Below are 68262 nucleotides of genomic sequence, written 5' to 3'. Positions count from 1 at the left end.
AACCCCAGTCCAAAAAAAGGGACCCGCCTCCCTCGAAGTCCAGAGGGCTGGAGTGAGGGGTACCAAAAGAATCGGGGCTGCCCCCGGTATCAGGAACACCTAGGTGACAGGCCTATCGGAGTGGGGGTCCAGCCCTGTTCCAGTGCCACAGCTGGGGGGAAGGGGAGCCTAGACCACAGGGCTGAAGAGGCCAAGGGGCTGCGGACGCTTGTCCAGAAAGACCTGTTTGCTCAGAGACCCAGGGGGTCAAGGCCTGGGCCTGGGTAATTATTAACAGCTGCTTGGCTCATGGCTGCCCAGTGTGGGGCGAGCTGGAGCCCAGAGCCTGGAGACTGCCTCCTCTCCTCCCCACCCCACCCCCAGGCTGCCACCTCACACGAGGGGGGCCCTAGAGGGAGCCTGGGGAGGGCTCTCAGCTTCCGAAGGCACCTGCTGTCTGCAGCCCCATCTCCTTCCCGAGTCCCGTGCCAGGATCCTAGGGCCCAGGGCAGGCCAGAGGGGGCCCGAGGCTCTCGGAGGCAGTTGTGTTAGCCCAGTTTCCGGGGCGTCACGTCCAGCAGGGTGGCCAAGGCAGAGGTGGCGGCAAGGACAGGAAGCCTTGTTCAGAAGAAGGGGCATGCTGGGCACGAGGGGTCAGGGGACACCTGTTTCTCTGGCCGGGGAAGGTTTAGTGGCAGGATGTTAGGGGGGTGGCAGAGTATCTGCAAGAGGCAGACGTGCTGGGCCCAAGTTCCTATCAGTCTGAATGGGAAGCTTCCCGGGCACTGACCCTGACGGGGGATAGCTGAGCTCCTTGTCACCATCCCCACCACCTCCCAAGTTCTGCAGTGCCCCAGGGAGAGCTTCTTCTCTCACCAAGGAGCAGGTGTTGACAGAGGACCTGGAGCTGCATTAGCAGCTTTTGGGCTGCAAATCCCTGCTTTGTCCTGCAGATTAGGCCTCCCTGCCCAGGGGAGGAAGGTAGAGAAAGGAGTGCCCCATGGGGAGGGGTGAGGGACAGGGGGCCCAGGGCCTGGAGACAGGGTAGGCTGGCTACCCACCCTTGGTTCAGCCTGACCCAGGACATAGGGCCATGCCAGAGGGCCTGGGGGTGACAGGAGGCAGAGGCTCTGCATTTGCATGGCCAGCAGCTGCTGTCCCTGGAGCCGGAGCTGAGCCAGCACCTCTCAGACGGTGTCAGGGCACCCCACGGGTCTCACTCAAGTGCAGGTCTCTCACAGGCCCCTTGGCCCAGGAGTCAGCCTTTCCAATGAGCTCCAGATGAGGTCAAAGCTCCCGGAACCCCTGAGAAGGGCAGTGCTTCTGGACGGTCCACCCGCACCCTCAGATTAGAGACCATTGGCCTCGAAGTTGTTCATCTTTATTCGTTGACGCTTTGGGAGATGGAGCCGCTGGAGGGGGTCCTGGTCCGCCCAGGAAGAGGGGAGTCGGGGGTAGCCTGTGCCTGGGGTGCTTGCGGGGTGGGGAGTGCTCACCCCCCTCCACAGCAGTAACGACGGTCCAAGCCCAGACACCCCAGCCTGTGCTGCCTGGTGAGGGTGAGGGGACTTTGGGAAAGGCTTTGGGGCTCGCCCTGGGAATTCGCTCAGCTCCAGCGTTTTTGGAGCCACCCCTGAAACTGAAACCCCAGCCTCGGTGGGCAGAGGGGGCGCTGCAAGTCCCACGCGGCCCAGACCCACCAGTCTCCACTTCGGGACACTATTGCTCCCTTTGCACGCTTCTGCCCCCGACCAGGAAATCCCGAGCCCAGGCTGCCTGTCCTTCCCTGAGTCAACACTAGCTGAGGAGGAGGGCAGGAGCAGGGAGACAGGCCACAGGCCACCAGCCCCCAGGGTCCTGGCCGACGGTGCCCTGTCACACACACGCACTCACACACAGATAGACGTACACACGCGCACAGACACACGGGCACACAGCCACCCGTGCACTCACAGACATGTGTACACAAACTAAGTCGCCCGTACACACAAGACACAAACTCACAGACACAGGCACACACCTGGGCACGCGCACAGGCACAGGTACCAACACAGCCACACACCCGTAGTCACACGCAGACATCCACTGGCGCACTGCACACAGCCACACGCTTCCAGGCCCCCAGCCGCCACGCATCCCAGGCCCGTGGGAGCCAAGCACCCAACTCCCCGTGCTCGCCGACTCACCCACACGCATCCCCTGCTCTCCCAGCGGCCCTGGCTGGGGCCCTCCCTTGTGGACACCAACCAGACGGTGCCCAGGAGGTGGGAGACCAGGGCTGGGCCTGGGGCCTGGCGAGTAAAATAAAGTGGCCACCGGCATGGGGCGATGCCCGGAGAAGACCCCTGTCTAGAAGGGCTTTTTCCAGAGGACAAAAACAATGGACCTGCAGGGGTTTTCTGAGAGAACAGGACATGCCCTTGGGGGTCACTGATGAGCAACATCTGGTAATAGTTTGGGCCCTGTGGAGAGAGCTGATCAGAATGGACAAGCATACCTGACTAATCGATATCTGTCTGCTCCCCACTTTGTAAGAGCCCCCTAAAGAAAACGGAAACTTCATGCCAGTCAATCAGAACGTTTCCTCAGCTGCTTCTGCCTTGGCCCTGTACTGCTTTCCCTTCTTACGCCCCGGGCAAGCACCCCTCTACTTTCTGAATGGGGCAGGAGTAGCCCAACAGAGCCGTGAGATCCTGAATTGCATGATGTTTTTCTTTTATCAAGCCTCCCATGCACAAGGTTTCTGTCTTTAGGGCCAAGGCCCACCCAAGACGGCCCAGCACCCCTGAAGAGACAGGGTCCGGGAGGTGATGGGCAGCATCCCTTAGGCCCCCGAGCCTGACGGGGAACCGGCTGGAGGTGTTGGGGCCCTGCTGCGGGAGGGGACACTCATCGCCTGGTCCCCATCGGTCTACCAGCTTAGACTGGCCCCCGAGACAAGGCCTGGGCCTGGCACGCAGTAGGACCTCGAAATGGAGTGGTCAGGGCTGGTCCTGCTGCACACCTCATCTTCCAGCTCACCTCCACCACTCGCTGGGAGCCGGGCCCGGGCCAGACAGCCTGTCCGTGGCTCCCGGCTCCCAGGCAGGCGGGCAGCCCTGGGACGTGCCTGCACATGGCTTCCCTGTGGCCGCACGCCAAGACAGCGCAGAGTCAGGCCAAGAGCAGCACTCTCAGGGCCTGCCCACCGCCCACAACCCGCCCAGCTTCCCAGGCCTGCCCCCATGGGGCCCCAGCCCTCGGCACCCCGGAAGGACCTGACTCCCGGGGGGATGGGCATCTCACACCAGGGCCGGTCTTGCAACCATCAAACCATGCAGGCCCTCGTCCTGTCCACTGGCCACCACACCACACCTGTGCAACCCAGCCACTGTTCCCACCTTGCTGCTTGTCACTGCCCCCCGCCTTGAGCCACAGCGGCCCCCACCCTGTTCCCCCAGCAGCTGGCTCCGGCCTCCAGGCCTTGGCACAGATGCCCCCCTGGATCATCATATGACTGGCTCCTTCTTGTCACTCTGGGTTTGGCTCCCCAGGGAAGCCCACCTGAACCATCCCCACTCCCTGCCCCTTACACCTCACTCCCTATCCTTGTTCCTGAATTGGCCCTGCTCTTAGCCTCGTGGGCTTGTCCATCATTTGTCTTCCCTGCTAGGGTGTCAGCCCCTGAAGGCAAGGACCATGTCTGTCCCACACGCAGCCTGGAAAAAGCCCAGCTTTCGGTAGCTGGTGGTCCCCCAATGTTTGTAGAGCGAATGAGTGAGAAAGGGCACTGCCCAAGGCATGAGCCTGAAATGCAAACGGCCGCTTGTCGGGCATGGGTCAGGCCTCCACTGGGCAGCTGGGGCCTCCTGGGGTGCCCCCGGCTCACACATGCAGGAAGGCCCGGCTGAGCGGGTCAGGACTAGGGTGGGAATTTGGAGCCATGTCCTTTCCCCTGAAGGAGTTGTCTCTGCCCTGGCTGCCTCGAGGAGCCCTGAGCTGAGACAAGCCCCTTGCGTCTGGTTTCCAGGACTCGCACCCCGCCGCATCTTTGTCTGGAACATTCTGCTGCCCGAAACGCCTCCTCTGATCTGCCCAGCCGGTCCTTCCTGACCCTGAGTACCCATCAGAGCCCCCTCCCAGCCCCCAAATCCCCTCCCCACAGCACACAGGCCCTGAGGTCACGCCCTGCTCCCCTGCCGCCTGCACCCGGATCGGCTGGTAGCAGCTTCCAGCCCTTAATGGGCTTCTCGGGGTTCTCCCCACCTCGGGCAGGTTGAGGGGTGATGAACAGCCTCATCAGAGGTCAGAAAGATGGGGTTTGGCAAGGAGCCAATGAGACAGCTCAGAGGACAAGGGGTGTCAGGCAGAGAGGGGAAGGGGTAACCCTGATCCTGGAGCCAAGGCTTCGGCAGCTGGCGCCGCGGCTGTCAGCAGGTCGGGTCATTCACTGGTTTGCTCTCTCTCATCTTGTCTCGGGCAGGTACCATATGTGAGGGGGGTGGGCTCTGCTCCCTCCTCCTCCAGGCAGCTGTGGGGGGCCCAGGGGCAGGACTGACCTGGCTGGTCCCCACAGGGGAGGAGGGAGGACGTGCCTGGTTTTCACCCTAGACCAAGATTAACCAACAAGAGTCCAGAGGCCAAAACTGCCCCCTGCCCGGTTTTGGTAGAGCCTGTGAGCTAATGATTCTTACATTTTTAAATGGTTGAAGCGGCAGTGGGGGGGGGCGGGGGGGCATCTAAAGAAAAGAATAGTTAGTGACACGTGAAAATGAGATGACATCCACATTTCCATGCCCATAAATAAAGTTTTATTGGAACACAGCCACGCCCATGTGCCTCTGTATTTCCTGTGGCTGCTTTCATGCTGCAAGGGCAGAGTCTGGCAGTTGCAAAGAGACCGTCTACCCCGGAAAGATGAAAATATTTACCATCTGGCCTTTTCCAGAAAATGTTTGCTGCCCTCTGCCCTCGACCCTCCACCCACGAGCCAACCAGCTGTGGGCAAACCATCTCTGCTCCCAGTCCTCACCATTTGCAAAACATTTCCCTGTTTGCAAAATGGGGTGAGCAGCGCTCCTCTTGGTGAGCAGCGGCGAGGAGTCCAGAGTTCACCGGCCGTCACCAGATGACGTGGCTGTCCCCTCCTTTCTCTCCCTTGTATTATTTCATTTATTTGGCCAGTAAGTATGAACTGAGCACTTCCTTATTCTGTGCCCAGCACAGAGCTGGGAGACCATTAAGCCAGAGGGGCCCAGAGCTGGGGCGGGGAACCCAGCCCGAAGGGCAGGGGAGGCTTCCAGAAGGAGTGGCGCCCAAGTCGAGTCTTAAATTACACAGAGATTTGCCAGGGGGAGCAGAGCTGGGAAAAGCATTCCAAGTGGAGGGAACATCTTCAGCGAAGGTGCAGAGGCTTGAGAGAATAGCAGGCCTAGACTTTAGGGATCAGAGACAAGCAATATAGAGCCAGGGAATGGAGGACTGGGGACAATCCGAGGTCACTCCCCATCACCAGCTCCACCCCCACCCAGATTTGGCGCCAGGTGGTCCTGGTGCCCACCAAGGGTGAATGCAGGAGGACCTGGCACGGCGAGGTGCAGCGTCAAGAGCAGGGCCGAGGTGCCACCGGAACTGGACTAGCCAGCGGGTGGGCGGGGAGTCGGGGGCTCAGCCCGGCAGGGTTGGGGGGTGCTGGGGCTGGGGCCACCTGGTCCTGCCCCCTGGCCCCAAGCAGCCGCTAGAGTCCAGGGACGGGGCAGGCTGGCACAGGCAGGGAGCTGGCAACAAAGGCCTATTCTTCACGGTTTAAAAAAGTCTGAAAACCTGTCCAACTTCCATGTGTTAGATGCTCCAGGAGGTTCCCCCTTTGGAGGCTGCTCGCGATACTTGTCTGATAAGGGCCCAGTGCAAGGAGATTTAATTATGGCCCCGAGAACTTGGTGTGAACAATCGGCTGAGTGTTTGCTTTGCTGCTCACCCCCCTTCCCTGGTGCTAATGGGGACCACCAGCCAGTGCCAGCTAGTGGGACTGGGTGACCCCAGGCGTTGCAGGCTCCCCACTCTTCTCCCTGGGTGTTGGGGAGGGAGGCGGCGGGCCCCAAGCTCTTCCCAGGCTGCCACTTCCTTGCTGGGTGGCCTCGGCATACCCATTTGTAAATAACAAAGCCGGTCATCGGGCACTAAAGGAGACCGAGGGGTGGAGTGTCCGCACACAGCGAATGCTCGGGAGACGCTGCACAGCCCCTGGAAGGAAGCATCTGGCTCCTCAGCTCCATCCTGGACCAGCTGGATGTGCAGGGGGAGGGGAGGGGCCCCTCAGCAGCCCCACCCACACTTGTCCCACCCTGAACCCCAGGTGGCTCACAGGGTGCTGGGCCTGGCTGGGGCCCACCCCTCTTAGGGGGTTATGGCCACAGCTCCCCAGCACCCCAGGGCCCACCTCGTGTCTGGCTCCCACACTGTGGGCCCGGCCGAGCCCCCCACATCCACATCGAGCACCCCTGAGTGTGGGCCCAGGAACTTGGCTGGGCACAACTCAGCGTCATTTGTGGGAGAAACCCTTCAGGGTTCAGAGGAGAGAGAATCGGTGGCCCCCAGATGCACAGAGACACTTGCTCACACAGAGACACACACACATGCCCCCATCCCACTCATGCACAGACACACTCACAAAGCACACGCACACCCGGGCCCTCCCCAGCCAGGCCCTGCCCTCCCACTGCCTCAGCGGCCAGGAAGCTGCCGCTCGGCTCCCCGTGGGGCCACACGGAGTCTCCATGTGTCTGTGTGTGCATGTATATGTGTGTGTGCGTGTATATGTGTGTGCAAGTGTGTGCCCGTGCATGTGAGCATGTGCATGGGCCATCGTGGCGCTGGGCATGCCCTTGGCCTGCCTGGAGTGTCTGGTGAAGGGGAGGCCAGAAACCCTCGCCTGAGTGCCCTGCGGCAGGGGCGCGCACGGTGCCAGCTTCAGTCCCCTCCCTCCCACCTTGGCCCTGGGCAGGTGCTCACAGCAGAGGCTCGGTCCCAGGAGCTGGAGAGGCCTCATCAGGGGCTCCACGGTTCGCACCCCAGAGCATCCCGCCACCCCCGGGGGCACAGACCCAGCTCTTGCTGCTCTGCGGGGAGTCGCTGGGGCCGAGACGAGCAGCCCCCACTGGGCCTCCAGCTGAGACCAGGAAGCCATTTTGAACCATGAAGAGAAGAGGAAGTTCCTGCAGCCCCAAAACAGAAACAGGAAGCTGGGAGGGGGGTAAAGGGATAGGGAACGGGAAGGGGGACCCAGGCACCCGGGCAGATGCACCCGAACACCGCAGCCCCCTGAGCCCACCCGGCCTCTGGGCCCCTCTGGGTGGTGGCTGAGTCCGGGCAGCTCTGCTGGACCCTGATGCCGCAGCAATGCCGGCCCGGTGGGCAGACGCGCCGAGGGGCTCTCAGAGGCCGCTAATCATCTGCCTGGCGTGCAGGCTGCTCTGATCCTGACGGAGAGGCCAGGGTCTGCTCGGGGACCCTGGGCGTGGCGGCTGGGATGCCCTCAGGGTGGCCTGCCTCCCGCCACCAGCCTGCTCGGCACTCCCCTGACCAAGCGCTCCCCTGCCTGGCTCTCTGGCCTTGAGTCCGTCTGGCAGTGAGTCTGACTTGTCTGTGTATTTCCCCAGAGGCCCTGGGGAACGTGACAGGCCCCCACCCCGCCCCTCACTTGGGAACTGCACACGGGACCGTCCTGGGCACCTCCGTGGAGAGGGGACATGGGCTCTGCCCCAGGCGGACACACCACAGCCTCCCGCCAGGCCCGGAGCAGGAGCGTCCTCGGCTGGGGCCTCAGCCCCCCCTCCTGTCATGTGGGCAAGGGACAGGGACGGCCCAGCCCACAGGCCCCCAAATGGGGGCCCTGTCAGGGTCCAGAGCCCTGCACCAGCCACCAAAAATGGGGTATCTCCCTGCTCACCAGGGCCGGGGCTGGGATGCAGGTGGGGCGTGTGGGAGGCAGAAGGGCAGCTCTCCCCAGGTCTGGAGGCCTTGGCAGGACGACTCTGGGGGCTAGTGGGTGGGGTAGGGAACTAGGGGGCCAGAGAGACAGATGTCACCAATTTCAGTTCTGCCCCGGCTGGCCTGAGGCCGCTTGGGACTTCCCAGGGTGGAAGGACAGGCGGGGGGCCAGGGCCTTGAGGAACCCCGTCCTCATCCTAGTGGAAGCTGGCTGCAAGGGAGGCTGGAGGTGGGCTGGGGGTGGAAGGAGAGTGCTTCCCTGGGGTCCATCCCCTTTCCCTGAGGCCCTAGGCAGGTCCCTCTGGTGCCCCCTGCTTCTCAACCCCAGCCCAAGGTGATGGCAACAAAAGAATTTGGGGCCTACTTGTCCCCACCCCTAAAATGGACGTTTTAGAGTTACAACCGCCCCCAGAGGCTTCTGGAAAAGATTTCCAGGATAGGAGTGAGAGGTCCTGTGCTGAAGGATGAGACAGAAACCACAAGACCCCAGACGACCCCATCCTCTCAGCTCCTCCTGTTCATCCCCTCAAGGAGGAAAGCCGGGGACGGGCGGGGCGGGAGAAGAAACCCTCTGCCCCGCCGCGGCCACCCTCCTCAGCCCAGCCCGGGGGTGGTCAGCACCTGAGTCAGCAGGGGAACAGGCCCCCGGCCGGGGAGCACATCTGACCGGACAGTGTTCTGGGAGATCAGTTGTGAAACTTGCTTCAAACCCCCAAACCACAAAAACGGCCGATTTTCCCAGCCCCGTTCTCACGTTTCTCAGATTAGCCGAGGAGTCTTCAGCATTTCCATCTGAGAGAAGCCAGGCCGGCCACCAGCCAGCCCCCAGGGACCAGAAATCCGCACTTGGAGACCGGGGTGCCACGGAGACCCCTCCCGAGCTGGCCTGAAGCACCCCGGACCCTCCAGTGCATTTGTAAATGTGGGGTCTGGAGAAGGGAGCGGCTGGACCTTAGAAGGAAAACTGGAAATCAGGATTGGGGGGTCCTAGAAGCTGCTGGGGCTGTTCAGGGAGAATCTGAGAGCACCCTTCCCAGAGTAAAGGGATTCTGGCTAGGGGAGGGTGTGCCCGTGTGTGTGTGTACGCATATCTGCGTGTGAGTGTGTGTGCATGAGTGCAAGTGTGTGTGTGACATGGCACCCTCCGGCCTGGGCTCTGGGGGCTGGAGCGGTCCACGTGTGGCCTGTGCCCAGGCAAATGTCCTTGAATTCGAAAAGAAGGGCATAGAGGCGTCGCCTCGCTCCCTGCCCACGCGCACCGAGCTCCCGGGAGTGGCTCTTCCGTCCTCTCCCATTCGGTGGCCGGTGACAGCAGACAAGCAGCCTCTCGCCAGGCAAGGACTCATCAGGGATCCAGGGAGGGACTCGCTGCTCTCTTCAGCCGGGCTGTGAGCGGAAGTTAAAGCCGTCTTAGAAAGTGAGAAGCTGCTCCTCAGTTCTGTGGGGACGCGCAGCCTTGAAGGCCCGAAGCCCCCATGCCCTCTAATTAGGCCTGTCCCTGCCCCCCACCCCGGCCCGCTTCCTCTAACCAGATGCGCCGTCCAGCTCCTGCCCCCGAAATGAGGCAGGTGCAGACCCTCCGTGCTGTCCCTGCCTCTCACCCATTTGCAGGACTCAGCCTGGGCCGGCCCCGCTGGCGCCCCACCTCCCATCACCCTCGCTGCCCGCCCCACGGCCTGCTGCCCCGCGCCCAGCTCCTCAGTCCAGCCACCACCACAGCTGCCTGTTTCCAGCTGGAATGTCCCTGAGCCGAGAGAGAAACCCTGACGTGGCTTAACTTCTGTGGCAATTCAGAAAGCAAAACGTCGAGAAGAAAACTTCTAAGCGCTCTCTCTGCGTTTGTCCTTGCAAGCCTCCCCGTCGTTGAACTGTGCCTTTTCTTTAAAATGCCATGAGATGGCCGAATCAGGAAGACCTCGTTTTTGAGTAAGATGAGCGAGGCAGGAAAGGACAAATACTGTATGATCTCACTGATAAGAAATAATTAGAACATGCAAATTCACAGAGTCAGACATTAGAATACAGGTTACCAGGGGTGGGGTGGGGCAGGAAATGGGGAGGTATTGCTTAATGGGAACAGAGCTTCTGTTTTGGGGTGCTGGAAAAGTCTTGGTAATGGATGGCGGTGATGGTAACTCAACATTGTGCACGTAACTGAATTGTATCCTTAAAAGTGGTTCAAAGGGAAGATTTTATGCTGTATACCACAATAAATTTTTTTAAAAAGCGATAGAATTGTACAACACGAAGAGTAAGCCCTAATGTAAACCATGGACTTTGGTGAATGATATGATGCTTATAATGATATTGGCTCATCTGTTGTAACAAATGTATGGCACTAAAGCAAAATGTTAACAATAGGGAAAATGTGCGTGGAGCGGGCTCTATGGGAACTCTGTACTTTCTGCATGATTCTTCTGCAAACCTACACCTGCTCTAAAAAATAAAATTTTAAAAGTATAGGAAAAAAATGCCATGTAAGAAGTGCATGGTACTCGTCCCTCACATTACCCGTGGTAAAGTTAAAATCAGCTCTAATGTGGCGTGTTGGGTGTGGAAGCCACTTGTCCTAAGTTGTAACACTTGGAGACCACCGCCAGGCCCCTGAGAATCCCTCCTCCGGGCTGCAGCATGGGAACAGGTCCCCGAAGCCAAGGCCATAGCCGCAGAGTCCAGGAGGCCCCCCAGACCCAGAAGCCCCCGCCGTGGGGCAGGCTGGGAAGCAGATCGGCATGCCAGCTGTGTGGCCAGGCCCTGGGCAGAGGACAGGCACACGTCCCCACCCAGCGCCCCCCACATGCCCCGGTGCAGTGGGAGGGGGACAGCGAACAAGGAATTGTCCGGGAACAGCAGAGCCCTGATGGTGACATCTGCTGAACATGGGCCGGGAGGCCCAGAGCCCCAGGACGGGGGGCCTGACACAGCTGCCCCGAGGAGAAAGGGCACGGAAGCCCACGAGCTGGGATGCGAGGGGGTCAGAGCCAGGGAGGCTGTGGAGGAAGGAGTTTTCCAGGCAGAGGGACCGGGGTGCTGGGGAGGAGGAGGAGGCCAGGACGGCAGAGAGAGCGAGAGGAAGGGGGCCGGGGCAGGGGTGGGCAGGACGGGACGCGCAGCCGTAGTTGATGGCAGGCTCAGTCCAGGGCTGGGCGAGGACTCCGTCAGGAAAGCGGCCCACTCCCGCGGCCCTTCACGACAACGGCTGCATGGGATGCAGGCAACAGTGTTGGGTGTGGGGGTGGGCGTGGAGGGACGTGGCCCGCCCGGGGAGGGCAGTGGAAGGGCGGAGGCATCAGGAGGTCCCCGGGTGGACCATGTCCCTCCACGCCTGGGTGTGCGTCTGCGTGTGTGTGCATGTATGTGTCTGAGTGTGCAGACGTGTGCACGGGTGAGGGGGTGCACGCACCTGTGAGGGGCTCGGGCCTGGCTGTCGGCCCTCTCCCCTCTCCCATCCCGCATCCGGTGTCCCCACCTACTCGCCACGGACATGACAGTGATGGTAAGAAGGTCTCAGTGTCGCAACTGCATTTCCTCTCGAACCCAGGTCGCCAGAGATTAGCCGAGCGCCCCGCGTGGCACCGGGAGATAACGCCCCCCTCCCCCCATTTCCTAATCTGATTCATTCCCAACTGATAACGGGGCCAGGGCCTGTGGCGATGAAGAGACACCCCAGCTGGTCCCGCCAAGGCTGCTGTGAGCTGCCTGCAGGGCTCTGGGCAGCGGGACCAAGGGCAGAAGGGCCCTGAGGTGGACATGGAGGGGCAGACAGACAGACACTGGCAAGACAGGGAGAGAGACACAGTGAGAAGGAGACACACACAGAGGGGAGGTGGGTTCAGGGGAGAGTGAGAGTGAAGAGGAAAGGAGAGAGAGAAAGAAACAGAGCAGCAGAGAGAGACAGACAGACAGATGTATAAATAGAGAGGGGCAGAGAGAGAATAAAAGACAGAGCCAGAGAAGGAGTGGGGTGGTGGCCCCAGTTCAGGAGGGACGGGGAGAGTGAAAACAATGACGGAGGCGGAGGTGCAGTGCATGGAGGGGGGGCCTAGCGGGCCTGGCCCTCCCCGGCATGCCTCCTGTGGCCTGGACACAGGGATCGGGGCTGGGTGGAGGCCCAGCTGCTCCGACGCCCGCCAGGCCTGGCCCCAGCGGGGATCCGAGGGGTAGGAGCAGCAGCCCCAGCCCCCAACACTCCATCCCCTGGCCAGCCCAAAGCCCCAGTCCTCGGAGGAAAGGGCTGGAGCCAGGGGCCACATGCAGCTGGGCTGGGCAGGAGGGGGCTAGGCCAGGGCCAAGGCACAGAGGAGCTCCTCAGGGTTTATTTGTTTCCCGAGGGGTCTGGTGGGACTGAAGCTCGAGGCAGAGGGAAGCCAGGCTGGGCTAGGGGGGCCATGAGTGGCCTCCTGACCGTCTGTGCTTTCCCCTACCTTCACCCCAGGGAGGTGGCAGGGGCCCGGAGGGAGGCAGGGGGCCGCCAGGTACCAGGCAATCCAGCACCCTGGGACAGGGCCAGGTTGCTCTCCATGCCCCCCTCCCAGACCAGGCTCTTTCCTGGGCCACAGAGCATTGAGCCCTGGCCACCTCCTGGCTCTGGGGCCCTGCCCCAAGCACCTGTCCTGTCCTGTACGTTAGACGTTAGAGGGGTGCAGACAGCCGCCCGCCTGAGAGGCCTGGGGAGCTAGGCAGCCTCGGACAGGCCACAGGGCTTCCTGGAGCAGCCGGCCAGGGGCAGGGCTTCCCTGAGCTGGGCAGAGGGAGCAGGCACTGCCTGAGCCCGTGTGGGACAGGCAGTGGCTGGGGCGGTGTGAAGCAGGGGCCGAGGCGCAAATCTTAAAGTCCTCGTGAACCTCGCGGCCGGGCCAGAGAGCCCGCGAGGCTCCTCAGCGGGGCCCACGCTCCTCCACCCCGGGGACCCCCAACCCCAGCCCCCGAAGGACGACGGCGTCCAGTCGACATCCCCTGCCCCCGGCGCTGCCCGGGGAAGGCTCGCCTTGCCCCCGGCAGGACGGCCGCCCCTCTGATTTGGCGATGCCCGCCCCGATGCCCTGCCTGCCGGCGACCACAGGAAGCGCTGCCCCAGCTCAGCACTTCCCCTTTCTGAAATCTGCCCCTGGCAGCCTGGTGGCCAGGGAAGGCAGACTTCCCGCTGCCCCCACCCTGCGTTCTGCCCGGCAAACACAAGTGGTTTGTTCCTGAGCTTCCCTGGGCAGAGGTGACCTTCTTGCCCCAACCACACATCAGTTATTTATCAGAACAGGAAAGATGTCACCAGAGATATATCCTCCCCCCCACCCCGGGAGGATCTGGCCTGCTCCAACGACCGCACGCCTGCTCGCCACATCACACGGGACCTGCTCGCCACATCATACAGGCCTGCGTGGCTGGCGCGTGCGGGGCCACCCTGCAGAGGGTGCCCGGGGGGCAGGAAGGATGGCGATGGGCCCAGACGGGCTCTGCGTCCGAGCTGATGGCGGCCGGGGGAGGCTTACTGGAAGAGGGGTCGCCCTCCTGCAAACCCTCGGCCTCTGGCTTTGGCTGGCCACATGGCACTGGTGTCCTTTGGGGCCTCTGACAGTCACCCTCCCTCCAGATTCGCTCTGAGCATGTGGCACATCCGAGGGCTCCTCTGTCCCTGCACTGGGAATACCCGGACCTCACGGCCTCCGACTGCTCCCCTATCCCTCCGTCCCACAGCAGACCTAGGGCTCAGCCCCTGGAACTCAGAGCCGCTGTGAAGAAGGGAAGAAGCCGCCGTCAGGCTTTCTCAACCGTGGCACTGTTGACATTTGGGGCAGGATAATTCTGTGTCGGTTGGGGGGCTGCTTTGTGCACTGCAGGGAGCTGAGCAGCATCCCTGACCTCTGACCACTACATGCCAGTAGCATTTCTCACCTACCCCCCACGAGTTGTGACAATCAAAAATGTCTCTAGACGTTGTTAGATGTCCCCTGGGGTGCAAAATTGCTGTTGGCTGAGAAACAGTGATCTAGACACATCAAAATGTCCCTGACATCCAGGGCCATAAAGTTCTGTTTCTAGACTGATCTGTTTAAAAGATTTGTGCTAGAAGAGGTGGTCCCTGGTCAGGTCTGGGTTGCTGGGAGCTGCAGGGGGTGCCTGATGAGGAGCCTGTGCTGCAGGGCCCCTCCAGGGTTCTGAACATAGTAGGGACAGAGCCTGAAGCCAGAGGGGGACCCCCTGTGCCTGGAAGAGGGCCAGTGAAGCTGGGAGGATATACCCCACATGCCGAGGAGACGTACTGTGGGACAGGAACGGATTCCCCTAGAGCCACAGCGGCACTCGGGGCAACAAGCCAGGACCAGGGAGGCTTCATAATCAGGGTAGAATGCAGGAACAGGGCTGGACTCCCAGAAGGCAGCTGGAACTGACCTCCTCGCGCAAAGCCCAGGGCTGGAAAGGCTGCCCTGAGCAAAGAGGGCTCCTACATCGGAAAGTGGACACCAAGGTTTCCCTCTCCCAGAGGCAATGGGTGGCATAAAGAAGTCACTTTTGAGAAACCAAAACCCTAGCTTGAGCCATAAATAGGTGTGGGGTTCAAATTTATACAACCCAAGGGCTCTAGTACCCCAAATCTAGACTTTAACATAAAAACTGAATAGTACTGTGAAAGTTACTACCAACCACTTGACAGGGACACTTCCATAGCCCAGGGTGAGTGCCACAGAAAATAACAACCCCTGATGAAGATGCACTCACAATAAATTGTGGAATTTTGAATAACCCAAAGGAAGCAAGCCTCTATGTCAGCAGGAGATCTTAGAGCTGTAGATATTAGAGAAATTTTTAAAAGACTACATAGTAAGTGTATTCAGAGTTATTAAGAAGGTAGAAGAGGGAGTGGAAGACATGAAAAATATTATTTTAAAACGGTCAATATGAAAATAAATCAAGTAGTGTTCAAAAATAACCACTGCATGCAGAGCGGGTGCAGCTCAGTGGTTGAGCACCTGCTTCACATGTATAAGGTCCTGGGTTCAATCCCTAGTACCTCCTTAAAAAAAAGAGAAAGCCATTGCTGTATACGAAAAACAAAAGCTCAGTGAATGGGTTATATAGCAAATTATTTGGGGCTGAAGGGAGAATTAGAAACTGGATGACACATCTGCAGAAATTTAATCAACTACAGTATGGAGATATATAAACAAGGAAAATATGAAAGGCCAAGGCTGAGGCTGAGGTCCAACATTTATAAAATAGGAATTCCAGAAGGTGAAAATTGGAAAAATTCAAGACTGAATGCCAGCCGCCGTGTTGTGCTGTGGGGAAGAGAGACGGATTTGTAAGCCCCGGAGCGAGGTTCTGTTTGCCCATGGTCGCTGCTGTGCGGAGACCCGGGGGTGAGGTCACTGTCACCATGTCTGATCAGGTATCATTTTAGGCCCTAGAATTGGAAGATTGCCTCAAAAGCATGAAAGATCAGGAGGCGAAACCTTCAACGGAGGACTTGGGGGATAAGAAAGAAGGGGAATACATTAAACTGAAAGGCATTGGACAGGATAGCAGCGAGATTCACTTCAAGGTGAAAATGACAACACATCTCAAGAAACTCGAAGAATCATACTGTCAAAGACAGGGAGTTCCAATGAATTCACTCGGGTTTCTCTTTGAAGGTCAGAGAATTGCTGATAATCACACTCCGAAAGAACTGGGAATGGAGGAAGAAGACGTGATTGAAGTTTATCAGGAACAAACAGGGGGTCATTCAACAGTTTAGATATTCTTTGATTTTTTTCTTTTCCTTTAATCCTTTTTTATTTTTAAAAATAGTTCTTTTGTAATGTGGTGTTCAAAACAGAATTGAAAACTGGCACCCTATCTCTTTAAAACATCTGGTATTTTGAATTCTAGGGTTCAATATTCATTATTGTTTGTTTTCATTGTGCTAATTTTGGTGATCAAGACTCAGCCCCCTTCTATTGCTCTCTCCTTTTAAAAAATTACATGTGTGCACAGAGAGGCCACCTTTTCCAGGACTGTGCATTTTCAGGCTTGTGGTGATAAGATCGACCAACGAGAATGTTCATAATGACTTTCCAATTGGCCCTGAGATTCTAGCGTGTGACTGCTTCACTCCTGGACTATGACTTTCAGTGGGAGATGGAAGTTTTTCAGAGAACTGAACTGTGGAAAAATGACCTTTTCTTAACTTGAAGCTACTTAAATCTGAGGGGCTGGACCAAAAGAAGAGGAATATCTGGTTGGAGTAAAAATGACAGATAAGGCGGGAGTAGTGACTAACTCCAAAGATGGTTTCGATGAAGAGACAAAGCAATTTAAGATTAAAAACAATCCTGTCAGAAGATCCCAGAAAACTTCTAATTTTCTTTAATAGTTAATGAAGTTATTCATGCAGAAGTGTATACAACAGAACACAGCTCTTTTTTATTTTATTTGTACTTTTTGGCCTGGGATATGGGTTTTAAATGGACATTGTCTGTACCAGCTTCACTAAAATAAACAAAATATTTGTAAAAACTGTAAAAAAAAAAAAAAAAAAGACTGAATGGCCAAGAATTTCCAAAAGAAGGAATTCTCACATTGAAGGTATACACTGGGACCTAAAACAAATAAATACAACAAATCCATGCCATGGTAAATTAATGAAAAAAAGACCATCTTTAAAGCACCAGAAAGATATGAGAAAGATTACCACAAAGCAATGACAGCTAGACTGACAACCAGCTTCTCATCATCCATGATAGCAGCCAGACAACTAGAGAATAATATCTTCCAGAGGCTGAAGAAAATAGCACTCCACTAAATTCTATACCCCACTAAATTACAGTGTAGGAAAAGAATTGGAGCATGAAGGCAGGGTCTGTGAGAAGAAAGCATCCATCTAGCTTAGGAGTGGGACTGTTGGCCTATAAAACAAGTCATGAGTTTTGGGGCATGGAGAGGAAGCAGTAAGTCTGGCCTTTCGGACCCTTTCAATGGGAAAGTGATGAAGGTCTAGGTCAGAAACTGAGGTATGTTCTGGAGAAGAATGAGAAGAAACGACAAGAGAATCCCAGCAGGCCGGGTCTATGTCTGGACCTGACGAGATCCCCAGGCCAGGGCTGAAGGCCACATGTGACCTCCTCAGTGCAGGGGCCGCTCTGACTTCTGGACACAGCTGCCCCCTCCCTGTATCTCCACTTGACCGCTTTTTCCATTCTATTTAGATGACATCTCTTCTATGTGTTTTTTTTCCTTGAGTCCTCACCAGATGGACCTTTTCTCCCTATGAACTGACTAGTCTATCTTGGATTGTTTTTATCTGGCCCTTTTCCTTCCTTTCCCCTATGAGATGCCCTCCTGTGGAGCATCTTAGCAGGAAATACCCATCCCTGAGGGGGAACGGCCCCTGCCCAGCTCACGTGTCCTCATAGGGAAATTGGCGTGCCTGGGCCCTTCTCCCCAGCCATGGCTGCGGTGGGACAGCGATGGTTCCAGGCTCAACAGACACCACAGCCATAGTGATAACTAATATCTGTCAAGTGCCCACTCTTCGCCAGGCACCGTGAGCGTCACATATCGACTCACTCAACTTCTATGAGGTGTGTGAACCATTGTGACGTATCCCCATTTGCTACAGACAATGAAAAGGAATCACGGGGTGTCGACATGAGCGGCTGGGAGCAGAGGAGCCAGAAATCAAACCCAGGTAGCCGGCTTAGGCCCAGGGTCCTTCACCACCACACAGTGGGAGTGTGGCGGCCAGAGCTTGGGCGGGGGGCAAAGACCTCGGAGCTGCAGGGAGGGATTTCCCACCAGCCTGCGCTTGGGGGCCCTCACTTCTCAGTGGGTGATCAGGACTGGACAGGAGGTTGAAAATCTTCCATGGGAGGGTTCCTACTGCTGACCCATCAGGATGGGGGCACCCGAGGGGACGGAAATGGGAGATAGGGCCCCCGTAGGTCCCAGACTCAGGGCCAGGGGCCAGAAAGAGAGGAATGGGGCCTGGCCCTTGGCAGATTTGGGGAGTGAGGGAGGAGGGTGTCCAGGGGCAGTTTGGCTGGGGCAGGGGCCAGGACAGGGGAGAGGAGACTACAAAGGCTGGCGGCATTGCGGTCTCGAAAGGCCTCAAGCCAAGGAAATTCCAGGTTTGTCCCTCTTCCGGGACTCTCTGTGAGGAGGCCCAGGGCAGGCGGAGGCAGTGGGCCTGCCAGGGATTGGTGGCTCAGAAGGCAGCCTGAGTGTCCGGGGGTGGAGGGGACACTGGAGGGGCGGCTGGACGGTGGGCCTGCAGGCCAGCCCAGGTCCTCGTAGGGAAATTGGCATGCCTGGACCACTGGGAGCGGGGCCGCTGGGACATTGCCCAGAGGCTTGGCACAGGGTTTCCGGCAGCCTTGGGAGGTGACCCAGGCCCTCGAAGGAGCTGCTGTCCCTGCACCCAGGGAGAAGGGCAGGCGGGCACCCGTCTGGCACAGGGGCCGCTTCCTGGCCCATCCTGGCCTTGAACATGACTCCTGCCTGGACAGGCCAGCCTGCCAGCCTCCAAAAGAGCCGGGGTTGGGGGGGCGCCAGGGCCTGCAGCCAAACAGGAGGGGGCAGGGGTCCCATCAGAGCTGGCCACAGGACAATGCCTGCTCGGGCACAGCCGGCCCTGGGGGCCATCCCCTCAGGACCTCCAGGACTGCATCCTCCCTTGTGCAGGGCAAGGGGCTTCTCTCGGGGTTGCTGGGGCCCTTTGCCATCCTCCTGCGCCAGGCTCCTGGCTCCACAAAGACTAGCACCCTCCACCACCGCCGCTGACCATCGGGGGGCAGGGACGGGCAGCGGGCAGGGAGGCTGCCCCGAAGTGCTGCAAGAGCTGCGGGCCGCTCCACCTTTGTCCTTCGTGTCACCACCATCACTGCCCCAGGCAGGGAGGGGACGGCAGCCTTGACCTCTCCTGACCTCTGGGAAGAGTGCCCTCAGGACTAGTGAAACCAGCTCTTCCTGGCAACTCCACACTCCCACCCAGGTCCCCTGGCCTTCAGCACCCCACTGAGGCCTGCGCATGCTGACGGGGCCCAGGATGCCTCACAGCCCCAGAATCGGGCTCCAGCACGCAGAGACAGAGGCAGTGCATCCAACACGGGACCTCTGCCCACCCAGCGTTGGGTGAGCGCCGGCAGGCTCGCCCCAGGCCAGGGCTGCCGCCGTGGCCCAGGCTCCTCGTTCTGGACACACAGTGCAGGACCCCTCCTTTGGAATTCTCGTGTTCCAGACCGGGAGGTCAGCAGGGCAGGGCTCCCGAGGGCACCCCAGGTCAGCTGCAAAGAGGCCGGGTGGAGAGCCAAAGGCTGGGCCTCAGCCCCAGGAGGGAGGAGGAGGGGCAAGAGGCCCCACAAGACGGCCCTGGGGGGGATTTGGGGGTGCCCGCCCCCTGCCCACTCACCCACTGGCCTGGGCCAGCACAGGCCCCTCCTTGGCTCCTGAGGTGTCCCCAGGAAGCAGGTCGTCAGGACCTGAGAGGGCTTTCACGGGGCCAGCGCCTCCTGGAGTCAGTGGGGCATTGAGGTGTCCTCAGCCCCGGAGCTGGGCCCCCCTCAGCCCACATCCTGGCTCCCCCTCTACCCTGCCATACAGCCTTTTTCTGAGCCTCAGTTTCCCCGCCCGCAGTGCATTCTCCTCTCCCCCGGCTGTCCTCTCCCTGCACCTGCCGTCTCGGGCCGCTCCTCTCTCCATCCTTCCCCCTCCTCCTCCTGTCCTTTCTCTTCCTCCTCTCACCTCCCCGGCCACCCCCATCCCCTTCCTGCCTTCCTCCGAAGAGTGTGGGTCTCAACCCTGAGGGCGCTGGACCCCTGCCCCTCCCACACGGCAGACCCAGGTGGACCCAGGACAGAAGGTCCTTCAGGACACCCCATGAGGAGGGGTCCTTGTCTTAGCCAGCGAGGAGACGCCCCAGGCGCCAGGAAGGCTGCCGGCGGTGGGTCACAGGGTGAGCGCCTTCACACTGCCGACCTGGCTGGGACCGCTGGGAGCAAAGCCTCAGGGCAGTGGTGTCCTCCAGGGAGCCCCAGACTCCCCCAATTGCCCCCCAGCGTGACTCAGGGCATGGGGCTCCTTGGCCCACCAGCAGGGTCCACGGGGATGTCAGGGGTGGGACAGGGTGGGCCAGAGCAGGGCCCCTCCGGACTGAGCTGCAGGGGGCTGGCCCAGGGCGGAGGGAGGGGCCCAGGGCCGGGGGACCCTGCGGCTGGGGCTCGGGTGGGTCAGGGGCCTCGCCGCAGGGCAGGGGCCCTGGGCACCGCGGCTGCAGGAGAGGGGCTGCGCCTGCCTGGGGCGGGAGACAGGAAGCCCAGGGCCCCGGCCCGATGGCCTCAGAAGGGACCCCCAAGCCCCCCGTTTCCCACCCTTGGCCGCTTGGGCCCCTCTTCCCCGCCCGTCCCCAGGGCGGCCGCTGCCTGGGCCGGCCTCCAGCTCCTGCTGTGGCCCTGAGTGTGGAGTGAAGGGAAGAGGCTGGGCCGAGGGGGCCAACCGCCTCCCGTTCTCCCCCACCCCCTCAGCCTGGGCCTGAGCCAGGGGGTCACCCCCTCATCCACCCCAGAGACCAGGGCCGGGATTGGTGGAAAGACCGATAGGTCCAGGGGTCACAGCATGTGGCCAGGTCAGAGGTCAAAGATTTGCTGACAGCAGCCTGGGGGGTATTGATCTGGTGGGGGAGGTGGCAGACCTCTGTCCCCTGCCGAGGACATGGCATGGAGTGGTGGTCAGCCAGCCGGACACAGCAGGACCCGCCCCAGAAGAGGCTTCTAGGGATGGGGGGCAGGGGGCTGCAGAGCCCCTCTCATGGCCCTGGTCCCGCGCTAGGCAGGGTTCCACAGGTTTCAGCTATCACCCTCGAGCTGATGCTCCCACGTGCCTGGGCTTGTGTGGCTGGGGACAGCAGGGGCTAGGGGACCCGGCACTGAGCCTCCAGAGCACTCCCTGGCTGGAGATACTGGGCTTGGGGGAGTTAGGATAAGAGCGGCCCAAGAAGCCTCCACGTAGGGACCTGACGCTGGGACGGAGAGGATTCAAGCAGAGACAGGCCGAGGGCTGGCTCCCTGGGGAGTGGGGTGCAACCTGGGGGGTGGGCTCCCTGCACCAGGAGGGACCCCAAGGTCATTCCAAAGCTGACTGGTGATCACAGCACTCCCATGGAGCAGTCCCACTCACTTCAAAGCCTGTGCCTAGCTCATGCCTGTGGGGCGTAGCAGCAATTCCAGGGCTCCCCACCCAGAAAGATGCAGTGGGTGAGTCCAAGGAAGCTTCCAGTCCCTGCCTCTGCCCAGAGCAGCCCTAAGGGGCGGCCAGCCCTTTCAGCGGCCTCTTTCTCCCCCCATACACATCCACCCACCAGTCCAGACTGGAAGAAGTCTGGGTCCTCCCTGGCCCCGAGGGGAAAGGGCTGCCGGGACAGGGAGGGTTGGGAGTAGCAGGTGGGAAGGGGCCACCTCCCCTACTGAATTCGCTTCAGACAGGCTGGACTCGGAACAGTTCCCCCAGCCATCCTCGAGGCTGGAGAGGATGGGGAGTGTGTGTGTGCACGTGTGTGTTTGTATGTGTGCATGTGTATCTGCATGTGTGCATACCTGTGTGTTTGTCAGCACACATGTGTTCGTGTGTGCACACGTGTCTCTGTGTGTGTTCGTGAGCTTTGGGTACATTGTGAGCGTGTGTTTGTGTGTGTGTGTGCTTGTGTGCATGAGTGGGTATGTGTGTGTGCCTGCGTGTGTTCACATGGGCTTGACTCGAGCCCGAGGCTGGGCTGGCCCCCACCCAGGGGCTGACTGGGGAGACGCTGCAGCTGGCCCTTGGAATGGCTTGACCCGAACTTAGCCAGAAACCCTTACCAGTCCCTGTGGCCCTGGCCTTGGCAGCCATCCCGGAGCTGAGGGCTTCCGACCAGCCCCAGCCAGCTGGCGGCATGGCCACAGGGCAGCTCTGTCCGCTGGGATGGCCTGTGGTGGCCCCTGGCTCAGAGGCAGAGCCAGCTCGAGGTCACTGGTGCTGAGGCCAAGGCACGTGGGCCCACATGAGTCTGGAGCTCTCCTGGGTACCCCCAGGGCCTGGCTGGGGCCCCATCCCGGCAGTGACCCCTGCTGGGGGCCGCAGCCCTGCAGAATGACCCTACCAGCCCCCGCCTGAAAACGGGCCCTCTTGGCTAGAATGAGGTTCCTTCCTGCAGTGAGTGGCAGGTAGGCTGAGCTTGACCTGTGGTTTTCAAACTGTGTTCCTGGGAAGCCGTGGGGTTCCTTCAGGTCCTTTCCAGAGCTCCCCAAAATTGAGGCTCCCAGCTCCCAATTTCATTCCTCAACGAGATAAGCCAAAGCAGGTGGAATTCCCATTTAAATCCCTCTAGGAAACTGGAAGAGGCAGTCAGGAATCCCACCCTCAGGCCAGGGACAACTTCACACCCCCCATGGCTTGGAGCCTGGGGCCAGGGTTCCAATCTCTGATAAAAGGGCACATGCAGGAGAGGCTCCCAGGGGGAGCACTGCCTCCCCACTCAGATCTTGGGACAGGGAGATCCTAATATCAGGTCATATTCTCCTACCACCCACTGGCTTCTCCCCCAGAGGAACAGATAGCGATGGCCTTTCTCTAAGGCATCGTTTCCTCTCCTCCATGTGGCTTCCTGGATCCTCCCACAGGTCCCCATTCCTTCCACATAGCACGTGGGGCTCTTCACAACTCCCGTGCAGTGTTTGAGGCCATTAGATGCAATTTGCTGGACGTAAAACACAGTCCCCAGGGGCATGAAGCCGAGGGAGACGTGGTAGGGTCAGTGGCTCTGACCTTTGGCCCCAGCTCCACCTGCTGTTCCCGGATGAGATCAGCCCCTTCCAAGCACTCCCCTCCCGGGGGCAGGGCCCAGGATGGACCAGGCAGGGTGGGCCAAGCCTGAGGAGCTTCCGGGGCAGGCAGCACCACTTTCAGGCCTTGGGCTCTGCTGGGGAGGGAGGGAATTTCTGAGGCAAGGGCCTGGTGCTGCCTGGGTCTGAGGCCAGGAGAAGGGCAGCCCGCTGAGGCTTGTCCCTGTCACCCCCACTCATTCACTCAGCGAGTGCTTGTGTAGCCCCTGGCAGGTGCCGGGGCAGTGCTAGGGGGTGTGGATACATCAGCAAACAGGCGGAACTTTCAGCTGATGGTCTCAGGGGGCAGCGGGGGAGACGGGCAACGCTGTTAGCAAACAAGTAAAATCCCTAGGGCTTCAGATGGTGAGCGGGAGAAAGGCAGGGCCAAGGGGGTAGAAGGTTCTGAGGCAGGGATGTGATTGTCCGCGGAACGTTCAGTGAAGGCGCGAGTACAGTCCCGAAGGAGGCGAGGGCACGAGCCCTGGGGGTGTCAGTGTGGGGGGAAGCATTCCAGACGGAGGGACAGCACGAGCCAAGGCCCTGAGTGCTTCAGGGGCGTCGGAGTAGCCTCTTTGGCTGGACAAGAGGGTGAAGGGAGAGACCAACAAGGCCTTGGGGCCATATGTAAGGTCACTGGCCGTGGTAAGGACTTTGGGCTCACTCTGACGGGGTTGGGGAGACACTGTGGGGTGTTGAGCAGAGCAGGGGACCCCGAGACTCAGGGACTCTCATCCCTCTTCTCCTCCCTCACTGGCCTTGCCCTACCTGGGAGCTGAGACAGACCAGCATTGCCCTGCCTTGAGGGGCCCTAGGCCAGCAGGGAAAAGGCCTTCTGTGGGGTTTTATCTGCTTCTCAGCCCCCGGGCATGAGGTTTGGGGCCTGCTGGTACCCATGAGCTGCGGCGTCTTCTCTACCCAGTCACGACAGCCCTGGATATGTCGGGCCCTGCAGCCATATCCCAGTAGGAAGGCCCCACCACCCCACAGAGGCTGTGGCCCCAAGGACCTCTGTCCACATAAGCACCCTCGAGGAGGAAAAGGGCGCATGGCTGAGGCCCTTTTGATCTGCCCACTCCACCCCCAACGCTGCACCCAGGCCTCTTGGTATTTCTCTAATAGGCTCGGCTTGTCCCTGCCTCAGGGCCTTTGCACACACTATTCCAGCTGCCCTGAACTCTTTCCCCAGGTGTTCACTGACTGACTCTCCTCGTCACCTCCTCAGAGGCCTCCCTGGAAACCCCCCAAAGCAGTCCCCCCAAACCCCCCAGTCCCTGTCACCTCACTCTGACTGTGGCACCGGCTCCATCACAAGTTCTCCTGTGCACTCACCCCATGACTGATGTTCTCGGATGCGAGCTTCCCAGGGTGGGGCCTGGCTGGGGTATCTGTGGCTGGGTCGCCTGTGCCCAGCACACAGGAGGGCCTCGGTGAGAACCGGTAAGAATGCACCTGCAGGGAAGAGGCTGCTCCAACGCGGCTAGAGGACCCTGACAGGGCAGGGAGCCCCCCCTGCCTGTGGAAGTGGGCATACCGGGCATACCTGGGGAGCGGGGTACGGGGCTCAGGTCCTGCAGGAGGCCCTTCCCCTGTCCCGCGGGCTCCTGGTGACACCTAGTGGCCAGGCTTTCTCCGTTCCCCAAACCCCTCCCCTCCACCCCTGAATCCTGAGCCCACGTGACCCCGGGGATGTCCTCTAACAGCAAAGGCGCCTCCCCTGCCCCAGGCCCCCGCCCACACACCCGTTCTCACACCCACGCTCCCATCTCTCTCTGTGCAGCCACGCTCGCACCCACACACACGCTCTCACTGGGGGCGCCCCCCCCCATGCACGGCGACCGCCACGCGGCCTGTTGGGGGCCTCTCCAGTGCCCCTCTGCGCTCCTTCTGCACGTGCCCAGGAGCAGCCACCCCAGCAATGCCCCATGACAGTCTAGCCCACCTGGCGGGAGGCCAGGGAGGAGGGCGTTGCCCCTCGGGCTCTCTGCCCACCTACGTCCAGCTGGGCCTCACAGCTGCTGCCGAGAAGAGCCAACAGGGCAGAGCCGGGAGGCCAAGACAAGGCCTGGCCAGAACCCAGGCCACCACGCTGACCAGGAGCCCAGGAGGAAGCAGGAGAGCCGTCTCCTGGGGGCTGTGACGTCGTCGGGCCAGGCCCCGGAGCCGGTACGTCCACCCTGGCCAAGAGCAGCCTCCCGCCGAGCCAGGCCAGCCGCCTTCATCCAGGAGGAGCCCGAGGAACTGGAGGAAAGGTCTGGTGGGCGGGGGCGCCCGGAACGCTGCCAACCAAGGCACGGGCACGCATGGCCCGCAGGGTGGGGCCCGGGGCCGATTTGGGGTAGGCCACTGGCCTACGCCTTCAGGGGCCGCCAGGAGAAGGGCGAAGGCCACTTGCCCACTTCCCAGTTGGGGGCACTGAGGCCTGGCAGGAACTGGCACAGACAGGAGCTGCTGGGGCTGCACTCCCAGGCTCGGGGGTGTCCTGCAGGGTTTCCCAGGGCCCAGGTGGCCCTCTCCACTGCACACACAGGCCTGTCAGCTTGGAGATGCCCTCGTGCCCCAGTGCAGCCCCCCTGTCCCCTCACCTGGTCTCTAGTCCCTGCACTGCACAGAGGGGGTGTCGCAGCAGCTGGAGACACCCACAGGCAGGACAGGACAGGACTGCTACCAGGGTTAGGCCAGGAGCCCAGCAGCTCTGGAATGGCCAAGTGGGAGCAGCCCCAGCCTTGGCCTGCCCTGCCCGCTGCCCTCGCCTGCTTGCTTGGCATAAACTTAGGACAGGTAGGCTCAGGGGCAGAGGAGGGTGGCGTGAGGGCCACCCCCACAGTGCACACAGCCTGTGTCCAGTGGCCCATGTCCCAGGGACACTTTAGGGAACTCCAAGAGGGCTGGGTGCCAGGGAGCAGGACTGGAGGCCTACCCTTGGGTAGGAATTGGGGTGTCCCCTGCAACCCCAGTGCTGGCCCTCAGCCCCCACTCCACTTTGGACTGGAGTGGGTCTTCACTGGTGGCACTTTCAGATGGAAGAATTTCAGTGTCCATTTGATGTCCTCTCCCAGCCCCTCACCCCTGTACCTCCTTGCCCCCTCCCCCCTCCCCCAAGATCATCCCCTAGGAGAAGGGCCAGGAGCTTTGGGCAGGGAGATGAGATGCCAGCTCAGCACAGTGCAATCCCTGCCTACCCCCACCCACTGCCCCTCCAGCTCTGCCCCTCAGAATGCACCCCCTTCTGTTTGTGGAGGACCCCTTGGAGCCCTCAGGGAATGAAGCTAGAACTGCACTAAGTCACCCTCCATTTTACCACCCGTATTTATGGTGCCTTCTTTGAGCCAGACGCCGGGCAAGGACCCCAGTGTAGCAAAGAGGAGAACCCTGGCCAGGTCGGGGGTGGAGATCTGGGCATGGCGTGGGGACAGACAAAGGAGAAACAGGCCAGGAAAAGGCCAGGTGGGAAAACGCATGTGGCTCAACCAATTGGGCTCCTATCTACCATATGGGAGGTCCAGGGTTCAATGCCCAGGGCCCGTGTGGTGAGCTGGCCCATGTGGGAAAACTGCCCCATTCAGGAGTGCCACCCTGCGTGGGAATGCCCCCCAAGCATGGGAAAACCACCCCATGCAGGAGTGCCGACTGATGTGGAGAGCTGGCGAGGTAAGATGACCCAACAAGAGACACAGAGGAGAGAAAATGAGGAGACATAGCAGAACAGGGAGTAGAGCTGGAACAAGAGAGTAATTACCTCTCTGCCACTCTGAAAGGTCCCAGGATCAGTTCCTGGAGCCACCTAATGAGAATACAAGCAGACACAGAAGAGCATGCAGCAAATGGACACAGAGAGCAGACAAAGGTGGGGGGGGGGGATAAATAAAATAAAGCTTTTTAAAGAAAAGGCCAGGTGATGGGAGATGCTGAGCCAGGGGTCCAGGAAGCCTGGGGGGAAGAGGGGAGGTGGGCGGGGCAGCTCAGGGAGGGCTCCCTGGAGGAGGACCCCTGGGCTGAGAAAGCTCCTCCAGGCCAAGGACTCAGGAAGAATTCCAGGGTAACCACAGCGGAAAAGGCATGGGGAAGGGGGAGCCTGGTAAGAGCGTGGAGGACCACAGGATCCAGGACAGGGATGAGGCCGATGGGGAGGTGGCTGTTGTCATGGTGACGGGGCCCAGGAGCTGAGGACAGCAGGTCTCCCCGAGTATGTGCTGGAGAGCGGCAGGGTTTCTTGGCCACATCCACTCGCTCGGACTAGAGAATCTGCAGTGACTGTGCTGCTCCCACCAGGCATTTAGAAAGGGGAAAGTCTGGCTGTCATGGTCAGGGGGATGCCACAGCCATTCGGGGGGTTTGCAACGAGGAGGTGTCTGAACGTTCCCCACACACTCGAGTTCAGTGGTCCCCAACGGGGGGCGATTTTGACCCCAGAGGATATATGGCAATGTCTGCAGACATTTCTGACTGTCACAACCTTGGGTGGGTAGGCAGGGTGCTACTGGCAATGCTGATGGGTGGGGGCCAGGGATGCGGCAAAGCATCCTACAGGGCACAGCAAAGCATCCTTCTGTCCGAAAAACCAATAGTGCAGGGGCTGAGAAACCCTGGTGTTGGTGAAAACCCAGCTGGTAATCACTGGAGTCGGGAAGCTACTTCCATTTCACACAGTTCCCAAACACAGCTTCCTAGGCATTCAACAAGCAAGGACATCCAGGGCAGACGGGGTTTGGGTTGGTTTGGTGTTGACATTTGCCAAGGGCTGCTTCCCCTTTTGGAAAACCGTGTCCTGGGATGGTCTTGTGGTTCCCAGCATCTGGGCCTGGAAGGACGTGGCCGCTGGGTACAGCCTCGGCGATCCCGCGAGCGCAGCTGCTGGCTCCTCTGGAGGCCTGGCCCGGCACTTCATCCATCGCACACACAAGAGGAAATCATAAATTACTTCTCTTTTATTTCTCCTTTATTTAAAATGAGGGCTTTATATTGACTTTTTTACTACGAGTGTAGATGATATTATCTCTAAATTTTATTTTTGGGTGGCAAGATGACCTTAGTGTTTACAGAAGAGGCTACAGGGCTGATAGAGCTGACCAGATTTAGGTGCTCATGAGAGGGGAGGGGGGGGAGCAGGCAAGGAGGAGCCCCTAGGATTCTGCCCTGAGCAGGTGGGAGATGGGGGTCCCCTGGTAAGGGGAGATAGGGGAGGCCCTTGGATGAGGGAAGAGCTGTGCTTGGGTGCTGCCCACAGGACCCTCAGCTTGTGGGGAGCTGGGGGTGAGGGGCTGGGGTCAGGAGCAGGGCCTGTGTCGAGAGTGCTGGGAGAGGGCAGGAGTGGAGACCACACACCCAGAAAGCACTGTGGGGGGCGGGGGGGGGGGGCTGGAGGGAGCCCTGGATGTTGCAGGGCAGGCAGGGGGCACGGCCGTGGATGGGACAGAAGGCACCCAGGCATTGAGTGAGGGTGGCTCAGAGGGGCGGGGTTCTGGGGGCAGCTCCCTGAGGGAGGAGGTGGGAGCATAGCAGTGTCCAAATGCCTAGGTGGGGACCCCAGAGCACACAGCCCTTTCTCAAGAGGCCAGGTGGCTCTGGGAAGCAGTTCCTGGGCCTCGCTTGCCCCAAGGCTGGCCACACCTGGCCACCTGCAGGCCTGGGTCTCTGTCTGTCCCACCTGACTGATGGGGCTGGGGTGAGTGCTAGGAGGGGCCCAGGGCAGGACGGGGCAAGGGCCTCCCAGGGGCGCAGGCTCAGGCCCTGGCGATCCTCACTCCCCGCTTAGCTGTGTGACCTGGGGCCAGTCACATCCACTCTCTAGGCCTCTGTTTTTTCCTCTTTGAAATGACAAGATAGCAGTGCTGACCTCTCCCATCTCCCCGCCAGCACCCCGATCCCATCCCATGACTGGCCTCCGTCCTGGCACCTCCATCCTGGCAGGACCAGCCTTGGCTGGGTTGACGGGAACCCCATATGCAGGCAGCCCGGAGCCTGGAGCTGGCCCTGAGAATCCTAGAAAACATTTGCACGGAGGTTGGTCCCGAGAGCTCACGGCCACGGTGACGGGCAGCGCCAAGACTCCCAGGCCCACTGGGGACTCATAGCCTTGGGGGGCCGGGGCCAGGCCTGGCACAGACCCTCCTCGGGTGGGGATCTCGAGCTGGTGCCTTGTGCTTGAGAAGGCAGTGTCCCGGGCTGGGGGTCTAGGGCGAGGGTAGCAGGGACCCCGACACTGGTGCCCCCGTGGACACCAGCAGGCCCTCCCTGGTCCGGGCCCCTGGAGAAGTCCTCCCCGGGCCTCTGTTTCCCCAGAGAGTCTCAGTCCATCCACCCAGTGGCGCCAGATCCCATCCCACCCCACCCACTTCCAGTCTCCGGTCACCACAAGTGGTGCTCGAGGGGGCCCACCCAGAAGCCGTCTGTCCAGGGCTCACACGCGCGTGTGGTGTGGCCCTCAGAGACATTCCACACAGTTCCCCCCCCCCTCCCGGCCCCGGGCACTGGGGACCATCCACGCCCACGGGACCACCTGGGGCCAGCGCCCGGTGGAGGCTCCTCCTGCAGCGTTCCCCCAACCCATGTGTTCTCGAACTCCGGCAGAGTCTGGTGAAGTGCAGTTTTTTTGTGTTTTGCTTTGTTTTTTACATTGAAAGCATTCGTTTGGCAGAGGCGACGGCGTAGATTGCCCCAGTTTTTGTAACCGGTTTTGAGGTCCCGCGGGCCCTCTCCCCTCCGGCAGGGCCGCCCGCGCCTTTCCCAGGCTCACTGCGTCCCTGCTTCTAAGGCAGACAAGGAAGCCGAGCCCGGGGCCTGCAGCGCCCCTGAGCGCAGGGCCGTGGTTGGCCTGTCTGGGCAGCTCCGCTCAGCTGTGAGAAAGGCCGGGCCCATCAGATAAGGCCTGGGCCCTCCCACCCAAGGCAGGTGTGCTGCGTGGAATGAATTGCACTACGAGATCTCTCGGGTTTCACTATGAGTTTCCAGACCCGGGCCAGCGCCCACAGACCCTGGGGCCTCCCCTGCACCTCTCAGGCCAGGAGGAAAGCCTCCCTACACAGGCTGCAGCAGGAGGGAGCCTGGGCAGGCTTCAGGAAGGACTTCCCTGGTTCCCCACTAGTCCCAAGAGATCTCGTCTGCCCTGCCCAAACCCCTGGAACAGGGTCCACCTGAGGCCTGAATACCTGGACCTACCCAAGAGGCAAGTCACCAGCATCATTCCCGGGGAAACTGGGCCCAAAAGCTGATAAGGAGGCTGCCCTCCGGTGGCACCTTTTGGGATGGCAGGTGACCTTGAGGGGAGAGATAGGTAAAGGTCCCAGGGACAAGACGTCCTGGTCCAGGAGGGTGGCCTGGAGGAATTCAGGCCTGGGACCAACCGGAGGGAGAGGAGAGCCCGGGTCCAGAGGGGAGAGCTACGCCCCAATCTCTCGCATTTCCTATTCCCTGTTTCCCACTGCCCCAACACCACCCACAGGGGCTGCAAGGGGGACACAGGAAGATCTCCCCAACAGCATCTCTCCTTCCTGCCATTGCCTTCCTCTGACCATTGGACCCGAGACCCCAGGGGCTGGGGAACAGAAAGGGTGATTTCAAACAATCTACTCCCCATGACAGCTGTGGGCACTAAAGAATCGTGGGCTGCCCCCAACCCAGAGGTTAAGGGAAGCAGTCACAACTCTAGTCTAGAGCTGGGACTAGAATCTGTATGTTCTAGTTCCCAGGTCAGACCTACTACGTGCTGGAAGTACGAGCAGGTCTCTGCCTCTGAGTTCCAGTGGGGAGAGAAGCAGCAATGGAGGGTGGCAATGTGGGTACAGAGTGAATCCCCATTCAGCCTGGGGGCTAGAATGACTTCTTGGAAAAGTTGATGCCCAGCCTGTCCTGGAGGGACAAGTGAGCTTTGAGGTGTGTGGCATTTTGGTATTATTTATGAATCCCCAAACGAGATATTGATTATGTTTGTAAATAAATCTGTTCCTCTGGGCATGATGTCCTTTGATTGATTTAAAAGCAAAGGCTTTACATTTACTTGATTAAATCAAGATTAGGGCTTTGATTCAATCATGTCATTAGGGCATGGTCCCAGCTGAGATTGGAAGCAGCAGGGCCCATGGAGCCTTAAGAAAAAGAGGAGGGCTGAACCCTAGCAGACAGCGCCCACCATCTTGCTTCAACATGCAGCAACAGACATTTGGTCAGGAAGTACATTTTATGGTACCTGGAGCTGGACTCTCTAGGCTGTAAGCTTCTCTTTTTTTTGTTTTTTGTTTTTATGTTTGTTTTTACTGTAAGATTTTGCCCCAGATAAATCCCCTTTCTAAAAGCCAACAGATTTCTGGTACTTTGCATCAGCATCCCTCTGGCTGACTAATACAAGGTGTGAGGGGGTGCAAGCTTGGAAGACAGTTGGGTCAAGGGAAATGGTGACCAGTGATCTACTGCATCTGAGCATCAGAGCAGAGCTGGGGAAAGTGGCTTTAAAAAAGACAACCTAGAAGCATTACTCACAATTGCCAAAAGGTGGAAGCAACCCAAGGGTCCTTCAACCAAAGAATGGAAAACAAAATATGGCATACACATTCAATGGAATATTATTCCACCATAAAAAGGAATGATGTTCTGATACATGCAACAACATGGATGAACCTTGAAGACATCATGTTGAGTGAAATAAGCCAGACACAAAAGGACAAATATTGTCTGATCTCATTTATATAAAATAATTAGAATATACAAAATCATAAAGTCAGAAACTGGAAGACAGATTACCAGGGTGGGGGTGGAGAATGGGCAGTTAAAGCTTAATGAGTACAAAGTTTCTATTTTGGGGTGATGGAAAAGTTTTGGTGGTGGATGGTGGTGATAGGACCACACTGTGAATATAATTAAGACCACTGAACTGTGAATTGCAGTTAAAATGGGAAATTTCATGCTGTATGTATATTACTACAATAAAAAAATTTTTTTAAACACAAAGAATTGTGTTCACAAAGAGTGAACCCCCATGCAAATTATGAGCTTTAGTTAATAATTTAAATATAATAATACTGGTTCAGCAAGTGTAATAAATGTACCAGACTGATATTAATATAGGGAAAACTGGGAAGTAAATGGGAACTCTGTACTTTCTGCATGATTTTCTGTAAACCTACAACAATTCTAAAAAATAAACTAAATTTTTGAAAGAGGGAGATGACCACCCATCCCAGCTTGCTCAAGATATCCTGGCTTCCACCTGTCATCCTGGTGTCAATCATGCCCCCTTTCATTCTCAAAAGGGCTCCAGTTTGATCATGAATTAAATGGTCCCCCTACAAAAAATCCTGTGGTTGTTTTGAGCCAGCAAGGACATTTTGGGGCAGAATGGGGGGTAAGGGAACAGATTTGCACTTTGGAGCAATGCTGGGATTGGGAAGAGGCTGTTAGCCTCCAGTAAACGGTGGGTGGTGGAGAGCATCAGGGCGGAGGCAGAAAGATGGGGAGGGAAGAGACACAGCTGGGGGGCAATCAGAGCTCTGGGTGTAGGGAAGAGGATTTGGGTCCCATTGACATGGGGGAGGTCTCTGGGTGACATTTTAAGACCCAAGGGGCATAGGGAGCAAGGTACCCTTGCTTGATCATGGGGCTCATTTGATCATTCCAGAAGCAGCAGACATGGAGGCTGGAGACCAGGAGGGAGACCTGCCATGGACCTCCCACCTTGGAGTGGAGAGCAAAATGTCACCAGTACCCGTTTTCAAATTTTCAGTGTTATAAGAAAATATTGAAGTTTGGTAACTAATTGGACAAAGGTGAATGATGGGAGAGGTAAGGGGGTCATGAAAATGCCCCTTCCCCCCAAGCCAGAGGATGCTGGGATAAGAGCAGGGAGGGGGCGAGGGGGAGCACAGTCTCTTCCCTGGGAAGCCAGCGAAAGAGGTAGCGCTGGTGCTTTCTTTCAAGTCGACCACCCCAGATCATGGAGCAGAGTGTGCAGGCAGCCGGGGTCCCCATAATTGCAGTTCCTCTACACTCCCCCACTCTGTAGTGAAGTTTGGGTAGGGGATTATATTGGCCTGGAAACCTCATTGGAAAAGTGAGCTGATGGGAAGGGTGACCAGGCCAGCCCCCACCCCAGGCAAGTGCTTACACCCCAGAGCCTCCGCACAGCCAGTTCCCGCTCTCCCCGGCCGCTGTATGTAGAACGCACCCAGGAGTGACTTCTAAATATTCAGGCATATGGTGTGGGGGGGTCTCCCTGGGACTGTCGCCCTAGGCCTTCCAGGGTTAGGGCTGGACATGCATGGGGAGAGGGAGATCCAGGGAGGATGCAGAAGGAGAGAGGAAATCCAGGACTGAGGCCGGGGCAGGTGAGGAGAGAAAGGAATGTCCAGAGACGGAAGCCGAGAGGGGTCCCTAAGAACAAGCGGCAAGGACGTCCTTGGGACGCGGACAAGGGGTAGTTTGGTCAGGATGGCGGGGCCCAAGGAGGAAGTCAGAGGGGACACCTGGGCTGGAAACATGGGGAAGAAGGGGAAGAGGCTGAGTATGGAAAAGGTGCAGGAGCGCCAAGCAGGTTGAAGGAGGGTCCCTGCCCAGCATCTGTGTCATGTCATCTTTTTGGGAAAGTGTAACCTACAAACCCCCAAAATAAAGCACGAATTGTAAGTGTGCAGCTTGATGAATTTTCACAAACTGGACACACTTAGGTCCCTGGTGCCCAGATCAAGAAATAGAACTGAACCAGGACCCCCGAGTCCCCTCGCACCCCTCCCCAGTGCTTACTCCTCCACTCAACCGCTGTCTTGACTTCTAACAGCATAGATGCATTTTCCCTGCCCTAGACCTTCACATAAATGGAATCATCCAGAATGTCCTCATGTCCAGCTTCATCCGCTCCCCGTTGTGTTTCAAGCTCCAGCCACGCCGTAGCACAGCGGTGGTTTCCCTCTGCCTTCGCAGTGCAGAACTCAGGACTTGCGCATGTTCCCTGCACTTATCCATTCTACTTGGGTGGTTGTCTGGGTTGTTTCCAGGGTGGAGCTGCTAGGAACAATACTGTAGATGCCTCTTCGGTGCCTTTGCGTACTTCTGTTTGGTCTATACCTGGAAGTGTAGCTTAGCCCGGGGCTCTCCAGAACACAGAGCCTGAGGCAAAAGCTTATGTGTTCATTCCTTTTTTTTTTTTCCAAGATTTATTTTATTTATTTCTCTCCCCTTCCCCCTCTTTGTCTGCTCTCTGTATCCATTCGCTGTGTGTTCTTCTGCATCCGCTTGTATTTTCATCAGACAGCCCTGGGGATCTGTGTCTCTTTTTGTTGTGTCATCTTGGTGCGTCAGTTCTCCGTGTGTGCGGCACCACTCCTGGGCGGGCTGTGCTTTTTTTCACACACAGCAGCTCTCCTCGCAGGTCGCACTCCTTGTGCATGGGGCACCCCTACACAGGGAACACCCCTGCGTGGCCTGGCACTCCTTGCGTGCGGCAGCACTGTACGTGAGCCAGCTCACCACACGGGTCAGGAGGCTCTGGGTTTGAACCCTGGACCTCCCATGTGGAAGACGGATGCTCTATCAGTTGAGCCACAACTTCTTCCCTAAGTGTTCATTCTTAAGTAGGGGGTGCAATCCCAGGGAATCAAGAGTATGTGGGGGGAGGCAGGGGAGGCAAGAAAGCCAATGTGAGATGGGTTTCTGAGATGTCTACCACTGGATACCAAAGGCAAATGACCGTGGACTTTGTGAGGTCATCTCCCAAAAACCTTTATAATGAATGATTCAGAATAGTTCGTCTGGGATGATGAAAGTAGAAGAATTTATCCACAGGTCCTGTAGGCCATGGTCAAAGAATAGACCCAGGGTGTGTTAACTCATCTGCATTTCTGCTTACAAATGCACAGTGTAAGGTTAGTTCCCCATCATCTCCTGCCTTATGGGCAGCAGAGAGGTGCTGCCCAGAGGTACTCTGAGTTGTAGATAAACGTGACTAAGGGCTCCAGCCAGCTGAACCTAGAGAATCTGAGATTGTGCCGAAGAGGTGTCTAAGAAAAATAAAAATGAAGATGCTATATCATAGGCCTTTAGAGATGGTGCTTGATTTTAGAGATACTGCCAAGTGGTTTTCTAAAGTGGTGGAACCAATGTACACTCCCACCAGCAGTGTGCCTCACCATTCTGGTGGAGGGTGCAGTGCTACCTCATTGTGGTTTTACTTTGCATCTCCCTCATGACTAATGAGGTTGAGCACCTGTTCATGTGTTTACCTGCCATTTGGACACCCTCTTTTGTGAAGTGCCTGTTTAAATTCCTTTTCCTATTGCTTTGTAGTGGTTTTACAGTTTTTAGACACAAGTCTTTTGCCAAATGTATGGATTGGAATATCTTCTCCCGTATGTGCCTTATTTTTTCTCTATCTCATGTCTTTTGAGTGTCAGAAGTTTCTAATTTTAATGTAGCACAGTTTTCCACTTTTTAACAGTGCTTTTGTTGTTGTTGTTAAGAGAAGTTGTGGGTTTACAGAACAATCATATATAAAATACAGGATTCCCATAGTTAGTATTTTTTGCATTCGTTTCAAGAAAATGAATCTATTCCCTCCCCCAGTCTTCTAGCAGCTCTGTTGTTTCACCTTTCCCAGGTACATTGACCATCCACCTGGAATTGACTTGAGGATATGGTGTAAAGTGGAGATTCTGGTAGACTGAATCATGTCTTCCCCAAAGACGTGCTCAAGTCCTCACCCCTAGGCCTGGGGGTGTGAACGCTTTGTAATTAGGTTCTTTGAAGATATTAAGGCCCAACTGAATTAAAGTGGGCCTTAACCCAATTTGACTGAAGACCTTAGAAGGGGAGGAAATTGTACACAATGGTATTAGAAGTCAGAGAGGAGACCAAAGACAGGTAGCCATGTGAGGGAGGCAGAGACTGAATTACCGCTTGCCGGCAACCACCACCAGAACTCTACAGACTTCAGAGAAAGCCTGCTCCTGCCAACGCCTTGATTTTGAGCTTCTAGCCTCTAAAACCATGAGGCAGTAAATTCCTGTTGTTTAAGTTAACCAGTTTGTGAGGTATTTGTCATAGCAGCCCTGGCAATCTAAGGCAGAGATGAACAGTCATTTTTTTGAATGTGGATACTCAACTGGCCCAGCACCATTTATGGAAAAGTCCACTCTTTTGGCACAGCTCTGAAAGGTTAGCTTTGTCATCATAAATCAGGAGGCCATAGATAAATGGGTCTGTCTCTGCATGCTCTGTTTTGTTCCATTGTACAGTATGTTCATCCCTGAACCAACACCAGGCTGTTTTTATTACTGCCACCTAGACCTCTAAGCTTGTTATTCTTCTTACAAATTTCTAAAGTTTTAGAAGAGGGTTAAAATGTCCTGGAAATTCTGGGTTGGAAAAGTGAACTGGGGAAAGGGTGACCAGGCCAACCCCCATTCCAGGTGTGTGCACATGTCCAGATTCTTGGGCAGCAGCCAGGCTCCCATCAGAGCCTATCAAGGTTCACCAAAGAGGGGAAAAAAACCTTTGGGACTTTGATTGAGATCGCATTAAATCTATAGATCAATTTGAAGAAAATCAACATCTTAAGTTCTAATCCATGGGCATATTATATACCTCCATTAATTTATGTCTTTAAAATTTTCTCTCAGTAATGTTTTGTAGTTTTCTGGGCAGAAATTGTGTGTAATATTCATTCAATTTATTTGATTTTTATGCAATTACAAAATCCATTTTCTAATTGTTGCTCTACCTAGTATTTATATATTGAATTTGTATCTAGGAACTTTGCTAAAAATCACTTATCACCTTTAAGTTTACCTGTAGACAGTTTTTCAATTTTCAACATACCCAATCATCTCCTATGTTAATGACAGTTTTATTTCTTCCTTTTCTTCCTCACACCTATTTATTTTTTCTTGCCTTATTGCACTGGTTAGGATCTCCAGTTCAGTGTTGCATAGACACACTCTGTGCTGACATTATTTCTCTTTCCCAGTCTCAGTGGGAACAAGTTCAATACCTCACTATTAAGCATGATGTTAGCTGGAGTTTTTTTGTTTTGGAGGATGTGGTTTGGGTTTTTGTTTTTGTTTTTGTTTTTGTTTTGGGGGGTTGTTGCTTGTGTTGGGTTTTTTGTTTTGTTTTGTGTGTGTGTTTTATGTTTGTTTTTGGTAAAGCACTCTATCAAATTAAAAAGGTCCATTCTGCTTCTAGTTTGCTAAAGGTTTTTGGTTTGTTTAAATCATGAAAGTGTTTTCTGCATCTACTGAGAAAATCCTACGGTTTTTCTTTTTCCTTGTTAACATGGGAGAATTACATTGATTGATTTGGGTATTGTTAACCAACCTTACTGATCTTCTGTATCCAATGGCGTTTGTAGGTTCTTGTTCAGTTCCACCAAAATGACCTCGTGGGCTATGTGCACGGACAACAGGACGTATTCCCACGTGGAGCCATGGAGTCACTCCCTCCCCTCGGCAACCAGCCTGCGAGGGCGCAGGCCCCTTCGAACCCCTGCTGGACTCGAGCGATGCGCGAGCAACTGAGTGCGGAGACTCCAGCCAGCTGGTCGACGAGGCCGGGTCCCCCACCACCCGCGACCACCAGGACTCTGGCGGGCCGGGTGCGCCCCGGTCCCGCGCGAGGCTCCTTTAAGAAAGCCGGCCGCCGACAGCGTCTCTGGGGCAGGAGTCCGAGGGCGCCAAGAATGCGGGACTCCGACGGGCGCGCAGGGGCTGCAGCTTTGCCGAGCGGCCTCCCCCTTCGCCTGGCCGCAGCACGTCCACCTAGGGGCGCCCCGCTCCTCCCCGCCCCCGCTTCCAGTCCCAGCAGGGCTCCCACTCGAGGCTCCGCCCCTAGCCCCCGCCCCACCCCCGGCCCGCCCCGCGGCCGTCGGAGCCCGCGCTGGCCCCCGCGCGCCGCGAGCGACTTAGCTGGGGGGAAGGACCGCGCGCCCGAAGCAGCCTCATCCACATGCAGGGGACGGCGCGGCGCGGCAGCCGCCAGGAAAGGACAAAGGCTGTTCCGCCGCCGGCCTCACCGTGCCAGGCTCGCCCCGCCCGCAGCCCTGGTGGCCCCGACGCGGCCCCCCGTGTCTGCCCCGCTGGCTGGGGCTGCGCAATCAAGACGGCTTCCGGGAGGAGGCAGCCTCCCCCCTGCAAGCCCGACCCCTCGGCGACGTCAAGGGCCACGGCTTTCCTTTCGGGGATTCCCGGGCGGTCTAGGGGACCCTGTCGTCCTTGAGCCCGCGATCAGGAACCAGGCTTCCCGCGCCAAGAACCCGAGTTCTAGGCCGCGAAACCCCGACTTGGCCCGCGGCGAGGAATCAGCCGTCTGCAGTGGAGACCGCTCTCCAGACGCAGCCCCGAGCCCGGCGGGCGGGGGCAAGGGGAGGCTGGGCAGAGCCCCGTCCAGGACTCCCACAGGGCCTTGGGCCCCCTCCGCGTGCGGGTGGGGGGCTCCGGCATCATCTCCGACCCCGTCTCCCCAGACCTCTGACTGTGGGTCCAGCCTGCACCCACCCTAGAACGGTATCTCGCTCGCGGCCATCGCCGCCTAGAGTCAGGAGGCGGCAGAAAGGGTTTGCACCGCGCCTTGCCACCTGCTCGGTGATCTTTACGTGTCCCTGGGCTTCGGCTTTCCTTGGCGGAATGGACCCAATGCCTCATCCCACTCCCCAACACACACACGCACGACCTGCCAGATTTAAGGAGTTTTGAAGCGCTGGCACCCAGTGGGTTCCGAGCACGGACAGTGATCCTGATTGCCAGGTTCCTCGGCCTCCTTGAGGACAGGGACGGGCTTGCCTGAGCGCTGCTCCCTGCCCCTCCCCCATCCCACGAATGGCTGGAACTCGGGCGGCGGAGCCCCTTCCTTCGCTCAACTAGGAAGTCCTTCCTAGGTCTGCCCCAAGTCCTCTCCTCCCTTCCCCGGGACCCGGGGGGTGGGGTAGGGGCGTTCCCTTTAAGGGAGATGGGGGAGGGGGCTGCCGGCCGGCCCTCCTTCCGCCCCTCCCGGGTCCCCTCAGCCCAGGGCCCGGGTCCCGGGCCCCGCGCCAGCGCATGCGCCGCCTGTGGGCGCTGTCCGGACAGCGAGGGCCGCGCGGGCACGGACGGACGGACGGACTAACTGGCAGCCGGCGGGACAGACGGCCCAGTTAGGGGACGGGGACGCGGCGGGACAGAGACATGGCCAGCCACACGCAGCAGCCGAGCGGGCGCGGGAACCCTGGCCCTGCGCCCTCGCCCTCCACCGGCCGGGGTCCCGGCCCTGGAGCCTCGGAGCGAGTGACGCTCAAAAAGGAGATCGGGCTGGTGAGCGCCTGCACCATCATCATCGGTGAGCCGGGCCTTTGGCTTGCGGGAGCCAGGGCTGCAAAGGAAGAATGGGGGAGCAAGCTGCTGGGAACAAGGGGTGCCCCCTCCCGGGCCTCCTACCCGCTGGCAACAGTGGGGCCACAGGCGGGCAGACCAGGGGGCCTCTCCCTTGGCAGGGTGCTCTGTTGGGGCCCACACAGCATCACAGAGCTGCCTGTTCCCACCTCCCTAGGCCTCCCCAATATTTGCCCGTCAGGGAGGCTGGGGTCCTGTTCACCCCTGGACTCCTCCCCCTGCCTTTACTTGGCTACGAGGCATTGGCAAGTCAGCGGCCCTCGGTGTTCTCATCTGTGAAATGGGGTAATGCCTGTGGCCCTGCCTTGAGAACAGGAGCCTTGCAAGTGTCTGGCCAGGCCAGTAGGTCCTAGCCGAGGCCTTGAGTCCTGGGCTGTGGCATAGGCTGAGTTCCTGTGGGAAGGGACCGGGTGATTTATTCTTCGAAAGCAGGAGGGACCGAGGGTGGACTGGACAGGTAGAGCCAGCCCAGAGGAAGATAGGTTCAGGGCAGGTTTTGGCCGCAGGACTCCAGCCGGGAGGGTGGGCAAGCAGGGACAGGCTGCCAGAGGTGGGGTGGCACATAAGCCTGCTGAAGGCCACCTGGGCGGGGATCCCGGCCCTGGCATCGTGTGGCCCTCTGGCCCCAGCTTCCCACCCGTGAATGAGTCTATGTGTCACGTCTCATGGGAGTTCTGGGTGGGCAGCGGGCTTGGGGACAGCAAAAGTGGTGGTTGGCTTTTTCCCCCTTAACCCCAAGCCAAGAGCTCGGAACTGGGGTAACCCAGCCTGTGTCCACCCAGGGGCCTCTGAGCCCCTCCTGGGAGGGGCCTGTTCTGTCTACTGTGTTCCAGGAGGCACAGGAGTGGGGAGATGCATGGCGGAGGCCTTGACTGCCCCTCCCCCTACTGCCTGTCCAGCCTGCCCCTGCTCCTGCCCCTGCCCCAGCCAGTGGGAGCTGCTCGGACATCCACCACCCACCCACCTCCATGCCCCTAAAGAGGGAGAGAGCTTGGAGACTCAGGAGGGCAGACCTGGGGTCTCGGCTTCCTCCTCTCTGCTCCCACACTGGGAGGTCCTGGCGAGGGCTGGGGTCTGGCCGCTCCTGCACTCGCACCCCAAGTTGCCCTTGAACGTAGCCCCAGGCAGGAGGCTCCACGGTCTCACCCACTGGCCCCTCTAACGGTATCTCACAGGAGCTGGTCCTGATCTGGCCCCTGGCACCCCTGCCTGGCTGTCTTCCTGGGTCTGCTTGGAGAGTTGCCCCAGCTCCGACTCCCCCAGGAAGGGGAAACTCATGGAAAGGCCATGGGGCCAAGAGGCTGGCCATGGCTGGGGCCAAGTGCAGGGAGGGGGCTGGCAGGTGCAGGGAGAGAGAGTTACTCCCGGGCTGTACTTCTGCCCTCCCCCTGCCCACAGCCCACTGGGGAGACTGCCAGGCCCCTCTCTCTCCCCAAAAGAGGGCCTTGGCGGTGGTGGCTTCGCCATGACGCCCCTTCTCCAGGGCAGACTCTGAGAATTTCCCCTGCAGACCCGGTTCTGTCCTTACAGCTCCCCTGCCTTCAGCCCAATGCTGTCCTAGGGCCCCCCACACACATACACTCGATGGCTGAGCTGGCGAGACAAAGCATGGGTGGGGATGATTCAGGTTAGAACCCAGTGACCCAAGCCCCAGCCCAGGGCAGAGGGGAGATCCTAGCGCTCTGGCTGGAGGAGCGTCGGAGGATGACAGCAGGGCCGGAGCTGGACTGGACAGGAAAGGAGTATGGAGAGGCAGGGCCTGAGCTAGGAGACTAGGGCCCCACGCCCTCTCCATCCACTGCCCTGGGTGGGCCCACCTCCTCTGCACCAGTACCCCAGGAATCTGGTCACAGCCAAAGCAATGTTTTCACTGTAGAAGTCTTGAGAAATTTCCATCCCGCTCCACCGTCTCTCCTTGCTTGTTACCAGTTAGTGAACAGGGTCTCTGACACAGGGGTCTCGGCCAGCTCCCTCACCCGCTCCACGCCCAAGGAGGCAGCCTGCCAGGTCCTGGCTGAGCGGGGTCACATCTGGGTCTGCTGACCAGGCCATCCCTTCCCCAACTCTCTCCATCTGACTCAAGCCTCCAGCTCACCCAGGGGTTCATGGGTCAGCACAAGTATATAGAGGGAGTCGGGGTCTCTCTAGGCCCAGCACCTCCTCATCCAGCCTCAGCCAGGCCCCTGTCTGTGTCCTCGGGGGCGGGGGTGGCTGGGCTGCTCCGAGGACGGACACCTCCAGAATCCCAGCCCCTCCTCACCATGATCCTGGCGAGACATCATCTCACAGAGGAACTCCTCTGTGCCTCAGCCCGGCCTGATTTACAGACGAGAAAACCGAAGGTCGGGGGCAGGTGCACCTACAGAGAGAGCGAGGGAGGGCCAGCCAGCCCTGGACACGTTCGCTCATCTATTCAGTAAATATTCACTGAGCTTTTTACAACATACCGGGCACTGCTGTAGGCACTGGAGACCCAACCGGGAACAAGACAGACACAATCCCTGCCCTCCTGACGTTCCAGGGTGGGAGTCAGACATTAAGCAAGAAAAACCAGCCAAACGTACAGAGAACAGGGTCATCATCAGTGCAAAGAAGAGAGAACTAGGCCAGGAAGGAGGCCACAGAGTGCTGGGGACAGACGGGTGGGTGGTAGGAGGTGAGTCAGGGAGTAGGACCAGGTCTCCCTGGGCAAGGCCTTCTCCTTCTCGGGAGATGTGAGCCGTGGGAGGGTTCAAGCAGAAAGGGCTGGCAGATAACTTACAGTTTCATGGGCTCATTCTGGGGAAGAGGCCATGGGGGCAAAAGCAGAAGCTAGAAGCCACATCAGGAGGCCACTGCGTTCCCCTGGGCAAGCGATGATGTGGCTTGGGGCAGGGTGACGGTGGTGGAGGGGGATGTTCAGCTCTGGAAGGTAGAGCCGGGGGATATGCTGAGGGACTGGACACGGGGTGTGGCAGAAAAAGAGGCCACACCCCATGACAAGGTCAAATGACACACGGTCTAGGCCTGAGCAGCTGGGGGGACATTTGAGCAGCTGGGGGGACATTTGCAACTTATTGGTGAGGGGAGCAGGTTTGGGGAAAGGCGAGTGAAAGCCAGGAACTGTTTCAAGCATGTAAAGTTTGAGGTGCCGGCTTGTTGAGGAGTTAGTTGGATACACAGGTTTCATTTAGCCTGAAGGTCTAGATTAGGGATATAACTTGGGAGTTTCTAGTAGATAGGTTGTATTTACAGCTAGGGAGCTGGATAAGGTCTCCAAGGGAGTGAGTGCAGAAAGAGGAGAGAAGCCACCCCAGGCCTGAGCCCTGGGCACCCACTGTTGAGAAGCCAGGAGAGAGAAGTGGAGCCAGCAAGGAAGTCAGAGCCGGAGCAGCCAGAGAGGCTAAAGACTGGGTGAAGTGGGTCCCAGAGGCTGACAAGGGGGCAACGAGCAACTGCCAAGCATAGCTGATGGGTCGAGCAGGATGAGGCCTGGGCTTGATGGTTGGATTCAGCCAGGTAGAGCTCATCAGTGACCTCTGCGAGACTCAGCCTGGAGATGGGCAGGAGGCAGGCCAAGTGGACCAGCTCTTCTGGGGCTGTCTGGGCTCAAGAAGCTGAGCGGGCCAGGCACAGAGGGCCCCACACTTGGCTCATGCCCTCTGTCGGGGTGGGAAGTGGTTTAGGTCAGAGGTATATGCCGGCCATCCTGGAAGTGTCTCCACTCACCTCCCTGGGGTCCTGCCAAGACCTCAGCAGGCGAGTCAGTCCTCCCAGATGCTCACGGTGAGGGCACTCATCACAGGGGACAGGCAGCAACCTGTCTCGTCCAGGGTGTTGGGCGGGGCCCTTCTGGGCCAGGGCTACAGCTGCTGACCCCAGGGTGGTGGGTTCCATGGGGTTAGATGGCAATAAGGACAGGTGTCCCTAGGTCAGACTGGGTGGCCTCAGGTGTCTCCAAGGAAGATGACGGTAGTGAGACTCATGAGTGCCTCCTGGGGTCTCCGGAGGGTCGTGGACAGAATCACCGCAACACGGGGGTTCTCTCTTTTCATAGACGAGAAGGCACAGAAAGGTGAAGTATCTTGTCCAAGGCTGCCCACACTGGCGGCCCCAGGATTCCAACCCCTATCTGGGAGTTCTCAACTAGTAAGCACCCCTGCCCAGGCCTACCGGCAGGAACTGAGAACTCTTTCACGGCGCTCTCTGGGATCAGACCCTAAGCGGGAGGTGTTGGGACTCATTCCCAGCAAGGGACCCCAGGAATCTCTGTTCTCGTCAGACCATTGTGAGAGGAGGACGCCCCGTGGTGGCCACACTCGCTGGGAGAGGCCAGGGTGGGTGAGGCATGTGCTAGGCGAGCAATGCCCCCTGGATCCCTGGTCCCTTTGGGGGGGCTCAAGCACAGACTCTGCCGCTGGAATGCAGGATCCGCCCAGGGTTTCAAATGAAGGAATTGCCTCCTGGCCTCCTCCAGGCACGGTGGGAGTAGGCCAGGGTCCTGGTGATAGGGCCAAGGTGGAAGTCAAGGAAGGCCTCCTGGGGAAGTGCTGCTTGAGCGAGGCCAGTGAACCGGGGAGAGGCCCTGCCGCAGTGGGGGCCGGGGGCTTCTCTCGGACCACATGCCATGCCTCTGCCAATGCCAGGGTTGGGCCAGTCCTCAGCTGCCCCTCAGCCCAGGGGCCCTGCCTGGCAGATGGGGACACTGAGCCCCGGAAGGGCAGCGCTGGGCTGGGACGACAGAGTGGCTCCTGAATGTGTTTCTCGGGCTGAGGGGTGGCACCCAGTGGCTGGCCTGATGGGCTTCCTTGCCACCGTCCCCAAATAGACTACACACTCCCCACACACACAGCACGGGTGGGTGGATGGTTCCGCCGCGCGACCCCCGCCAACCACCCCCACGACCTCCCTGTTCCGCCGCTGCCTCCCAGAAATAGGTCAGCGCGCACCCCAGCGGCCTCCGGGAAACAATGGCCCTTTCTTCGTTCCTCAGCGGAGCCGGGTAAACCCCATCAGGCCAAACATCTCAATGTGATACCAAAAAAAAACAACAACAGAACCTCCCAGTGCAGGCCACGGGGTGGGGGGGCAGGGGGAGGTTCAAGGCGGACCTCACATCCTCAACACCTGCCCGGGAGCCGCGGCCCCATTTGGTGGACGGGAACACAGAGGCATCAGAAGCTGCCTCTCCCGACCCAGGCGCTCAGAAGTCCCGCCTGCCCACCCCACGTCCCCCTGAGACCCCGCCCCTTCTCCTCCCCCAGCCCAGGCGCCCCCACGGCTAGGCTCGTCCACTGCTGTCTTCACCCCGCCAGGCAGGGCTGATGGAGCACCCTGAGCCCAGCGCCACCCCTGGCGGCAGCGGCGCAAGCACCTCCACGGCACCCCTGCAGCCCCGGCACCCCTCCTCCCGTCTCCTGTAAGCATTCAGCGCTGGAGTTCCCATTCCGGTCCTCAGCTCCCCGCCCCTCCATTTTCTCTCTGCAGCTGGCCCAAGCCCACTGCCCCCATTCTTCCTTGCATTGCCCCACCTGCTCCACACCTGCCAAGAGCAGCCAGCAACCAGAGATGGGGTTTCCGGCCACCTTGAAGCACAGCCCTGGGGCAGACGCTGGAGGTTGTCCAGGCCCAGGAGATCCAGCCCTGTTCCCAAACGTGTTTCTTTGAGCCATTTGGGGAAAAGTCCTGAACTTTTCCTCAGGGAAAAGCCTGAGGCCACGTGCCCAAAGCAATACTGGGCCCCCAGCCTTAGTCCCAAAGCCCAGTGTCCGAGTCCCCAGCCAGCGCGTAGTAGCCATGTGTCCCTTTTAGCCCCCAGCCCTGGAGCTGCCAGATGGGGCTTCCCAGAGGGCACTGCCCTTGAGGCCAGCCAGGCTGAATCCCCTAGCCCAGTAGGGTCTCCACAGGGAGGTGGCTCCAGACCCTGGACGTCCCTTTCCTGAATGCACCCAGCTCCTTCCAAGGCCACCCAACCTCCCCCTGGCTTCCAACCTCACTGGCTTTTGGCAAATTCCGCTCCACCAGGTCCTAAGAACACAGGCTCTGCCTGCTGGATGGAGCAAACTCAAAGGCTCTTTAGAAGCCAGCAGCCCACCCAGGTCCTGGATCCCTCGGGGCAGATGAGAAAAGCGGCCCCTTTCCCCTTGGAAACAGGCTGAGGGCATAGCTTACCTCTGGGGGGCGGGGACAGAATCCTTTAGTCCTTATCTGGACATATTTTGGGCTCCTGGGATGTGACCAGAAAGCCAAGAGGGCACCGTGACTGTCCAGACTGGAAATCTGTGTCGGCTGGGGGCGGGGGTGGGGGGTAGCACCACAGACAAGGAATGAATGCAGATTGGTGGCCACTGCCGTGTCCTTGACCAGCCAGCCTGGAAGGTGGGGCAGGCAGGGGCCGTGCACCTCTCCAGGTCCCGGCAGGTTGACTCTGGTTCATGTGACCTGCAGGGCCTGGGGTTATTTCCTCACAGGTGGGCCCTAGTCCAACTCCCCGTGATGTTATCTGAATCATGCTCATGGGTGCATCCCGGAGCATTGCCGCCGCCCCTAACCACCCGGGAGCTCAGGGCCAAATGGACCTCCAGAGTCCGGCTCATCCTGGGAATTTGCTGTGCAGTCGCACTTGACTCTGAGTGTGTCATTGTTTTGGGGTGCAGAGGAGGCACATTGCCTTTCCACTCCCAGGCATCCTGAGTCAAGGGGGGCACCCCCCCACCTGCCCATCCTTTGATCCTGACCTTGGATGCCCACTACCCCTCTGTTCCTCAGGGTCCCTTGTGGGAGGGCTGAGTGGGGACAGCTGCTCCATTTCACAGATGAGGAAGTTGATTCTTCGAGCAAAGGCATCGAGGCCTCTGGGGCATCAGGCCATTTTCTCATCAACAAGTTGACCCTGTAGGTATATATCGAGCACTACTAGGTACTGGGGGGCTCGCTGCTGAGTGGGGAGGTCACAGAGTACACACAGCATGGTTCAAATGGAGTTGCAAAGCACATCTTGGATACACCTGGGAATGAGCTGAGGGCCTCACACACTGTATTTCATTTAAACTTCTCAGTGACCCCATTTGACTGACGAGGGCAGAGAGATCAGCAGGCAGGGCCTTGCAGGCCTGAGCAGGAGATGGGCCCAGGTTTCCTGACCCCCAGCCAGGATTTTCCACTGCATTCCTGAAATTGGGAGCCGTGACCCCTGTTTGTAAGCAGTAGGCTGCCCTGGGGGGTGGGGGAGTGGCAGTCTGTGTCCAGGCTTCGGGCCAGGTCACACCCTCTGCCAGCCTGCCATTGCCCACCCCTTTTCTGCTTCAGTGGCTGCTGACCAACTGAAAATCCACCAATTCTTCTCCCTTATCTCACTGGCCCTTGCCCAGGATCTGAAACATTTTAATGGTGCCAGGAAATAAGGTCTCTTCAGGATCTATGTCTACAGCCTGGGTTCTAGGCTAGGGATGAGTCTAGGAGAAGGAGGTCCTTGGTGGGGAAAGGGAAGATGGAAATTCAAGTGGCAAAATACAGAGTAGGGTCCAAGGAACTGCAGGGGCTGTGAAATGGGACGAGGAGCCCAAACCCAGCATAGTCACAGAGGGCTTCGTGGAGGAGGTGCTACTACTCCCTGAGCCATTCCAGGACTGTGGACTTTGGACAAGGGAAAAGGAGTGAAGGTAGCTCAAGCAGTTGAGCACCTGCTTCCCATGTATGAGATTCCAGGTTCAATCCCCAGTACCGCCTAAAAATAAAACATACAAAAAAACCAGTTCTCACTGGGGAGCGGATATAGCTCAGTGTTTGAGTGCCTGCTTCCCATGTTCCCTCATGAGAACCTGGGTTTAATCCCCAGTACCTCCTTTAAAAAAAATAAGGAGCAGGAGAGCGACACAGTCAAAGTCTTGCTTTGGTAGGCCAGCTTTGGAGGGAGGACAGGTGGCTGGAGGTTGTCCAGGGGCAGGAGGCCTGAGCCAGGCCAGGCGGGAACACATAGGAGGGACTGCCCTCTGCCATCACTCCGGAGGCTGAGCTGCCGCATTTGTGCTCGCTCCACCTCCAGGCAATAAGGGGGAGGAAGAACTCAGCACAGGGCTTGTCGAAAGGGCAAGGTGTCATCTGCCATCCCAGGGACTGGGCCCAGGGATGATGGGAGATGAGGGCCCAGCAGCCTCTGCATTTTCCCACCTCCTCCTCGAAGCCTCCCCAGCTCCCTTCCTTACTGCAGCCCCCAGAGTGCCCCAAGATGCCGGGGCTGTCAAGGGGCCCCAGAGCGGACCGAGGCCTGGCCTGATGCCCCTCATCTTCCCACCCCAGGGAACATCATCGGCTCAGGCATCTTCATCTCGCCCAAGGGAGTCCTGGAGCACTCGGGCTCCGTGGGTCTGGCCCTCTTCGTCTGGATCCTGGGTGGGGGCGTCACTGCCCTGGGCTCCCTCTGCTACGCGGAGCTGGGAGTCGCCATCCCCAAGTCCGGCGGGGACTACGCCTACGTCACAGAGATCTTCGGGGGCCTGGCTGGGTGAGTGCGGGGCCCTGCGGGGCAGGGGCAGTCTCTCTGGAGCAGGACGGCTGCTTGGGCTCTGGGCCTCGTTCCTTCTGCTGCCTCCTAGATGACTGGGTGGATGGAGGGAAGGAGGAGGCGGTGGGCAGCCTTCCAAGGCTAGGGTGAGCAGCACCAGTGCCCACCCCACTTGACTGGAGTCTGTTGGACACTCCAGCCAGACCTTCAACCTCTCTGTGTCCCCTTTTAAATGGAAGCCCGTGAGGCCCCACCGCCCACCCAGGCACTGATGGGTGTAGGGGCCCAATCTGAACCCACTAGGGAAGGCTAGTATCCAGGCAAGGAGGGGGCCTAGTGTTTAGTAAACCCCCAGGCAGTGGGGGAGATGATGTTCCCATCACATGCCCTAAATAAGTCTCCTTTAGCACCCCTGTACCCCTTCATTCGTTGGCAAGAACCTACCACGTGCCAAGGGCTGGGGAGGCAGCAATAAAAACCCATCTCTGTCCTCAAGTTGCTCCCAGGCAGTGGGAAGACAGTCGTTCAAATGTGACAGACACCGCAAGAGCAAAGAGGATGGGCCGCATGCCACCTAGGCAGGCTCCCAGGACAACCGCGCTGGAACCAAGGCTGGGTTGAAGGGGAGAGTTTTTCTCAGCCGACAGTGAGGAAGGCCAAGGCATGGTGGCCTGGGACGAGGTCAGGTTCCTGGCTCAGAGGAGGCGGGGCAGAGGGACAGGAAGCTATGACGTTCATCCAGACGAGTAGTGCCCAGGGCCTGCGCAGAGGCACAGGCAGATTCCAGAGTCGTTTAGGAGCCTGCACCGGGAGGATGCGAGCCAGCGTGGGCACAGCGGGCCGACATCCACTTTCCCGTTTCAGAGGCTCCGTAGCTGGAGGAGTTACTGAGGTGTACAGTCAGGGTGCGAGTGGGGGGTCTGGAGCCCCAGGGAAAGGTCCAGGGTGCAGTATGCCAAGTTGGTTCTGAGGGACGTGGGCCAGGGGCCATGCCTGGGGCCCCGGCAGGGCGTGCATACCCTGTGGGGCTCGCCTTTGAGCTGAGGGTCCTCCAAGGGCCTGGAGCTGAGAAAGCTGAAGAATCACATTGGGGGGCTGGAGAGAACAGCTGGGAGAAGGTGGGAAGGAGGAGGGCCCGGGACCGTGGCTGCAGCCAGCATTGTGGGGTGAGCAGAGGGGTGCCCCCAGCAGGAACACAGAGTGTCCCAGAAGCCAAAGGAGGGAGGGGAGCAGGGATACAGTGCAAAGGCAAGGACCACGAGGGCCCCACGAGAGGTCCTGGTGACCCTGGCGAAGGCAGGCCCCACCCTCGAGGGCTGGCCAAGCCTTGGCAGACCACCCCCAAGGACAGGCCCCCCTGGGTGCAGGCGGAGCCCCTGGGAACAGCTCTGGCCTCGCAGCCTTGAGCACAGAAGCCTGCCCCCTCCGAGTGCCCTTACAGGGCGACATGGAGGCAGAAGGCGCCTAGGTCACTCCCTACCCCAAGCCCGCAGCTCCTCTCTGGTCCCTGCATGCCAAGGGTTTCCCATGACGAGATAGTGGGGCTGTCCCCCTACCCCCGCGACCCCAGCTCCGAACACAGCCTGTGCTCTAGAGGGCCTGGCAGGCGTGAGAAAGCTCCAAGGGCAGCGCTGCGGATGTTTAAACGTGTTGAACGCCTTCCCTGTGCACATGGTCCACACATAGGGCAGTGAGATCGTCTTCCCTAGCCTGACGCCCTTTCCGGCCCGTGGGGACCCAGGCCCGCTGCCCACACGGGGGTCCACTGGGCCGGGAGGGGCGCCGGATGCCGTGTCACTCGGCCCTGGCTCCTTCCAGCTTCCTGCTGCTCTGGAGCGCCGTCCTCATCATGTACCCCACCAGCCTGGCCGTCATCTCCATGACCTTCTCCAACTACGTGCTGCAGCCCGTGTTCCCCAACTGCGTGCCCCCGGCCGCTGCCTCCCGCGTGCTCTCCATGGCCTGTCTGAGTGAGCACGCACCCCCACACCCCGTGGGGAGGTCTGGGGGTGCCCAGCTCCCAGAGCCGGCCTCAGGGCTCGGGGCCCTTGCACTCTGGCCATGTGGGGCGGGGTGGGGGAGGGGTGCTGCTCTCGGGCGCCCTGGCCGGGCCTGCCGTGAGGGTGTAGGCCTCGGGCGCCCCCTGCCCCGCCCAGCAGCACCTGTCCCACAGTGCTCCTGACGTGGGTGAACAGCTCCAGCGTGCGCTGGGCCACGCGCATCCAGGACGTGTTCACGGGTGGGAAGCTGCTGGCCCTGTCGCTCATCATCGGCGTGGGCTTCATCCAGATCTTCCAAGGTAGGGCCGGGCTGGGGGCGTGCACGGGGCTGGGCAGCGAGGCTCACCCCCGACCTCTGCCCCTCAGGGCGCTTCGAGGAGCTGAGGCCCAGCAACGCCTTCGCCTTCTGGATGACGCCCTCCGTGGGTCACCTGGCTCTGGCCTTCCTCCAGGGCTCCTTTGCCTTCAGCGGCTGGAACTTCCTCAACTATGTCACCGAGGAGCTGGTTGACCCTCGGAAGTGAGAGGGGCAGCACCCCCGACCCTTGTCGAGGCTGTGAAGTCAGGCCATGGGGGTGGGAGGGCTGTGAGCTGGAGAGGGGAGACCCGGCCTCTCAGAGGACCCGCTGCCCCCTGGGGCTCAGGCAGTCTAAGCGATGCGCGGGCAGGGTCCCTGCGGCCCCCAAGGGGCTATGTTTGAGCCCAGCCCCGTTCTGCGTGGGTGCGGACGAGCCGGCTCCTCTCTGGGCCTGGGAAATACTGTAGCTTCCTGTACTGTTGTAAATGGATTCACCTATTTGCGCTGGTCTGAAAGGACTAGAAACCCACGGCATGTTCTCTAAAACTAAAGCTCTGACTCCATCTGATGCTAAGCCAGAGAAACGGGAAACAGCGGGAGCTGCAAGAACCACTGGCTGGGGGAGGCCCAGGGAAGGCCAGGGCCCGTGACGGGGTCTGGGGGCGCCGTGGAGGCTTTTTTTTTTCTCTCCCCTTCCCCTCCCCACCCCCGCCCCATCCCCAGTTGTCTGTTTTCTGTGTTCATTCACTGCGTGTTCTTTTGTCAGCTTCTGTTGTTGTCAGCAGCACGAGAATCTGTGTTTCTTTTTGTTGCGTCATCTTGTTGTGTCAGCTCTCCGTGTGTGCGGTGCCATTCCTGGGCAGGCTGCACTTTCTTTTGCGCTGGGTGGCTCTCCTTACAGGGCACAGTCCTACGTGGGGGACACCCCTGTGTGGCAGGGCACTCCTTGCGCACATCAGCACTGTGCATGGGCCAGCTCCACACGGGTCCAGGAGGCCTGGGGTTTGAACCGCGGACCTCCCATGTGGTAGACAGACGCCCTATCCATTGGGCCAAGTCTGCTTCCCGGTGGGTGCTTTTCAAGGCTGACTTTGGCTGGCTGCACTTTTCTCCTTATGGGTGTTACTCCCTGCCCTCCAGGCGCCACGTGACCCCCTCCCTGTAGCCACACTTCCTGCCGCCTGCCCAGGCTGGGGTGGGCGAGGCAGACAGCAGTGCCCAGTGCCTTTCCTGGCCCCAGGCCCCTAAGGACAAAGGAGATGGAGCCTCAGAGCCTGTTGCTGGGACCCCTGCTCCCCCCACCCCAAGGGGCCGACACAGACACATTCCAATACTCCCCCCACAGGAACCTACCTCGCGCCATCTTCATCTCCATCCCTCTGGTGACCTTCGTGTACACCTTCACCAACGTCGCCTACTTCACTGCCATGTCCCCACAGGAGCTGCTGGCCTCTAACGCAGTGGCTGTGGTGAGTGGGGGCCCTGCTTGGTTCCCAGCCCCTGCCCTGGCCCTTACCCCAGCCTCACACATGGCGTTTCTTCTGTGCCCGCTCAGACCTTTGGGGAGAAGCTGCTGGGCTACTTTTCTTGGGTCATGCCTGTCTCCGTGGCACTTTCCACTTTCGGAGGGATCAACGGCTACCTGTTCACCTCCTCCAGGTACCCCAACTGGGGAGAGGGTGGCTATGGGGAGGTGAGGCAGATGTCCTGGTGTGTGCCAGCAGGGCAGGGGACCAGAGAACATGAAATACAGCTAAAGGAAGCCCACCTGAAGCCAGGACGATGACCTTCTCAGAAACAAAAGTCTGGGGAAGTAAAGAAAGCCAGAGGGAGGTAGGCTAGATGAAGGGAAGAACTGCCCAAAAGTGGGGCTGCTGGGCCCTGGAGCAGGAGGTTGGAGGCAACAGCTCAAGAGGGACAGGAGGCCAGAGCTGATGAACAGACTCTGGCCAGTGGGAAGGCCCCAAGGCCGGGCTCATGGCCCCCACCCCCTCTGTCCCCATCCCCAGGCTGTGCTTCTCAGGAGCCCGGGAAGGGCACCTGCCCAGCCTGCTGGCCATGATCCACGTCAGACGCTGCACCCCGATCCCTGCCCTCCTTGTCTGTGTAAGTTGGGGGACCCCTAGGCCAGTGGGGTGCGGGGAGGGGCCGGGGCTCCCCCGACCTCCCGGCCTGAGTGAGGGTGGCCCTGAGCCGCCTGCAGGGTTGACAGGAGGCAGGTGGGAGGCCTGCCCTCAGCCCCGAGTGCTTTCCTAGTGCGGAGCCACAGCCGTCATCATGCTTGTGGGAGACACGTACACGCTCATCAACTACGTGTCCTTCATCAACTACCTCTGCTACGGCGTCACCATCCTGGGCCTGCTCGTGCTGCGCTGGAGGCGGCCGGCGCTCCACAGGCCCATCAAGGTGAGGCCGGGTGTGGGGTGGGCCGGCCAGTGTGCCGAGAGCTCTCAGACCCACCCCGTTGCCAGCTTAGGGCACCGGGGATAGGGGCAGGTGGCAGAAGCCACGCTATTCCAGGTTTCACTGCGTGCAGGACCACACGTGCACTGACGCTCTCATCCTCATGGCGCCCCATGAGGCGGGCGCGTGTAGAACTCCCAGTTCACAGATGTGCTAAGTGAACCAAGCAAGGTTAAGGAACCCGCTCAAGAGCACGTAGGCGGCCGGCGACAGAGCTCAGAGCGGGGATTCCGGGAGCCAACCCGCACAGAAACAGAAGACTGTGAACTGCGCTCAAAGAAAAGTCCACCCTTTTGCATATAGATCCTTAAGCCTCAGAAACACTCGGGGCCTGAAATGGGGAACACCAAAAGACAAAAACCGACCGCGAGACCGTGAGCCAGGTCCAGTCCAGGAACCCGCACACACGGCCGGGTGGAGCTGGGAGTAGTGAAACTCTGATGAACCCCAGCAACTTGGCAGACTGTCCCATGGATTGGCAGTGGGCCAGGGAAGGGAGGCCCCCGGGGTGGGGGTGGGGCCGCACCCCGGCGCTCACGCGGGCTCTCCCCAGGTGAATCTGCTCGTCCCTGTCGCGTACTTGGTCTTCTGGGCCTTCCTGCTGGTCTTCAGCTTCATCTCGGAGCCCATGGTCTGTGGGGTCGGAGTCATCATCATCCTCACTGGAGTTCCCATTTTCTTCCTGGGGGTGTTCTGGAGAAGCAAACCAAAGTGTGTGCACAGGCTCACGGGTGAGCAGGGCGGCCAGGCTCTGGAGATGCCTCCCCCACCCCCCACCTACCGCAGGGCTCCCAGTAGCTGGGGTGACAGCCCAGGGCGCCCCCCACCACCAGACAGCTCCCCAAGATGCCACCGACCTGCAGAGGGAGCAGCTCCCTGGAGGCCCCCACGTGGGGGAGGTGTCCGCTGGTGGAGGGCCAGGCCCCGAGGACCATCTGTCTGTCTTCAGAGTCGATGACACGCTGGGGCCAGGAGCTGTGTTTCGTGGTCTACCCCCAGAGCTCCCCCGAGGAGGAGGAGAACGGCCCCTGCCAGCCCTCCCCACTGCCCGCCTCGGACAAGCCCTTGAAGACACAATGAGATGCTTGTGGAGACCGAAGCAGCTGTTTCTGTTTACATGTTTATTGAGTGGGTGTTTTTGCAAAAAAAAAAAAAAAATTCTGGAAAAAAAAAGCAATAGGATTTTTAGAGGCCTGTCGTAAGGAAGCCCTGGAGATGTGGCTTCTTAGCACTGCCCTGCTAGCTCTTCCTGAAAAGGTCCATAAATAAATCAGGGCTGGTTGTTTGCTTGTGTCCAGGTGCGTCCCTGTTGGGTACAGACGGGGGCTGGCAGTGGCATGCCTCGGGGGCGCAGGGGGCATGTCTGTTGTTGGCTGGGGAAGATGCCTCTTCTCTTGCATTTGGGGGTTTGTTGCTTTACCCGGGTACCCCCTCTCCTGGGGTCACTTCAAGCCCCAAGGGGCATGGAGATTGTGAAGGGGCTTGGTCTGCCCCTCACCCAGGCCCCTCGATGCCAGTCTAGGGCTCAGCCACCCCAGAGAGGCCAGGGATTCCCATAAATCATCACAGAGTGAGCATCAGGACTTCAGAACCCACAGTACTACCACCCACACTTTCCTGGCTTACAGGTGGGGAAACTGAGGCTTGACACAGGGTGGGATGGATTTGGGCACTGTTGGTGCCCCTGCCTCTATACTCCAAGAAAGCACAGAGCAAGGTCTCCAGGGGGCCTCTGGACCCACAAGGGACTCCATGGCTTCCTCCACCCACACCCACTTCCCCAGCCCTGCCCTGGTGCCCAGGAGACCAACCCCTCAGCCAGGGGCAGGGGCACCAGCCTGGCCAGGTCCCCACAGGCGTGGGGTGGGGGCAGCCCCTTCCCTAGCCCAGCTACATGGGGCTTCACTGGGAAGGAGGGTAGGAGGGCTCAGGGCTGATGGGGTGGGCGCTCACCATGGGCCAGGAACGAGGTTTGCGCCACGCTGCTCCGTCCTCACCACAGCTCCTGGCCGTGGGGACTGGAAGCGGCACAGCTCTGAGAGGGCAGCTGGAGACACCACATGGTGTGTGGGGCCAGAAGCCACAGGAAACACTCCAGGAAGCCTTGGTGGGCCTCCGACCTCTTGGGAGTGGCAGGTGGGGGCATGGCAGGGACAGAAGTGAGACGCCAGGTTTGCCTGTACTGGGGAGCCTGCAGAGGGACTCGTCACACCACCCTTCCCTCCCAGCCCCCACCCAGCCCTCACCTACCAGGCCCACCCAGCGAGCTGACCCCACCCCAGCCTTGCCACTAGGCCTTGTCGGGTGGCCCCTCTGTAAGAAAGGACACAGAGGCAGAGTAGAAACGACTGTGTATTCCCTGGTTACAAAGCGGGGCTGCGGCGGTCACAGGCATGTCTGGGGGTCAGCAGACCAGCAGGGCCTCGTCATCACTGGCCTCCAATGTGGGGGAGCAGGGTGGCGGGGGACCCCTGCAGACACCCAGCGGCTCTGGTGGATGGGGCCCTAGTGAGTCGCTGGTAGCAGAGGCAGGAGGCTGGGGGTCCTGGGCGGAGCAGGGCTCCCGGGGTGTGTCCACAGGGGCCAGGCTGCCCACCAAAGGGCCCCCACAGGCCTTCCTGTCCTTGTCCCCAGGCCTGCGCTCGGGGTCCCGCAGGCCCGGGGGCGGCACTGAAGGTCCCACCTCAGGCGCGTGGCCCGGGGCACCGGGGGGCCCCTCGCCAGCTGCCGCAGAGCTGCCTGTGTCCGTAGGGGGTGTGGGCGCCTCCGGGGCGGGCTGGAGGAGCCCGTCGCCCAGCACCGTCTGTGAGGGGCGCGCGGCTGTCAGCAGCGGGATCTGGCCGCGCGGCGCCCGCGGCCGGTGGAAGAGCCGGTTCCAGAGGCGGTCCAGGCGGCGGCGCGAGGGCCCGCGGCGGGAGGCGTGCCGGCGCATCTGGCGCCGCATGGCCGTGCGCAGGTTCTGGAGCACCGAGGCCTGGGGGGGGTGGGGGGGCGGCTGAGGGCGCTCGGGCCGCACAGGCCGCTCGGCGCCGAGTCAGCAGCGGGCCTTGCCTGCCCCCTCCTGGGCCCGGCCCTGCGGGGTCTCACCTGGGACGCACTGTAGACGGGGAAGTCCTCCACCGGCGGGATGAGGCCCTGCGCGATGAGCTGGCCGTAGGACGGGGGCGCCTCCCGCCGCACGAACTCGGCCTCCAGGCGCGTCATCTGGGTCTCGAAGGCCCTGGAAGCGACGGGCAGAAGGGCCGGGCATCAGGCCGGGGCTGGCCAGGGTCGCACCTGAGCCTCCCACGCCCCCACCCCCACCCTGGCCCCTCACCCAGGCGCCACAGTGCACGAGAGAAGCCCACACTGCGTGGCCCGAGCCCCCTTCTCAAACCCGGAGCCATGGGGACAGTGAACCTGGGGCTTCTCTCCAGGGAAACAAAAAACTAAGGTAGCCACGGTCACGGTACGGTTTCATTTTAAAAACGAGGAAAACCCCACACATAAAACCCTGGGTCTCAGGGAAAATTCCTGCTAGTCTGGAACAAAGTCCACCCTGCCATGGACCCCCAGGAAACATCAGGTCCAGTTAAAATCCATTCAAAATTGTTCAAAGTGGCACCAGCACGGGATCTATTAAACCTACCACAAAGTAATAACAATGGGCAATAATAATAGTAAAGAGGGAGAAGGGAGCGTTGCCAGGAAGCAGATGAAATTCGTGACTGCACTTTTGCTACAAATCACATAAACGGATAAAATAAGATAATGAAGAGATACAAGAGCTCCAGGAAATGATGAATAAAAGGTAAAGAGAAAGAAAAAAAAGAAAAGAGAGAAAAAGAGAAAGGAAGGAGAGGAAGAGAGAAAGGGAGAAAGGTGGAGAAAGAGGGAGAAAAGAAAGAGGGAGATACAGAAAGAGAGATACCTGTTATGACAACATGAAAAAAGGAAAAAACAAAGAAGCTAAGACCCCACCGCCAGGAGCAGAGCCGGGCCCCTCACGGTCCGCCCACCTGGGCCCCTCACCTATGCCCCGCCCGCTTTGTGCTCCTGCCCCCTGCTCCCCGCCCCCTTGGGCTCTCGCCCCTTAACCACGCCCCCTCCGCGCTCCCACCCCCTGAGCCACGCCCCCTTAGGCGCCCGCCCCTTGACCACTGCCCTCTGCGCTCTCACCTCCTGAGCCACGCCCCCTTGGGCTCCCGCCCCTTGACCAAGCCCCTCTGCGCTCTCGCCCCCTGAGCCACGCCCCCTTGGGCTCCCGCCCCTTGACCACTGCCCTCTGCGCTCTCACCCCCTGAGCCGCGCCCCCTTGGGCTCCCGCCCCTTGACCGCGCCCCCTTTGCGCTCTTGCCCTGAGTCGGCTTGGGCTCCCACCCCCTGAGCCACGCCCCCTTAGGCTCCCGCCCCTTGACCACTGCCCTCTGCGCTCTCGCCCCCTGAGCCACGCCCCCTTAGGCTCCCGCCCCTTGACCACTGCCCTCTGCGCTCTCACCCCCTGAGCCACGCCCCCTTGGGCTCCCGCCCCTTGACCACTGCCCTCTGCGCTCTCGCCCCCTGAGCCACGCCCCCTTGGGCTCCCGCCCCTTGACCAAGCCCCTCCGCGCTCTCACCCCCTGAGCCACGCCCCCTTAGGCGCCCGCCCCTTGACCACTGCCCTCTGCGCTCTCACCCCCTGAGCCACGCCCCCTTAGGCGCCCGCCCCTTGACCACGCCCCTCTGCGCTCTCGCCCTGAGCCACGCCCCCTTGGGCTCCCGCCCCTTGACCATGCCCCCTCTGCGCTCTCGCCCTGAGTCGGCTTGGGCTCCCACCCCCTGAGCCACGCCCCCTTAGGCGCCCGCCCCTTGACCACTGCCCTCTGCGCTCTCACCCCCTGAGCCACGCCCCCTTGGGCTCCCGCCCCTTGAACACGCCCCTCTGAGCTCTCACCCCCTGAGCCACGCCCCCTTGGGCTCCCGCCCCTTGACCACGCCCCTCTGCGCTCTCGCCCCCTGAGCCACGCCCCCTTGGGCTCCCGCCCCTTGACAGCGCCCCCTCTGCGCTCTCGCCCTGCGCCACGCCCCCTCTGCGCTCTCGCCCTGCGCCACGCCCCCTTGGCTCTCGCGCCCTGCGCTGCGCCCCGGGCCCTGCCCACCTGTACTCCTGCGTGCGCAAGGAGTAGAGCTTGAAGGCGCAGCCCAGGGCGATGACCAGCAGCAGCCCGCACACCAGACTGCCGATGAGCGCGGCGGTGATGACCTTGCGGGGCACCGCAGCCAGACAGCCGTGCTCGTCGCTGCCGTCCTGGCAGTCCTCCTGGCCGTCGCAGCGCCACGTCTCAAAGATGCACAGGTTGGTGCCGCAGTGGAAGGTGCCGGGCTGGCAGGAGAAGCAGTTCTTCTCGTCGGCGCCGTCGGGGCAGCTCTTCTGGTTGTTGCAGCGGTCGGTGGGCGCGTAGCACAGGCCACTGCCGCCCTCGCAGGGGTACTGGTCGGGCGGGCAGGCGGGGCAGCCCTGCTCGTCGCGGCCGCTGGCGCAGTGCCACCAGCCGTCGCAGCGCTGGGGCTCCGAGAAGCAGCCCTGGTCCTCCGCGTCGCCCCCATCGCCGCCGCCGCCGCAGGGCCGCTCCCAGGGCAGGCAGTAGCCCTTCACCTGGTAGGTGGCGTTGAAGCCGTGGCCGGCGCTGCGGGCGCGGGCGTGGTAGGCCACGGTGAGGCGGCCCTGCGCGGCCTCGAGGCTCACGGGCCGGTGGTTGCTGCGGTAGGACAGGGTCTGCAGCAGGCGGTCGCCGCGCTCGCCCAGGCCCTCGTACACCTGCACGTAGTCGTCGTAGCCCAGCCGCAGCTCCAGCTGCAGCAGCACGCGGCGCGGGTCCTGAGTGTCCACCAGCCACGTGCAGTGCAGGTCCGAAGGCCCCCGGGCCGCCCCGAACAGGTCGGGGGAGGCGAAGGAGCCGTAGAAGCTGCCCAACCGGCGGCCACACGCCAGGTCCGGGCAGCCGGCCTCGTCCGAGCCGTCGCCGCAGTCCTGCGAGCCGTCGCAGCGCCTCTCTGCGGGCAGGCAGCGAGTCGAGCGCGCTCCGCTGCAGGGGAAGGTGCCCCCGGGGCACAGACTGCCTGGCGGCTCCGAGGCAGGCGCTGAGCAGTTGCCCTCATCGGAGCCATCCCCGCATTCGTCCATGCTGTTGCACCGCCAGGGGCCGGGAAGGCACTTGCCGTTGTCACAGAGGAACTCGTCTGCCTGGCAGGACGCCTGGCCCAGCTTCCCTGGGGGGTGAAGAGTGCAGGAGAGATGGGTCAGCCAGGAAGCTGAGTTTCCTTTCAGGGCAGTTTCCGCCAGGAGCAGGAGGTGCCTCCCATTCCAGGGGGGGGCCCTGGCTTGGGATAGCAAAACAAAAGCAGGGCCCAAGAAGAGGCTGGCCCCAAGAAGCCCCTCGTGTCTCCACAGCCACCTGAGGGGCTGAGACCCCTCGAATGCTGGGGTGAGCAGAGTCCCCGACTTGAGCCATGGGTGAGGGCTAAGACCCCTGCTCTAGCCAAGCCTGTTAAATGAGGCCTGTCACCAACCTGGTGATTCGAGAGGCTCTCTGAGAGCATTCTAGGCTGGGAGCACTCCCAGTCCTGTCCCTGTCCTCCCACTGCTGGGACTGGCTCTGGAGGGAGGGGGGGGAATGCCCTGCAGGGAGTCAGGGACAGTGGAGGGTGCTGCCGGGCTCTGGGAGCCCCCATCCTGTGTGCACTGTGCTTCGTGTAACAAGCCATCCTCCCCACCCCGCCCGCTGCCGGGACCACCTCGGATGTACGAGAGCCGGAAGCCCTGGGCCTGGCCGGAGCTGGAGGCATCTGAGTGGAAGAAGATCCAGACATGGTCCCGGGCAGAAATGAAGGCAGATGGGATAGCAGAGCCACAGAGCCGAAGGGCCTCCTGGCGGGGCGGGGCTGCTGGGCCCAGCATGACCCAGTCCAGGGAGCACTGGTGGGACTCCTCTACGTCGAAGTTGCGGAAGCTGCAGGGGCAGAGAACATGGCCAGAGAGTGGTCAAGAACAGTCCACCCCACCATCCTGGCCCCTCACCTTCCATACTTGCCCTACTCCCCCACTCCCAGCCACCTGGTGGTACCCCCTCACCCATAACCCCGGGCAGCATCTTCAACTCTGCTGCACTCTAGGCAGGCTTCACCTTGTCCCTTCTGCCCTCTACCAGCGAATGCACAGCTACACCTGCCCAAAGCCAAACTGGAGGGGGAGGCCCAAAGGCCCAGCTCCCGCCCAGCAGCACAAACTCATCAGCCCGTGCACTTAGGGTGGGGTCAGGCCCACGGCTGGCTTCGGCTGTGGGTGGATGACAGCATGTCACCGGGGGAGAAGGACTGGCCCTGGACTCCAATGGCCAGCTGCTGCCCAGGCCATGGAGAGTCCCTCTCACACACTCGCTCATTTGAGGGTCTACCTAGTTGGCTCACTGGCCCCTTCTAGAGATGGGGAAACTGAGGCACAGAAACCAGGACAGACTCTGCTCTTATCTCTCACATCCCTGGGATTTGGCATTTGGGAAAGCTAAGGCAGATGCAATCCACAGTGACTCCCCAGCCAGATGTCTCCTACCCCAGGCCAGGGGTTCCGGCCCCTCATTTCCACTTCCCAGCCCCTCACCCCACTTCCTTCTGCAGGTCCCAAGGTTCCCTGGCACTGAAGCACCCAGGCTCCTGCCTGTTTCTCCCCCTGCCAAGAACACCCCAGCATCCCTTGGGGAAGCCCTGTTCGGGGCTCAGCGCCAGTCTGGCCTCAAGCCACCCCTGCAGGACAGAAAGGACACATCTGCCACCTCAGGCAGCTGGACCATGCCCACCAGGCCCCAGGGGCCCCTCGCTGACAGGCTGAAGTGACAGTCCCTGAAGCCCTTGAGAGAGGCTCAGGTCAAGATGAGGCCCGGTCCCAGGCAGTCACGGAGACCTGGGCAGCCGGGCACACTCACATGCTCACACATACCTGTGCACACGCACATGCTTACAGCTCACACGTGCTCTCCCAGCACGCCACAGTTGCATTCATATGCAGGGGCTCACACACCTGCATACAAGTATGCACACATGCAGGCATGCTCACGTGTCTTCTCACACATATGCCTGCTCAGACATGCACTCACACACATACACCTCCCACATGTGCTCACACTCACATGCATACCCACATGCTCACACAAGCACCCTCTGCACCTGCTCAGACATGTTCACCTGCATATACACAGTCACACACAGGTGGCCACACATGTAGGCCCATCCAGATCCCCTCAGATCCCCCAGGACCCCCTTACCTGATGGTGATCATGTCTCCACGGTCGCCCTGGATATACCAGCTGCAGTTGGTGCCCGGGGGGTAGTTGAGGGGCCAGGATGGGCTGTAGATAACTCCACGCCGCTCTGTGTGTGGCTCCAGCTTCCCGCTGCAGGCGGCTGTTGGGAGAACAGGCTGAGACATACCATCCGCATCCATCTCCAGGCTTGAGACCCCCTGACTGAGCACAGGCCTTCCCCAGGGGCAGCTCAAGGGCAGATGTCATAACCAGATGGGGAGGCTCAGCAGCAGCAGTGACTTGCTTGAGGTCACACAGCCAGGAAGTAGCAGGGCATGAGGCACCCTCGTCCTCCGGTGGGCTCACCCCTCCCCGTCAGCCCTAAGCCATGGGTATCTACAGTGCATCGATCAACTGCGGTGCCCGGGGAAGCACAGCACATGACGCCACCATCACACACTTTACAACCCACACCCTCTGGACTCCAGCTGAGTCTGCCCAGCTGAATCAGCCCAGGCAGCAGGACCCCTGCCCACCCCTTGCAGCTCCTCATAACCTTTCACCATGCTGGTTCATCTGATCCTCACAGCAGCCTCCCACAAAGGCAGGGCCCATTTCACAGATGGAGAAACTGAAGCTCCAGGATGAAAGCAATGACCCTTTTTCTGAGCTCACGGATACCACCTCCTCCCTTCCTACTGCCTGGCACCTTCCGCTGCCACCCTGGAAGCGATGTTCTCCCTGGCTCTCACAGCTTCAGAAATAAATAAAAAATAAATCTTTAAAAAAAAAAGAAAGGAGAAGGAAAGCCCTCTGGCTGCCTCCCACGCTCCAAGGACAGAATGAGTGCAAAATTCCTCCATGCAAGCCCAGCCCCGCTCCGGCCTCAGTTCCCCCACCCCAGAAACACCCTGGCTCCTCACACTTCCCGAGCTCCCTCCTCGCTCAGAGACTTGGCTCCTGCTGCCCCCTGGCGGGTGCTCTTCCCACAGCCCTGGCGCAGCTCGCGGTCCCTTCCTCCAGGGAGCCCTCCGCGTGCTCCCCACCCCCAGGGCTCAGTCCCCCTGCCTCCCTTCCTCTGCAGCCGGAGAGCCAAGGCGGTAGTGATGTCACTTTTGTTCTGGGATTGCTCAGGAGGGGAGGGTCTGTATCTGTTCTGGCTGGACGCCGTATCCCTGGGACCTCTGCCCTGGCCTGACATGGGGCTGGTGCTCGATAAACACCCACCGATGAGCCGGTCAGCCGACCCCAGCTTTGCTCAGCCTCTAGGGGCATGAGCTGTGGGCTGAAACCCTTTCCATGGGGGACCTGCCACGACCGCAGAGGCCGGGGTGATCCAAATTCGACAACCCTTGCCGAGCCTCAACAAGAGCCCCAGGAGAACTAGAACAAAGCCGCCCACCCCACCCCCCCGAACCACCTGCCACGCTCGGCCCATTGGTTCACCAGTGTCAGGATGGCGAGAGGCGAGTGTGGCCGGCACAACACGAGGCCCTAGTAGGCCAGCCTCCCTGAGCCCCAGATCCCTCATGAGTGACATGGGCGTGGCACGCCCCCGTGCAGCCCAGAGGGCAGTGACTAAACCATCGGAGCCACATCTGAGGGGCTGAGCAAGGTGCCCCCCGCCGTGCCTGGTTCTCTGGGTGCTGACCAGGGTGGGGAGGGGCACCCTGGGAGGCAAGGCGTTGCAAAACCCAGAAGACGCTCCTCCTCCAAAAAGGGGCTGAGTGGGAGGGGCTCGTGACAGGAGGGCCTGGGGCAGCCGGGGACGAGTCTACCCCACAGCACGTTAGGCCAAAGCCTCTCTGATCCAGGAGGTCCGAGGGGCGATGGCCGAGCTCCGCGAGAGAGACAGCTGTACCCTCAGTCCCGCAGAGGAGGACCGGGCAGGGTGGGGCCCTGCCGACACCCACGAGGGCCGAGGCCCTCCCTAGGGAACAGACCGGGCCTGACCCATCTTACTGGAGCAGTCACAGTTTCCCACCCACACGGCTGGGGGAAATCCAGGCTCCCCCGTCTTGGCTGCCACCTTCTCTCTCTCTGGTACCATCTTGGCCAGAAAACTGCTCCCTCCTAAACCTAAGCATGGCTCCTCTTTCACAGGTCAGGAGACCTGTCTCTCCAGACCACCGGCCAAGCCAGAAGCAGATGACAGGACAGTTCCTCCTAAGAGACATGCCCCAGAGGCCCCCAGGGCTGCCCCAGTAAGTCCACCTCAGGGGCAGCACCTTACTCTGGGCTAACTGCCAGGTGGCTTCTGCAGCCTCCAGCCTGGCCTCAGGTGGCATGAATGGAGGGCAGGGGAGGGCCTGGGATCTGTGCTCATTGATGGAAGCTTCAGTCAGGGGCTTCTGGCTGGATGCCACTTTACTGTGGGTCTGGAGGATGCACCAGCTCAGACCCGCAGCCCCCCAGCCCTCTCTCTGATGGCAGGCCTTGCCTCTGTGCCCCCAACACACCCCCAAAGCCCCGGCCACGCCCATGCTGTCCGACACATGGTTCCACCTAGCCTCAGCTTGGCCCTCAGTAAATCAGAGACAGTGTGTGTCCCTCGCCTCAGAGGATGGCTGGGAAAATTGAGGAAGGCAGCAGTTTCCAGGTGGTCTTTCATGGAATGGATGAGCGGAGAGAGGTCCCCTGGGAGTGCGGTGTGGGAGGTGAGGGTCCAGATGGGGTGGTGTGACACAGGGCAGGCCGTGAGGAGGGCTGGGAGGGCCGTGTGTGTTGGGGAAGGTGGGCTGGGAATACTGATGGAGGACAGAGTTCGGGGGGCATCTGGGGACAGTCCAAGAGGTGTGCCTGAGCTTTAACTGGGTGACCTGTGTTCACTGTGGGCTGAGGTGGCCTGCTCAAGTGGGGAAGGGATGACCAGGCACTTTTAGGCCAGTGTCCTTGTTTCCCAGTCCAAAGTCATCAAACACTCCTAAAAAGACACAAGCAAAGCTTAACAAAGCCCAATTTGCAGATCTGATTTCCAGAGACAATCCATACTCCGGACAACCTACGAGATGATAAGCTGGCGTAGGGAACTGAGAGTCCCACCCCGCTGGGCACTCTGGGACCGGGCCAGGTGAGTGGAGAGCAGTCTGCAGACCCTGCCCAGGCCCCCCGCCCTGGGGCCAGTGGCCATGTGACAGAGCTGAGTCCGGGGTGCAGGAAGGCAAGTCCCCTACCCAGTCAGGGCCTGATGTTTCTGGCCAGGACTCGGGCTGTGCAGCAGAAAGCCAGGCAGTCCCTGCGCAGCCCACTGGGCCCTCAGGGGTGTCTGAACCTAGGGGGAGAGAGGGGACGGGTCTGGGGACGGTTCCTGGCCCAGGCAGGCAGGATCACAGGGAACACCCTGACAAGGAGAGTCCTGGAGCCTCAGGAGGGGCCGCCTCGGGCCGCCAGAGCTGGGCTCCACTTCTCTCAGCAACACCAGACAGATCAGCCAAGGCCCCAGACCACCACATAGGGCCACACGACTGAGCATGCAGTTTGCAGCTCCAGGTGGGGGGCAGGCACAGACACCCCGATAAGAACAGAGGCCCCTGCTGGTTGGGGTCCTGACAGCTAGGGACAGCCAGACGTGGACTCGGAGGTGTTTCTGCCTTGCCCTGTTCAATGAGCAGCCTTGTCCCTGGAGGAGTGCTCTCCTAGCCCAAGGCCAAAGCTGGGGCCAGGATGTACGGAGGGACAGGCCCACCCACCACACCTGCTGGGCTAGCCTGGGGCTCACGTTCCCCCATCTCTCTACATGGCCCAGCACCTGACTCCTGCTGGGCCAGTCTCCTCCTGGAAAGTGGGATGGTGAGACTGGACAGTTTGCTGTGGGCACTGGGATGCCAGCAGGGCTGGGACTAGGTCAGTGCTGGCCAAGGCCAGGCCTCAGAGAGAACAGAGTTGGTGTGCAGAGGGGACAGTGACCAAGGATCGCACGCCTGCGGCATGGACCAGCAAGAGCAGCTTCTGAGCACACTGGGCCTCCGCCCCCCGCACGCCCGAGCCAGCCTCAGTGGCTCTCTGCTCTGAGCCAGGCCCTGAGTAGAACTAGAAACCCCGGTTACCTCCAGCCTCACCAAGCAGCACAGCAGACAACAAACAAATCAGAGCACCCCAGCTGGGGACCCCATATTCTCCCCCAGCACCAAGGGGCCCTTCCTGGAACTCTCCTGGTGACACCGAGGGCCACAGAGGCCAGCAAAGCGCACAACTCCCCTGATGGCTGGGCATCCCCTCCCAGTCCCAACAGTTTTTGCCGAGCTCGGCTCTTAGCCCAGGCCCAGAGCTGGTCTCTGACAGGCGGGAAGCAGCAGCAGGCCCCTCACAGCCCTCAGGGAACCCCTGGGCACAAGCTGTCACTCATGTGGAGCCCTTTATACACTGCTCGGGGTACTGAGGCACTGCGTGCCAACCCTCACCTGCTCCCTGGCCCCTAAGAGCCAGGCCTTGAGGCAGTGCTGTCAACACACCCCTGGGACAGAAAAGGAATGGGAGGCTCTGGAAGTTTAGCTTGCCGGAGATCAAAGCGCTCCTTTGTGAGGCAGGCAAGGGGTCGGAACAAAGCTAAGACTGAAAGGGGCCAGGCGGCCTCAGGGCTGCAACCAGGACCCCAGGGCCTGCCTCAGGGAGGAGGGGAGGAAGGACAGAAGCACTACTTACCTAAGGCGGGGACCGCGCTGCTCAGCCTCCCGGCGAGAAAGAGATTCACTGTGGGGGACGCAAAGAGGGGTCAGTGGGCACTGGGGGCTCTCAGGGCCTCAGGGCCCCAGGCCCGGCCCTGACCCAGCCAGAGTCCCCACCAGGGCATGGGACAGCACTGCCCCAAACCGGGGCTGATTTCCCGTCACCCCACAGGGCAAGCTCCAGAGTGTTAAACAGAGGCTCCCGCTGCCATCCCTGGTTCCTAGTGGCAGAGGCCAGGACCCCAGAGGGTCTCGGGACTCACCTTGCCTACCCACAGCCCAAGGCAGCAGTGCGCAGGCCTGGCTACCTCAGAACCCCTCCTGCCATTCCCCTCGAGCCTCGACCACCCAGCAGAGGGGTGGTGGGGGGAACCGACCCCGACCCCAGGCCCTTGTCTGTCAGGAGAGCTCCCGCCCCTCCCTCTGAGGGGCTTTGCCAGCCTCACCACCTAAGAGGGAAGGGAAGTAGTTCTTATGAGCCCCATTTTACAGGGGAGGAGTCTGAAGTCCTGCGAGAGGCTGGGATACCCAGCTAGCAGGGTGACGGCGTCCTTGCCAAGCTGCCCTTGGCAAAGGGGCAGAGAACTCGAGTCCACCCCCTTGGGGACCCACCTCCGTGGGATGGGTTCGTCATGCCCACCTACTGCCCTCCAGCAGGGTTCCTGGGGCCCAGGTGAGGATATGGGTGGGGTTGGGAAGGCAAACTCAGTTTCCTGGGCAGAAAGTCTGCCTCCCCCGTCAAGGATGCCAGTGGAAGCCTGGAGCATCTCAAGAGGGGCCAGGTCCCACCTGGCGGGTAGCAGAGGGAGCTGCCCCCATCTCGGGACATGAGGCCCTGTGGGGCAGAGCCCAGGCCACATCTCCTGGGCAGTGAGGCCGTGGAGCCCAGTGGCAGAGGGAGAGAGGAAGCCCAGGGACCGGGAAACAGCACCCAGCAGCTCAGAGTCCAGGGCACCCCCAGTTACCAGTGTGTATGTCTGGGGGGGAGGGTCTGGGGGTCAGGTATGGAGGCAGAGGGCAGCTGCAGGGGGCACGCTTGGGACACCCCTTATTTAAACCAGCTCACCAAGCCAGGCCAGAGACCTTGCCTCAACCTCAGAGCCCCCTTATTCTTAAAGGGAAAAGGGGTGCGGGGACCAGTTCCTTAATTTGTCATTTCAGCGGCTTCAGCAACCTGCCGGTTCCAGAGCTCTCAGCACTGACACCAGAGTCAGCCATGTCCCCTGATGACCCCCAGCTCTGATAACAGCCTCCGCCTCCCTCCTTCCTGGTAAATAAAGGGCCATGTGGGTTGAGGATTTAATCCCTCCCCTCCCCACCCCACTCCCAGGGTCCCGGAAAAGCGACAAAAAAATCCGCTAGGCAGGGCAGGGGCCCTTCGACTGGGTGCCAGGCCCGGCCGGGTGCTGGCCTGCGCCAAGCACACCCCCCTGCGCTGAGCCGGCTGCCCTGGGCCCCAGAAGCACAAAGGGAAAACAAACAGGGGCCCTGCTCCTCGCAGCTGCCGCCTCCCTGGCACCCCCTCGGGCATGCCGCTCCCCCTCTCCAGGCTGGCGCCCGCCTCCACCCCCGACTCTCCGCAGGAAACAGTTCGTCTGAAGCAGCGGCCGGCCCGGGACCCGCGGGCCTCGCCTTTGTCCGCCGCTCGGGAGCGCAGCCCGGGCCGCCCAGGCCGGCTTCCGAGGCGCTGTTCGGAGCCGGGCAGGAGCCGGGGCGCCGCCGCCAGGGCGAGGTTCCAGGGTGCCAGGCCGCAGCACCCGGCCGAGCGGAGGGCTGGGGCGCGCGGGAATGGGCGGGCCCGGCTCCGGGGTGTCGCCTGGCTGCGGTCTCGGCGCGGGAGCTGCGAGGGGGCCCGGAGCCCTCCCGCCCGCCGGCGCGGCCCACTCACCCAGGCAGACGACGGCGAGCTGCGCCCGGGCGCCCGCGGCCCCCTCCGGCCCCGCGGCCGCCCGCTTCTCCATGCCGGGGCCGGCCGCCGGCGCGCCGCCTCCTGCGCCCCGGCTCGGGCTCGGGCTCCCGCGGCGGCTCGGGCGGCGGCTCTGTGCGGCGGCGGTGCAGGCCCGCAGCGCGCGCGGGGCCACATCGGCCGCGGCGTCACGGACCCCGCGGGGGCTCCGCGGCGGCCGCCAGGGAGGACCCCTGCCCGCCGCAGCCCCCGCGCCCCGGGCGCCGCGCCGCCGCCGGCCTGAGCCCGGGGGCCCCCGGCGCGCCCATGCCCCGCGGCGAGCAGCCCGCCCGGCCGGGTGCCGCCCGTAGCGCCTCCCTGGGTCCGTCCTGCCCCTGCCCGCGCCCCGCGCCTGGAGGCCGCGCTCGCTGCCACGTGACGCGCCCGCCGAGCCGCAGTGGCACTGGCGGGGCGGGCGACCGGGGCGGGCCGGGGGCGCGTGCCCCGCCTCGGGGTGCTGGACAGCTCCGCGCAGCCCTCCGTGCCGCGCCCGGCTCCCTCCTGCCCTGGGCCCGGAGCAGTGATCTCTCGGCCTCCTCCCGGGCCCGCGAGCGGGTCCCTCTCGGATTCCAGCTGGGCCGCGGGCCGGGGAGGGCGGGGACCGGTAGGAGGCAGCGTTGAAAGGGGCTGCACGGGGCTGCTTAGGGGACTTGAGGGTAGGACTGCGTGCGGGAACGCAGGGCTAAGGTCTGTCCTAGGCGTGAGGCATTCCTGGTCCTACCAGGCCCGTCCTGTCCCCCAAGTTTGCCACAGCCCAAGTGTCCCAGACTCATGCCCTGAGCAGAGCAGAGCCTGTGAGGGCACACTGAGGGGCCTCTGAAGACTTAACCCCTCCCAGTTACCCCAAGCCCACTCAGTCGTCCTCACAGACCCTGGGGAATGCGTGTGGGGGTGGGTGGGGAGGTGGGCGACTTTTCAGGCTGGGTGTCACCTCTGGGAAAGCTGTCAGCCAAGGAGTTGGGTCCAGAAGTAAAAGAAACCAGAAGTCACAGGAAAGAGGGGTGAGGCTTGCAGAGGCCATTCAGGACCAGGCAGGATTG

At 60.3% G+C, this 68262-nt stretch overlaps 2 protein-coding genes across 3 annotated transcripts; one reads left to right on the top strand and one right to left on the bottom strand.

Annotated features, from left to right (window-relative positions):
• Window positions 1-24524: 24524 nt before the first annotated feature.
• On the top strand, window positions 24525-53651 carry SLC7A10 (solute carrier family 7 member 10). 2 transcript variants are annotated; one of them, XM_004474407.4, is made up of 12 exons: window positions 24525-24938; window positions 37105-39062; window positions 47393-47597; window positions 49416-49567; window positions 49771-49896; window positions 49964-50117; window positions 51241-51364; window positions 51451-51554; window positions 51905-52001; window positions 52152-52301; window positions 52912-53089; window positions 53308-53651. In XM_004474407.4, exons 2-12 carry the CDS (start codon window positions 38912-38914, stop codon window positions 53436-53438), a joined length of 1572 nt encoding a protein of 523 aa, XP_004474464.2. In that variant the 5' UTR covers window positions 24525-24938; window positions 37105-38911; the 3' UTR covers window positions 53439-53651. The 2 variants fall into 2 exon arrangements, with proteins under 2 accessions (XP_004474464.2, XP_071065306.1); XM_071209205.1 differs by lacking the exon at window positions 24525-24938 and having other exon boundaries at window positions 37663-39062; window positions 53358-53651.
• Window positions 53652-54697: 1046 nt separating this feature from the next.
• On the bottom strand, window positions 54698-67370 carry LRP3 (LDL receptor related protein 3). The gene is made up of 7 exons (XM_058280120.2): window positions 67166-67370; window positions 65255-65302; window positions 60635-60773; window positions 59112-59326; window positions 57476-58586; window positions 55446-55578; window positions 54698-55332 (listed from the first exon to the last, which is right to left on the bottom strand). Exons 1-7 carry the CDS (start codon window positions 67236-67238, stop codon window positions 54763-54765), a joined length of 2289 nt encoding a protein of 762 aa, XP_058136103.1. The 5' UTR covers window positions 67239-67370; the 3' UTR covers window positions 54698-54762.
• Between the last annotated feature and the right edge of the window lie 892 nt (window positions 67371-68262).

This window comes from Dasypus novemcinctus, chromosome 18 (genome assembly GCF_030445035.2).
Source record: "Dasypus novemcinctus isolate mDasNov1 chromosome 18, mDasNov1.1.hap2, whole genome shotgun sequence".
NCBI lineage: Eukaryota > Metazoa > Chordata > Mammalia > Cingulata > Dasypodidae > Dasypus > Dasypus novemcinctus.
Note: the sequence above shows the minus strand (reverse complement) of the source record. Positions and strands in the feature narration are given on the sequence as shown.

Coding starts and splice junctions, on each gene's coding strand:
- SLC7A10 (XM_071209205.1), top strand. CDS start 38,912: ATGGCCAGCCACACGCAGCAGCCGAGCGGGCGCGGGAACCCTGGCCCT. Junction 50,118..51,240: donor GAGCTGGTTGACCCTCGGAA/GTGAGAGGGGCA, acceptor CTCCCCCCACAG/GAACCTACCTCGCGCCATCT. Junction 53,090..53,357: donor GTGTGTGCACAGGCTCACGG/GTGAGCAGGGCG, acceptor GTCTACCCCCAG/AGCTCCCCCGAGGAGGAGGA.
- LRP3 (XM_058280120.2), bottom strand. CDS start 67,238: ATGGAGAAGCGGGCGGCCGCGGGGCCGGAGGGGGCCGCGGGCGCCCGG. Junction 65,303..67,165: donor GCTCGCCGTCGTCTGCCTGG/GTGAGTGGGCCG, acceptor CGTCCCCCACAG/TGAATCTCTTTCTCGCCGGG. Junction 55,333..55,445: donor CCGTCTACAGTGCGTCCCAG/GTGAGACCCCGC, acceptor CACCCCCCCCAG/GCCTCGGTGCTCCAGAACCT.